General features: G+C 38.3%; 3 protein-coding genes and 2 pseudogenes across 3 annotated transcripts; 1 reads left to right on the top strand and 4 right to left on the bottom strand.

Moving 5' to 3' along the window:
• Positions 1-12,887: 12,887 nt before the first annotated feature.
• On the bottom strand, positions 12,888-14,321 carry LOC148588198 (uncharacterized). Its single transcript, XM_088514700.1, has 3 exons — positions 14,022-14,321; positions 13,852-13,933; positions 12,888-13,804 (listed from the first exon to the last, which is right to left on the bottom strand). The coding sequence occupies exons 1-3, from the start codon at positions 14,319-14,321 to the stop codon at positions 12,888-12,890; spliced, it is 1,299 nt and encodes a 432-aa protein (XP_088370826.1).
• A 3,185-nt stretch (positions 14,322-17,506) lies between these two features.
• Positions 17,507-20,291, top strand: LOC132170938 (Sec14p-like phosphatidylinositol transfer family protein). The gene is made up of 5 exons (XM_059582097.2): positions 17,507-17,583; positions 17,655-18,621; positions 18,713-18,837; positions 18,934-19,078; positions 19,799-20,291. Exons 2-5 carry the CDS (start codon positions 17,674-17,676, stop codon positions 20,048-20,050), a joined length of 1,470 nt encoding a protein of 489 aa, XP_059438080.2. The 5' UTR covers positions 17,507-17,583; positions 17,655-17,673; the 3' UTR covers positions 20,051-20,291.
• An 18,264-nt stretch (positions 20,292-38,555) lies between these two features.
• Positions 38,556-39,437, bottom strand: LOC132169600 (cannabidiolic acid synthase pseudogene; annotated as a pseudogene).
• On the bottom strand, positions 39,055-39,879 carry LOC148588197 (precondylocarpine acetate synthase 2-like). Its single transcript, XM_088514697.1, has one exon. The coding sequence runs from the start codon at positions 39,877-39,879 to the stop codon at positions 39,055-39,057; it is 825 nt and encodes a 274-aa protein (XP_088370823.1).
• Positions 39,880-56,131: 16,252 nt separating this feature from the next.
• On the bottom strand, positions 56,132-57,833 carry LOC132171969 (tetrahydroberberine oxidase pseudogene; annotated as a pseudogene).
• Between the last annotated feature and the right edge of the window lie 14,256 nt (positions 57,834-72,089).

Here is a 72,089-nt window from a genome sequence, read left to right as displayed (position 1 = left end):
TGATGTCGCCGCTGATGAGTAGTAAATAGCGGCAATAATGGTCGCCGCTATTGGTGTTGCTGCTAAATATCAACTATTTTGTTATTTAGCGTCCGCTATTAGTGGCGACTTTATTGTCGCTGATAATGAGAGGTCATTAACGGCAACCTTTAAAAGTTGCCGCTAATGAGGGGTCATTAGCGGCAACATTTGAGTCGCCGCTAATAATTTGGTTGCTAATGACCAAATTTCTTGTAGTGAAGGCTGTAAAAACCCTCAGAAGTGTTAAAAGAGTTGATAGCAAGGTAGGGACTGATGAGACAATAAAAGAATCCCTAGATCAAATTAAAACTTCCAAGGAACATGAAAAGTTCCCAGATTCACAAGGCAAGACATTGAGCTAGGCTATGAGAATTTTATTGAGGACATTGTTGAAACCGTGCACTTCTTTGAGGCATCCTCAACACCAACTCCTATTCCTAAATTACCAAGAGGCTAGGAGAATAGTTTGTTATGGCTATTAAATGAGCAAATTGAGGACATCAAAATAGATAAACTCCTTGAATATTCTCTTCATATTATTCCAGTTCATGATTCCCTTTCAAATGAGAAACTGTTTGAGAAGTTCAAGAGTGATCCGGCCCGATCTAAAGACATTTGGAATCACCCTGTGGTAGGAAAAATTCAGTCTCTTTGTTGCAAGAGAAGAAAAGACGGGTGCTTCAAGTTTAAAAGGAGTACAACAGTCTGGCTGAAGACGTTAAACTTAGCACTCATGGGAGGCACCCCATAGCATGTCCTTTTTATTTTCTGTCTGCTTTCATTTTATTTTTCTGTAGGTTCTTTTTTAGTTTTTTTTTTTTTCGTTGTTATTTTAGTGTTTCGTTTTTCAGGGACAAATGTGCTTGCATTTAAGTTTGGGGGTGTGCTGCGCGCCATACCTTCCCAGCTAGTTTTTCCCCATCTCCCAGGTGAGATCTTTCCATGTTATATACACATTGGGGACAATGTGTAATTTAAGTTTGGGAGTATGGGAGACATTTACACACACATTGTCCCATTTTTGAAAAAAAAGAAAAAAAAAAGAAAAAAATGCATGTTCATGTTTGTCTTAAAATTTTGGTTGATTTGAAAATTTTGTAATTTGATTTTCATTGGTGAGCTTAAAAGTTTGAACACATGATCTGATGATAGAATTTTTAAGTTTGGTTACTTGCTGTAGGCAGTTGAGAATTCACCTATTTGATCTGATCTACATAAGCACATTCGCACATAATTTGTGGGGTATGACATGTAAACCTGATGAGTATGTTTCTATGTCTTGGGTGAAACTGGATGACTTGTTGGATGAACACTTTGGCATATTACATATGATTGAGAAAAAAAAAAAGAGAAAAAAATGTTCATTGATAAACGTTTTCACCAAGTAACTAAACATCTTGCCTCAATAAGCAATGAGTGTTCACATCAAAGGTGAAGAATTTTGATTTGGTTAAATATATGGCTAGCTTAGTTTTGTAGCCTTTCTGACTCGAGTTAGTAAGTCCTTAGGGGTGTCTTTATACCTAATGCCCTAAAACCATATAGTTTGGGAGTCATTGGCTCAACACTAGCTACATGGGTGAATTAGAAAGCTTAAGGGAACTAAACATTGCAATGCCTAATAAAAAAAAATTAAAACAAAAAAAAGAGAAGAAAAGAAATTTATGCCATGGTTGTTCGTTCTGATAAGGATTTCAGTAAACTTTGAGATATTGAGACATTGCACATTAGAAATAATTGGAAGCTTCATACTTATGTGGTAATTAACTTTACACTGTTTCAAACTTGTGATGCTTTAACCTGTCTTTTGTAAGTAATTAGATTTTACAATTCCAATTTATTGAGAAGATGGAGTTTATCTTTTTAAGTTTGCCAATGAATGAAAACCAAGTTTTGAGTGATACTTCAATTTTCGGATAACATGAGTTTTTGCATAATGTTTGTGGGTAACATTCCTGGAAAACCCTCACGAGACTTTGCTCGTCCTTTAGGGAATGCTTAGGGGTTTAAAAGGCTTGTTGCATACCCAAAATGCAATCGTACATCCCATGAAAGATGGATTTATGTTTTTGTTTTCTGTCTTTCCTTTTGTTTTTAGTTTAATATTACTAAGGGACTAGCAATATCTAAGTTTGGGGGTGTGCTAAGGACTAAAATATTCATATTTTAGCCCCTTGATTTATTTTTGTTGATTCATTAGTTTTGTTAATTTGTGCAATTTTATCCCCTTTTTGTGTTTTATGTGTTTTTATAGGTCATGGAAGAAAAGGAGCATTTTTAGATATTTGGGAAGCTGGAATTGCGATTGAGCGCAGGAGACCTAGGCTCGAGCGCCTAAGCCATGGATCGTGAGTAGAATGCGCTCACGTGCGTTCAAAGAAGGATTGATTGAAGAAGTGCAATTGAGCGCACATGAGCTGCGATCGAGCGCAATCGTACGCTAGAGAAAAAATCAGAATGCGGCCACACTTCTTTTTCTTTCCAAATTAGGTTTTCTAAGTCGTAGTTGTAATGGGACTAAAACCTACGACTTTTCTAGGGTTTTTAGGGTTTCTAGAGTCTTCCTTGAAGCCTATAAATAGATCTGTAAGCCTCTAGAATTGGGAGAGCAAGCTCTAGGAGAAGAATTTGGAGGCTACTTCTAGAAGCTTTTCAGGTTATTCTTTCCTTTTTATTCTTTATTTTAATTATGTGTAACTAACTTTTTAGTTAGGAGCTAGATTGAAGCCCTAATCATGTCTTTTTAGGATTTCAATATTGGCGCCTTTGTTACAATCATATTTTTGGATATTTAACTTCATTATTTTCTGTTTATTTGAATTCCTCATATGAATGTGCTTGATCAACATATGCATGTGGTATGGATTAGTTATTTGAGTCAATTTAGATGACCGAGTCCTGGGCTTAATAAAGTGACAAAAGAATCTCTTCACGAGTTATTGAAATAATCAACATGGGGAACCGGGAGTATACACGCATGCCTTAGTTCTCATGTATTTGTCGATTTCCATAGATTTATGCTTTCTTAAAGAACAACTTAGCATACACCTATGTTAAATCATTTGAGAAAGAAAAGAGTTAGAGTATACACTCATGCCTAATTTGTTGCTTAGGGAGATCAATAGCTTAAGGAGTATACACCTATGCCCTTAGGTTGGCAAACATTAAATGTATCGGCATGATTGGCGTATTGGCATATTGTTATCTTAATTGGTCTGATTAGTGGTGGATGTCGAATCCCTAACGCCTGCATTTATCTTTATCTCTTTTCATAATATTAATTTCGTCACAATTTTGGTATTTTAATTTAGAAAATTAATTCTAAGCAAAATCAACAATCGTTGTGGGAATGATCTCGTATTTGCCGCACTATACTATCGTTTGATCTTGTGCACTTGTGAGTTAAAACGTACCAAGTATTCGCCAATTAATTTAGGTGGCTATTTGGCACAACAAATTTTTGAAGAAATATGCTTTGGAGGAGTGGATTTTGTGGACAGAAATATGATTTGGAGGAGTAATTACACCAAAAATTGAAGATTTGAAGAAATTTTGGAAGCCCTATAGATTTTGGGTGGGTGATCCACAAAAATTCGCCTTGAATTAAGTGCACACATTTTAAACCCCAATGAATACCTCAAACTCTCAATTTACTACATAATGCAAGTTTAATGTATCACATTTAACCAATATTTGAGTCTAATGTATAAATAGTTTACGGTTGAGTTTTAGGCTTTAATTTGTGATGAGATCAAGCTTTTAACTTGAGAGCATAAGCCGCCCCTCACCCCCCCCCCCCCCCCTCAATTCTTTTGGGGAAAAATTTAAGGTTAAATTTTACTTTTTAAATATTTGGCCCTTATCATGAAAGCAAGAAAAAATAAAAATTGGCCCCAACCCACAATTCTTTTGGCTCTACTTATAAATTTTTTTGGTCTCACCCAATAAAATTTTTGGCTCCACCCACTAAATATTTTGGCCCTACTGTGCCTACCCAAAAAATCTTTTGAGCCACACCCATTAAAACTGAAAAGCTGGTTATTCATTCTCAAATCTTTTAGCCCTTACCCATTAAAAACTGTAGTAACCTTATTTTTGTCCATAACCCATTGAGCTAGTTACCCATTTGAGATTTGGCTCTTTCCACTAAAATTTATATTTCTTGAGCATTTTGTTGTACATCTTGTTACTATTCTAACCCTAAACAAGCACAAGTCCACAATCAAGATTTAAATTTCCTATATTGATTTAATTTTCCAAACGAAAAATTAATAAAAAAAAAAAAGGCAATTTGCAACACACATGTAGTGCAAAGTAATTTGTTTTTATCTTAAACGCAGCTTAAACTCACTTTGTTTTTGTCTCATGGTTGTTGCTAACCACTTTAGGGATATCCTTGTTAGAAATAAACCTTCTATTCAAGAATTTGAATCATCAACCAAATCAGCAGCTCATCCACAGTTACCAGATCAGCCACAACATTCAAATTCAAACCTTAGATAACATTATCTTATCTTGTTATCATGTATTTAATTTTTGTATTGTAACCTTCAGATAAGATTTTACGTTAAGCCGTACAGCTCTATATATTGAGTAATATACTTCACAGTTTTGGTATTCAAGCCAAAACCTTTATTAAAAGATTTTCATGGTATCAGAGCTAAACTAAAGCTCACGCTTCAATTTTCGATCCGATGGCTTCCTCTTCTTCCGCTCTTTCCTTCACCTTTCCCAATGTTTCCCCTTTCATGACCTACAAGCTTTCTGTTCCTAATAATTATCTTCCATGGACGTCTCAGCTTGTTCCCATCCTTAATACTTATGATTTAATGGGCATCGTTGATGGAACCGAACAGTGCCCACCTAAGGCTCTTCCTCCTTCCTCTGATAAGGAGGAACCTTCATTGAATCCTGCTTATTCTCTTTGGTTTAGAAAGGATCAATTTATTCTCAATTGGATTAATGCTACTCTATCAGAGTCCGTTTTATCCACTACTTATGGTCTTCGTACCTCCTATCAGATTTGGCAGTTTTTGGCAACCAAGTTTGCGTCTCAGTCACGCTCTCGGATTGCACAACTTAGACGTGAATTACAGACTCTTCATCAAGGCTCTCAGTCATGTGCAGATTTTCTCAATTCTGCTAAGCTTCTAGCCCACCAACTTTCTGCTGCTGGAAAAAAACTTGAAGATGAAGAATTGATCATATATGTTATTGGTGGCCTCAATCCCACCTATAATCATTTTGTTACCTCATTTACATTTGCTACTCGAGATTCAGCTTTATCTTTTGACACATTTCCAACTGACTTGCTTTCTTTTGATTATCTCATTGATCGACAGCAACAACGAATTAGCCCAGATGCTTCTGTTGCATTACTATCTACCAAGCCTACTTTCAGTAATTTTCCCAAGAAGTCGCCTCACAAAGCTCCATTCCGCCACAAAAATTTTCAGAAGAGGTCCCCACATAAGTTTTCTCAACAACCACGAACCCCTGCTCAACAGTCATTTACTGCCTCACGATCTGCTTGCCAGATTTGTGACAAATCTAATCACCGTGCTTTAGATTGTTTTAGCAGGATGGATTATTCTTTCCAGGGACGACATCCTCCTGCTCAATTGGCGGCTATGGCGGCTCAGACTACTGCCCAACCTGATGATTCTCCATGGTTTGCAGACAGTGGTGCTAATCATCACTTAACACCAGCTCTTGAGAAACTTTAACTCACTGAACCGTACACTGGATCAGACTCCATTGCAGTGGGCAATGGCTCAGGTTTGCAAATCACCCATACTGGTTCTGCTTCCTTTCATACTCCCTTTGCTAAACTACAGCTTTCTCAAGTCTTTCATTGTCCTAATGCCCTTGCTAATCTTCTTTCTATTAATCAGTTTTGTAAGGAAAACAATTGTTTCTTTATATTGACTGCTGCTTCCTATTTTATTAAGGATTGTCTCACGGGCCTAACCCTGCTGGAAAGCAAGAGTGAAGGTGGCCTTTATCCCATCCGCACATCAAAAGCTGTCCATCATAAATCTCAAATCCTCACGACATTGCTTGGTGTTAAGGCTCCTGTTAGTGTGTGGCACTCAAGGCTTGGTTATCCATCTTCTCCTGTTGTTCGTCAAATTCTGAAAAAGCATCAGTTACCATTTGTTGGGTCTTTGCAAAATAAGGAAGTTTGTGAGTCATACCAATTGGCCAAAAGCAAACAACTTCCATTTCCTTTGTCATCTAGAGTGTCGTCTGCACCACTTCAGTTAGTTCATACGGATGTTTGGTGCTCTCTTGTGGTGTCTTTTAGTGGTTTTAGGTACTACGTAATTTTTATCGATGATTTTTCTCGATAGTCATGGTTGTATCCTCTTCACAATAAATCAGATGTATTTATTTCTTTTAAGAAATTTAAAGCATTAGCGGAAAATCAATTCTCTTCTCGTATTAAAACTTTGCAATCGGATGGGGGTGGTGAATTTACTTCTCTCCAATTCACTTCATTTTTAGGACTGGCTTGGACTGCAGGAGTTCTTATCCCGCCAAGTGGAAGGCTGCCTTATCATCAAAGGATGAAAGGCGAGTCAGGCTGGACTGTTACATACCGAAATCGATAACACTATCGTTTGATGATGAACGGAAAGGCGCCATAGTGAGTGCCGAGGAGCACGAAGTCTGCCTGTATGAGGAAATGTTCCGTGTAGGCCTCAGACTGCCCTTCCTGAGGCTCATTCGGGAGTTATTGAGCCGTTTAAATGTGGCTCCTCACCAAATCGTCCCCAATGCTTGGAGAATTTTCTTTGGTTGTGTAGTTTTATGGCCGATGGCTTGCGGGGAAAAGAATTCCCTGACTATCAGGGAATTTTTGTTGGCGTACAGGTTCACTAGGAACCCAAATCCTGAGGCGCTTTACAACTTCCAGGCCCGACGAGGTAAATTGGTGCAGTTTGAAAGAACTCTCACCAGCAACCGAGCATGGAAGAAGAAATTTTTCTTTGCTCGGGGACAATGGGAGTTTGCCCCTTCGAAGAAGGTGGGAGGTCCGAGGGTTCCTCGGGAAACAAGTTTTCTAGTGGATAACGCTGGTCTTGAACTGGTGTTGTCTCTAGAGGAGCATACTCAGGTGAACATGGTTACAACCTAGGCCCGAAAGCATGAGAGTGCTACTCTATTCAAGGCCTTGGTCACTCTGGCTAAGTTGAAGTATTATCTTTATTCTCCTGGGTCCGGTCTTGGCAAGTCAAAGAGACCGAGAGAGGTGGTGCCTAAGGTTGCACAGAAGCAGACTGCCCCGAAAGGTAGGGCGTTTGAGGCCCTGAAGAGGCCAACTCCTGCTACGGAGGGTGCGGTGCCTGAGTCCACGAAGAGACCCCGTCTGGATGGGGTTTAGTCGGTAATGAGGCCGATTAAGAGGGATGTGAAGAGGATGCCTATGAAGAAGAAAGACAAGCGTTTGACGGGTGAGCCCTTGAAGACCCCTGCCTTAGGGCTCGTTGATGAGCCCAAGGTAGCTGAACAGCCGATGCCTGAGGAGGCTGAGGCGGCCAAATCAACAGAGTCCTAAAATCCTGTTGAGGTGGGCGAACAAAAGGTTGCCCAACTTCTTGCTGCTCGACGAAAGGGGGGCAGCAAGCCTGTCATTCATCCGGTCAGTGTGTACCGCTAGCCCATTTCCCCTGTTCCTTTCTCAATAGTTCCTACAGATGAGCCTGCCGAGGCTTCGACTCATGTGATCGCTGTGGATTCGGTTACTCCGATTCCCTCGGGTCCTAATATCAACCGCATCCTAAGGAGGTTGCAATGGAAACATTCTCGGACTCCTCGGTGGGGAATGAGGATGAGAGGCCCTAGCCTGTAGCTGCTGAGGCGGAAGCTGTTGACGTGGCTCTTGTGGCCATGTCAGTACGACCCTCTGTTGCCAAGTCACATGATCGGGTGCAGGCCGATGCTGGCTTGCAGGCGCCTGGTCCAACTGGTTCTCGGGCTATTACTGCTCTTGTTGCTCGGGAATCTGAAGCTCATGGTGACATTGCTTCGAGTGAGTCTAGGGTGCAACCCCTCGGTGTTGAGTGGTCGGTAGGGTACCCATTGTCTGCCTTGGTGGGTTTGATTCCCCATGATCAGCTGACTGGGCAACGTGATCACATCGCCCGAGGCATGGCAGAGGCCTTTACTTATTACCAACTTGTTGTAAGTAATGTTTCCTTTTTACTTTCTTTACAGCACTTTGTATGTTCTAACTTTTTTCTTTGGTTCAGAGCATGATGAGGTCGTTGTTCCTTTACTGCGACTTCATGAAAGTTATGCATAACTCAGTTGAGGAGTCCGATACCATGAAAGCTAAGCTCGCAGAGTTGGAGCAAAAATTGTCGGAGTTTGAGGTCAAGAACATAAGGCTGAGGGGGATCATCTTTCAGCAACATAATGAATTACTGGCTGTTGGTCAGTAACAGTCTATAATTTAGACTGAAGCTACCGAGGCCGAAGCTGCTCGGGCTACAGCAGATAAAAAACTCTAGGATTTGACTGCCGATGTGGAGGCTTTTCGGGTTGATAATGGCCGTCTCCTAGAAGAAAATTCAATAATAAAGGAGGATCAAAATCTGCTTGAGGAGAGACTTGTTGAGGTCCTGAGAGAAGTTAGAGAGGCTCGGGCCGAGAGGGATGTGCAGAGGGTGGTGGCCACGGATGCCTGCTCAGCTCGGGCTGTGGTTGAGGAGAGGGGGCAGTTTTATAGAGACAAGTTCAGGAAGGCTGAGCTTCAGCTGCAAGAGGCCGATGACTTAGCTAGCAAATACAAAAAGCAATTGTCGTATGCCTCTTAGACACGCGATAACGCTTGGCTAGACGGGATAACTTTTGGCTTTGAGACCTTTCGAGCTTGGGCCCAAGATCCTTCCTGTTCTGTGGATCTTAATACAGTAGAGGCTGATGATCTTCCTTTCACCGATGAAGCCTTGGAATAGGTCATCTCACTTGGGCAGGAGCAAATGCCTAAAGCCAAGGGAATCTTTGAGTTTGGCTATACACCCGAGGATGAAAACCAGCCCTTGGACAATCATCAAGCCGCAGAGCCCCATGGTCCTACTGAGGCTCTTGTTGTTGCCGAGGACCTTGAGCCAACTAACCCGGAGAGGGACTAATTGTATTTCCACCATTTGTATATTTTAAATATTAATGAAAGACTTTACCTTTTTACTTCTTTGTAGTAGATGACTGTTCATACAATCTTTTCTTTCCATGCAATTAGAAGATAATTTAAAACAATAATCACCTCTTAATCATTCTTAAGTTTCAACTCCCCTTGGATATCTGTCCGAGGGTTTTGCTGAGAAGATCCCATCGGGATACCTATCCGAGGGGTTAATGATGAGGTAAAGAACTCTTCCTTGGAATGCCTGTCCAATGGGTTAGTTATGAGGGAGGTATTTCCTAACTATCTTCGGAAACCTGTCTGAGAAGTAAGTTAGGAGTTAAGTCTTTTTTATTGTTTCCTCTACCTTCGGAAACCTGTCCGAGAGTAAGTTGAGAGGTGAGTTATAGTCTCTTCGATTGTCTCTCTCTAACTACCTTCGGAAACGAGAAGTAAGTTGAGAGGTAAGTTATAGTCTCTTCAACTGTCTCTCTCTAACTACCTTCGGAAACCTGTCCGAGAAGTAAGTTGAGAGGTGAGTATAGTCTCTTCGACTGTATCCTCTAACTACCTTCGGAGACCTGTCCGAGGGTTATGTTGAGACTTGAAATACTTTGAGTGTGGCAACTTCAGGAGATTTTTATTCGATGAACCAAGACATAAAAGAAAATAAACAAACAAAATAACAATAATCTCCCTTACGAAATTACAACTTAAACAAAGTACTTTTTGAGATGCTCGGTGTTCGATGGCCTGTGGAATGTCTTTCCCTCGGAATCCTCGAGGTAGTATGCTCCCGCTCTTTGACAGTTGGTCACCTTGTAGGGTCCTTCCTAATTGGGAGCTAACTTGCCCTCGGTTGGATCTTTGGTGGCGATGGTAAGTTGTCGCAAGACCAAATCTCCGACTTTGAAACTTCGATGCCTGACCTTCTTGTTGAAATACCGAGCTACTCTTTCCTGGTTTGCTGACATGGATACTTGAGCTTGATCTCTCTTTTCCTGTAGCAGATCCAGATGCAGCAGTAAGTCTTCATCATTATTTTCAGGATGAAAAGTTTCTACTCGGAAGCTGCCCGAGCCTACTTCAGTAGGTATAACTGCCTCGGTCCCCAAGGCCAGAGCATAGGGAGTTTCCTCGGTTGGAGTTCTTTTCGTAGTCCGATAAGCCCATAGAACCTCTGGAAGATCTTCCACCCAATCTCCTTTTCGATCACCAAGTTTCATCTTCAAAAGTTTGAAGATTGACTTGTTAGTAATTTCAACTTGCCCGTTTGCCTGGGGATGTCCATGGGATGAGAAGTAATTTCTTATATAGAGTTTGGCACACCATTCTCTGAATGAATCGCTGTCGAATTGCTTTCCATTGTCCGTGACGAATGCGTGTGGAATGCCGTATCGGCATATGACATTCTTCCATAAAAATTTCTCTATGCTTTTGGCTATTATATTCACTAGGGCCTCCACTTCTACCCACTTTGTGAATTAATCCACAGCTACCACTGCGAACTGAACACCCCCTTTCCACGAGGTAGTGGTCCAACTATATTTTACCCCCATTGCGAGAAGGGCCATGGTGAGGAGACTGAGCTTAATTCCTCTGGGGGTTGCTTGGTAATATTGGCGAAACGTTGGCATTTGTTGCAATTTCTGACCATCTGTACCGAGTCCTTGGTCATGTTAGGCCAATAGAAGCCTGTTCGAACCGCTTTATGTGCCAACATTCTTGAGCCTGAATGACTCCCACAAATACCTTCATGAATCTCACGAAGCATATAATTACCTTCTTCCTTGGAAACACACTTAAGAAGCGGTAACATGAAACCTCGTTTGTATAAGATTCCCTTTACTATGGTAAATCTAGCAGCCTTTTTCCTTAGCTAGATAGCTGACTTTTTTCCTGCTGGGAGAATCCCTTTCTCCAAATATTCCACCACTTCCGTCTGCCAATCTGGTACCGCCTCGGCTATGGTAGGTCGGGACAAAGTTTGAATTATCTCTTCAGATTCTCCTTCAGACTCCTCGGTCAATGTGATCCGAGTAAGATGGTCTGCTCTTTCGTTGTCTTCCCTTGGGATTTTTATGATGCAGAACTTCTTGAAAGAACTCTGCAAGTCTTGTACCTTTGACAAGTACAGCCTTATTTTATCTCTCTTGGCTTCAAATTCCCCTTGGATATGCCCGACAATTACTTGAGAATCGCTTCGTAGCTCAATGAATTCGGCTCCCATCTCTTGGGCTAGGCTAAGTCTAGCTATTACGGCCTTGTACTCGGCCTCATTGTTGGTAGTTCTAAACTCCAACCTTATGGAGCTGTGCAGCTCTTCTCCTTCTTGGGTGATTAGTGTTACCCTAGCTCCACCGTGTCACCTTGTGGATGACCCATCCACATAAACCACCCAAGTTTTGTCCCTTGGCCATCGTTTTGTATCTGGCAGATTAGTGAATTCTGCTAGAAAGTCTGCCAATGCCTGACCCTTGACAGAGTTCCGAGGAAGGAATTCGATATCAAACTCTCCAAGTTCAATCGCCCAATTAGCCAGTCTTCTGGATAAGTCCAGTTTGCGAAGCACCTTTCTAAGAGGGTATTCAATGAGAACCCTTATAGCATGAGCTTGAAAATATGGACGGAGTTTCCTTGACACTATGGTAAGAGCGAAGGCAAGCTTTTCCATCTGGGGGTATCTCTCCTCGGAGCCCTTTCAATGCTCGGCTGATGAAGTTTATAGGTTTCTGTACCCCCTCTTCTTCTAGTACTAGGGCTGCACTTACTGCTGTTGGAGAGACAGCCAAGTATAAATACAAATACTTCTCCTGGGACTGTTCTGCTTAGCAAAGGCGGGTTGACTAAATACTTCTTTAGTTCCCCAAAAGCTTCTTCACAGTCCTCTAACCACTCAAAGGCCTTCCTCAGGATTTTAAAGAATGGCAAACACTTATCGGTTGACCGAAAAATGAATCGGTTGAGTGCTGCTATCCTACCTGTTAATTGTTGGAGTTGTTTGGTACTCTTTGGAGACTACATATCCAAAACTGCTTGGCTTTTCTCCAGGTTAGCTTTAGTTCCTCGGTTCGACACCATATAGACGAGGAACTTTCCAGAGGACACTCCGAATGCACATTTTGCAGGATTCAGCTTCATCCCATACTTTTTCAACGTTTGAAATGTTTCATGTAGGTCAGCTGTATGGTTTTGTGGTAGTGTGCTTTTGACTAGCATGTCTTCCACGTACACTTCCATGTTCTGCCCAATCTGCTCTTGAAACATCTTGTTTACCAGCCTCTAGTATGTCGCCCCTGCATTCTTTAGACCAAAGGGCATGACCTTATAATAGTATAGGCCTCGGTCAGTAATAAATGCAGTCTTCTCTCTGTTTTCCGAGTGCATATAGATCTGGTTGTAACCAAAGAAGGCATCCATAAAACTGAGCAAACCATGCCCATATGTCGAATCGACCAGTGCATCAATGCGAGGGAGAGGAAAGCTGTCTTTCGGACAAGCTTTGTTGAGGTTGGTGAAGTCTACACACATTCTCCACTTCCCATTGGATTTTTTAACCAATACTACATTGGCTAACCAGTCGGGATAGTGTACTTCTTCAATAAACCGAGCTCTGAGCAGCTTTTCTACTTCCTTGGCTATCGCCATGTTTCGCTCAGGAGCAAATTTCCTTCTTTTTTGCTTCACTGGTTTCACACTGGGATCCACATTGAGCTGGTGAAGTAATTCTTCGGGGCTAATGCCAAGCATGTCTTTGTGCATCCACGCAAATACCTTCAAATTCCTTTTTCAGGAAAGTGACGAGGTCTTCTCGGACGTCCGAGGAGAGCTGAGAACCGACCTTCACCACTTTTCCATTTGCTACTATCACGTCTTCTAGCGTCTCGGCAGGCTCGCCCTTCGGTTCACCTTCCTTTTTACTCCCTACGGTACTTACCGTCAAAGGTATAACCTCTGAAGGCTTCTTTAGGGAAGCTATGTAACACTTTCTTGCTGCAGTTTGGTCACCCTTGACCTTTCCGACACCTTCCTCTGTCGGGAACTTCATCTTCAAATGGTAGGTTGAAGTTACCACTTTCAACTTATTCAAGGCTGGCCAACCAATTATTGTGTTGTAGGCAGATGGTCGGTTGACTACCAAGAAGTCTACCATAACAGTTGATTGCCTGGGAGCTGTTCCTGCTGTTACAAGAAGTGAAATAATTCCGATAGGTTGGACTTGCTCTCCCGCAAATCCAATTAAGGGAGAACCAAATGGTGTGATCCTACTATGATCAATACCCATCTGTTTGAAAAGTGGCCAATAGAGGATATCAGTCGAGCTCCCATTGTCTACTAAGATCCGATGGAGCAAATGGTCGGCCACGGCCACCATTACCACCAATACATCATCATGGGGCATCATTACCCCCTTCGCATCTTCCTCGGTGAATGATAAAACCATGGGCTCTCGTTTCAAGGTCTTGGCAGGCCTTTTAAGAAAGAGAACCTCTTCGGTCTGCACCTTTCTGGCATTGGCTTTTCTGGCTAAGTTAGACTCTCCTCCACCAGCTATTCCTCCTGAAATGGTTAGGATTTCTCCTACTACATCATGATTCCGAGGTAGGGGATGAGCATCCGGATCGTTCCTTAGCTCCGCCTGCTGATTACGCACTGGGTCAGCATACCGATCATCCCTCAGGCCATTATCATGTCTTTACCTCTGGTCTCGGCCTCCCGCAGCTTCTCGGTTCCCCTCAAGCAGTAAGGGTTGTTGATGGTCTCTTCTTCTATCCCTTTCGCCTGCCAGGAACCTCACCAGTTTGCCATTCCTAATGAAGGATTCTATCTCTTGACAAAGAGATACACACTCCTCTGTCAAGTGGCCAACTTCATTGTGATACTGGTAAAACTTGGTATGGTCTCGCTTCGATGCGGGACCTTTCATCCTTGTTGGCCATTTGAAGTTGGGGTCCCTTCTGAGCTCCATCAACACCTTGGCCATGCTGGTGTTTAATGGAGTGAACTTGCTGAGTTTTCGTTGAGGGTCATTCCTCGGCTTAGGAGTTAAGTTGTCGTGCCACTTTGGGTTTTTCTCCTGCTTATTCCCGAAGCTTACTGGTGCTGCTCTCGCACTACTCCTATCTCGCCGAGTCTCCTCTTGCCAAGTAGCCTTCTCTTGGGACTTCATCAGAGCTGCTACAGTCTCCTCTTGATTGATGTATCTTCGGCTTTATTTAAAAAATGATGAAGAGTCACCATCGCAGTCTTCTTTGATAACTCGGCCATTAGTGGCCCTCGGCTCTTACCCCATGCATCAGTGCATCGAGTACTGTTTGCTCACTCGGATTTTCTACTGATAACTTCTCCTTATTGAATCTGAGCATGAAGTCTTTTAGGGACTCATCCTTCCCTTGAACCAGAGAAAGCAGGTAAGTTGGGCTTTTCTTCCTTTTTCGAGTAGCCAAAAATTGGCTGAGGAAGAGGCATCCCAGGGACTTGAAGTTATCCACAGACTTGGCTAGGAGTCTCGCAAACCACTCTTTAGCGGCTGCTACTAGAGTTAGCGGAAACGCACGGCATGAGATTTCATCTGGGGTACCATGGAGGATGAAGTGTGCTCAAAGGCTTTCCATATGTTCGCTAGGATCTCCATTGCCGTCATATTTGTCTATATGAGGTTTTTTGAACTTGTTGGGTAAGGGGAAGTTCATCACCCTATCTGTGAAGGGTAGGTTGGTGTTATCAATGAGTTCTTCTGCCATCAACACATTCTCCCCATTGGCTATCTTGTCAGCCATCTCAGCATACTTCCTCTTTAGGTCTCCCAGCTCAACACCTACGTCTGTCTCGTTATGGCGAGTGTGGGATCTCTCATGATGAGGTCGGTCACGATGGGATCTTCCATGGCATCTCTCACGATGAGACCTGCTACAGTGACGTCTCTTGGACTTGTCAGTATTGGACTTCTTGGGGTTATCCTCGTTTTCAGCATGAGACTTTTCATGGTTCCCTTTGTTCTAGACCGTAGTGTGACGACTGCCATGAACTGAGCTCGCACTCACTTCAATCTGCTTGCCTTGGCGGATGAGTTCTTGTCTCTCCCTTTCACTCCTTTCTTCATGCTCCTTCTCCTGCCTTTCTTCTCGCTCACGCTCTCTTCGGCCATTGCGGCCTTCAGCAGCCGTGAGTTTGATAGCAAGTTCCTCGTTTTGTTTCTTCAATGCGTCCATGGAAGCAGTCATCTACTTCATGAACTCGGCGAGGTTAGGAGGGGTAGTAGTTGCCCCAGGCATCCCGGCTCGGCCTTCCAGTGGTTGTTGTGACGCATTCATAGTTACCATTTTGGATTGTTGTCAGGAACTGATGAAAATCTTGACGTCCACACAGACGGCGCCAAACTGTTGATGCATAGTTTTCCGAGGATTACATGGCATAATCTCTGGGATGTATAATGATGTCCGAGGATGCGTCGGCCTTGCACACAAGAACAAACAATAGGATTAAAGTCCCGGGTGGTTTCTCGGTGAGGATACTCCGATGCCTAAGTCAATGATTTGAGAGAGAAAAGATGTAAGCAACAATAAGCCAAGATAGCAAGAGTTGTGATTACCTTGACACTGATAGGTGACTTGCATTTATAGGCATGAGAGGAGTTTGATCTCCCACACGTTTCGGAGCCTTATCCCTTGATTTCTGCCATGCAGGTATTTGAAAAATGGATGAGGTTTGTTAGCTGCTCCGTGATCATAGTACCCTAGGATCAAGGGATAGATGTTGCAGCTTCTGTGTGATATTAAGTCAGGGTGTCCGAGTAGGACTCGGTCACCTATACCAGCTTAAGTGTTAACTGATATGTATCTTGATTAATGTAGATGATTTAAGTATTTGATAGTATGAATATATCTCCAAGGTGGAATGACCAATGTGCCCTTCGGCCTTTGACTATTTTAACACATGAGTTATGTCTTGGACTAGGAGTCCGAGATCCCTTTGGGTTAGATCGATCGAGGGCTTGGCAGCCCGCATATTCACGGAGTCTCGAGCATAAGGCCCAACGGGCCTTATTTGACTGATCTATGACCCAACAATGTTAAAGAATTAGTGACTATGTCCAACTTCTAGTATTAAACTAGTTGCACCTTCAACATATATTCGCTTCACAGTCTATAATATATATATTTCAATCTTTAGACAAATATTCCACATGCAGCTGTGACTTTGCCAGCTAGTTATGTGGCTTATATATATACACGACCAAGTCAAAGATGGTGGCACTCTGCTCAGAAACACCTGCCAATGATGAAGTGGCAAGTGGCAGCAGACGTGTAAACCGTCCAAACTTCAAAGCGCAAAGATGATGACAACAATTCTTGGTTTTTTCTGGAAAATAACCCTCTATTTTAACACACGATTTGTAATATCTCCCAAATTATGAGTCGAACAAATGTTTGCCTTAAACTATAAAAAAAATTACAATAAATTTCAAATAGCAAAAATATATTTAATAAAAAAAATAGTAATCCGAGGACAATTACCGTGGGTCACCTGGCCCATCACGACGGTTGCGGGTCTTAACCGGACCCACCACAACAACAATGATTGTGGGTTTGGTAAATATCCTCATTAAAACTTATGAAATTGAGAGTAATTATATAATTTTATTGGTTTTAATGAGGAAAAAATTGTAATAGAGAGCATCAAAATCTTACTTGCGTTCACGTGGGATGATTTTCGTCCAATTAGACGAAAATTAGTAACAGAAGATCTTAATTGATAATTTTTGAAATATTAGAAGTACATTGTCAATTTTTAAATATTGGGGTTCGAATTAAAAAATTCCTGAAATTTCAGGGTAAAGCAAATTTTTCCCATATATATATTTTTATATAATTGTCAATAATGACGATATGAGAGCAAGAGAAAATTTTAAATGATGTGCTAATTAAACAAATTTAAATACGATATGACTAGTAATTATTATACCAAAGAACGTAAGGTGGTATTCGACCGGATTGGTTTAGACGTGGTAAAAAAATTTAAAATTATGTATTGGAATTATTTTTAATTATTTAGATTTCATTTTAATTTTTAATTTTCTTATAAGAAAGAAAAAATTAAATTAAATGTAAATCATTAAAATAAAAAAACTTTACAACGCCTAAGGAAATGTAGCCGTGGGCCCAAAATGATTCTCCCAAGTCCCAAGCCACAATTTGCTGGCCTCCAGGCTAGCATAACCCTTGGGAAAAAGGAGAATCCCCCAACGGCTCCCAAGTTATGCGGTGGCTCCAGGTATGTGACCGTTAGTGGGGTCCCCCTCTTCTGAAATTTTTTAAAATATATAAACGTTACCGTGCCTTCCCCTGTCCCTCACAAAACAAACCCAACGGATAGAAAGTCAGAGCAGCTTCAGGAGCTAAAGCAGCCTCAGTTCAGGAGGGTTTGTTTAGGTCGGTTTCCTTTTCCTTCATTCTTTCTTTTTTGTTAATTTTCCTATAACATTTCTGGGTTTGTTTTCCAGTACGGTATTCTTAGCAACCATGACTGTTGAAGAAACCCAAGTGGCTGAGGTTGTCGTTGCTGGAGAAGAGACCAAGAAGGTCGCCGAAGAGACGGAAAAGGTTTTCCGAGGTGACGATGAAGTGAAAGATGCGGATGAATCAAAGCCCAAAACAGTTCAAAAGAGCTCTTCTTATAAGGAAGAGAGCAACTTCCTTACTGATCTGAAGGAGTTTGAGAGGAAGGCGTTGACTGAGCTGAAAGTGAAACTCGAAGAAGCCATCCTCGGAAACAAACTCTACAAGAAAGAGGACCCAAAAAAGGCGGAGGAAAAACCGGTGGCAGAAGAGAAAGAAGGCGAGGAAAGCGAGAAACCTGTGGAAGAAGCGGCTGAAAATAAGGAGGAAGAGAAAGAAGTAGGCGTTGGAAAGGAAGAAGCAGCAGTAGAATGCGAGGAAGAGAAGAAACCCGATACAGATATCTCCCTCTGGGGAGTACCCCTTTTGCCTAGTAAAGGCGCCGAGGGTACAGACGTAGTTCTCCTGAAGTTCTTGAGGGCGAGGGAGTTCAAGGTAAATGATGCTTTCGAGATGCTCAGGAAAACGCTTCAATGGAGGAGGGAAGCCGAGATCGATTCGATCTTGGACGATGAGCTGTGCGCAGATCTAAGCTCCGCCGCCTACATGAATGGCGTTGATCGCGAAGGTCACCCGGTTTGCTACAACATTTTCGGGGTGTTTGACAGCGAGGAGCTTTACCAAAAGACGTTTGGAACCGATGAGAAGCGTCGGCAGTTCCTGAGATGGAGGTGCCAGTTGATGGAGAAGGGTATTCAGAAGCTTGATTTGAAGCCCGGCGGCGCCTCCTCCTTGATCCAAATCAATGATCTGAAGAAATCCCCCGGACCCGCCAAGAAGGAGCTTCGGATTGCCACAAAGCAAGCAATTGGGATTTTTCAGGACAATTACCCAGAACTTGTTGCCAAAAATGTATGTGTCCTTAATGCTTTATACCAATTACCATGTTTAGACTATGTTCTTCAGAGAAAAATTAATGGGGTTTTGATAATTTTGGATGCAGATCTTCATAAACGTTCCATTCTGGTACTATGCTCTCAATGCCCTTATATCTCCCTTCCTAACCCAGAGAACCAAGAGCAAATTTGTTGTTGCTCGCCCAGCCAGGGTCACAGAGACTCTGCTCAAGTAAGCATTCTTTCTTGTGTATCTCCCAGAGGCGAGAATCACTCATTGAAGCCTCGGTGGCTATAAATATTAACCTGATTCGTTGTTACAACACAGGTACATCCCTGTGGAGGAGATCCCTGTTAACTACGGTGGCTTCAAGAGGGAGAATGATTTTGAGTTCTCTGTCAAAGATGGCTCGGTTTCAGAGCTCATACTCAAGGCTGGATCAACCGAAATCATTGAGATACCGGCATTGGAGGTACCAAATAGTTCTTTAATCTTAATGTTGATTCATTTACATGTTTGTTAGGATTCGTTTGGGTTTGAAATTCAAAAATAGGAATTTTAAAAGGTGATTTTTAAAATTACAGTATTTTAGGACGTGTGTTTGTTAAAAACGCACCTCACTGCCTTCTAGAGTTTAAAAAGAATACATTTTCTACCATTTAGGGTCCTTTTGGGTTTGCAATTTCCAAAAATTCGATTTGAAAAAGTGGTTTTTAAAAACAGAATTAAGCGTTTGGTGAAATCGTGGGTTCTCAAAAAATATTTCCTTACTTACGATTTGAAAACGCAATGCCATATGATTTATTTTCTACAATTTTACAATGTCAATGCCACTTTTTTTTTTTTTTTTCAGGGAAATCACAATATCAAACGGACTATTCTATTCGGTTTTGCAATTTTAAGAAATGCGATTTACAAATAACGATTTTAAATTTGTGATTTGAAAAAGTGATTTTTATAAATGCAGTTAAGCGTTTGGCAAAATCGCAGTTTTAACGTTTAAAATCGTGTGTTTTCAAAAAAAAAAAAAAAACTCTTCTTCTACGTTTCTCAAATCGCAATGCCAAACAATCAATTTTTTGTGATTTGATTTATCATCCCACTTTTTATCTATAAACTCACAAAACGCACCCTTTTAAGAACTTCATGGAAAATGACTTTTGATGCAAATGATGTCTGTGTTATTGAACAGGTTGGAACCACATTGGTGTGGGACTTGACTGTTCTGGGCTGGGAAGTGAACTACAAGGAGGAATTCGTTCCGGTTGATGAGGGGTCTTACACCATCATTGTGCAGAAGGCAAAAAAGATGGGCTCTCAGGAAGGACCTATTCGCAACTCCTTCATAGCCAATGAACCTGGAAAAGTTGTCCTCACCATCGAGAACATGTCCAGCAAGAAGAAGAGGGTTCTGCATCGGTGCAAGGCTAATGAGAGCTGCTAGATTTCATGAGATATATGATTCATTTGATTCATTATTGGATTTATTTCATTGCTACATTCTTTTAGCAATGTGCATTCTTTTGCAGAATTAATGTTGATCCTGTAATTTTATTTCTTGGGTTTGATTCTTATTGCTGTGTAGCGGACTTGTGAGAATGAAGAAGGCCGAGTCTTCTTATTATTATTATTTTACTGGGATTATATAAATTCCTGCTGGGCTTAAAATTGATTAACTTATTATTTACGATTTTTTTCTTCTTCTACCTCTTATTTTATTTATTTATTTCGTTCTTTCTTATGTTAAATATCATGTGTGAGTTTCAAATTTGAATCGGAATACCTTGTTTACTTACCCTGCCTTATTGGGAAGGAAGAACCCCTACTTGATGGGCCCGTCTCTCAGCCCCTTTACAAATTGTAAACCATCTTTCTGGACACAGGATTGTAGGGAGTCAAAATCCTTCAAGACTTCAACTCTTTTTCAAATGCTTGCAACGAATGGTTATAGGGAATAGGATCCTTTCCATTTCAGTAATTATTTTATGGTCAAGATTTTATTTTATTGATCTAATAGTGTACACGATAGTCAAAAACATTAATTTCTTATCATGAATATACATTTGTCCTTTCGAAATAGTGCTCTAAAACTTAATTTGATTTGTATGACATTTTTAGTTTAATAATAAGGTTGTTTATTTTCTGAGATACATTAGACTATTGGTCATATCTTTATATATGTTGTCCTTAAATTACGTTGTATATGATTTTAGGTGTGAATGAGATTACCACACAACAGATCTAAGCGATAATACTTTGTGACTTATAAACCGTAATTCATAGTTGGTGGTGGGATTGTGCTATCACTCTTTTTGATAAGGCTATATATACATATTAATTATGATGATCTATTTTGATCATGGAAGTTAACACATCAACATGTGCATTCTAATCACGTGTTATTCTATAAAGTACTGTCAATTGAATAATTCGGATGTACTGAACTTGACCAAGTTGTTATGTTAATTTCTCAAGCATGTAATCGAGAGATTAAGGGTAGTTCAAGGAACCCTATTACCTCACAAATCAACTCAAGAGTTAAATTATATTAATCTTTGCTTAATTTTACTAATGAATTTGGTCTCTTTAAAGACTTACAAGTAGGAATTAAAGACTAACTGAAATAAAGTACTTCTAATGATAATATATTACCATTAATGATAACATATGTTATCTAATATTTAAATTCTAAACCTAATTCTAAAGTTATCAATAAAAATAATTTATTATCTCTAAGTATTTTATATGAGTTTGTACTCATTTATGTCGTAAGGCTCCTCCATGTGTTTCACACTCTCCAAATATGTGAAAAGGTTTATCATCAGTCCTAAATCTAAGATAAAAACGAGTCATAGACCTAAAAATGTCGAAAACAGAGTTCATACTTAACCATCGAACGTTCGACCAGAAGGGTGTGAACGTTCTTTAATTGGCATAAAACCCATTTCAAACCAATCAGCCTTCTAAATATTTTTAAGCAAGTCCTAAGGCAATAACAAGGTTCCTAACATACACATAGCCCAAAATAACATCTCCATGCATAGTAAAATACGTCCAACAAGAATGAAGCTATAGCCCAACCTTAAACCAAGATTAAAACCTAAAAAAAGAACATAAGTTCAAAACCAGCAACCAAGCTATGAAAAACACTTAACTAGCATAACAACTAGGTAAAGAACAAGTTAAGTTAAGGAGGTTACTTATCTCGAGCAAGGATCTCCAAGAACCTTCCTTCTTCTTTTCACAACTCACAAAACACTCAAGCAGAGTTTCTCTAGGGCTCAGAGGGTAGAATGAAGCTTAGAAGGGCGTGGGGGTACTTATAGGGTAGGAAAAGATGAGTACAATGCGGGCGGTTTAACCGTCCGCTAATCGCTTAACCCACTATAACCGTCTAGCGGTTAGAGGTTATTGGGTTTACTAACCGTAACCGCTAATCGCCTTTTGATATAATATATTTTTATAATTATAATTATAATAATTTATACATATAACATAATAACTTGATCATTAAATCATAATTTTTTTTTTAGATAATTAAATCACAATTTGAGTATTAATATATTATCACTATAATTTATATGATTATATCACATGATCAATCGATCATTAAATCATTTGAATATATAATAATAAATTATACATATATAATATGACATAACTCATAAGTATACCAATTCATACTAATACAACAATTAAGTATCTAGAGACTTAGTTCCAATGTATGTTATAAACTTATAAGTCTATATATATTATAAATTATAATTATACGTATATGCATATGAATAATATAAATGTATAAAATCAACACTTAATCATATGATTCAATGACAATTCAAATACTTTATTCAAGTTAATCATATTATTAATGTACAATGATAATGTGACTCGTATAATATCAAATTAAGTAATTGGCATATATTCAATAATGTGTTACTTATAACTACAATTGAAGTATTAATGTATTATCATTCTAATTTATATAATTATATAATAACAAATTATACTTATATAATATGACATAAGTCGTAAGTATACCAATTCATACTAATACAACAATTAAGTACCTAGAGATTTAGTTTCAATGTATGTTATAAACTTATAAGTCTATATGTGTTATAAATTATAATTATACATAAATGCATATAAATAATATAAATATATAATATCAATACTTAATCATATGATTCAATGACAATTCAAATACTTTATTCAAGTGAATCATATTATTAATGTACAATGATAATGTGATTCATATAATATCAAATTAAGTAATTGACATTGGATTAAACAATGTGTTACTTATAGACACAATTGAAGTATTAATATACTATCATTCTAATTTTAGTAATATTATCACTATAATTGATATGATTATATCACATGATGAATTGATCATTAAATCATATGATTATATAATAACAAATAATACATATAATCATATATAATATGACATATTATATGCTGTGTTTTATTTGAACTTCTTTTATATGTTGTGTTGAACTTTTTTTATATTTTTTTTATATGCTGTGACAGTTGTGTTGAACTTTTTTTATATGTAATGTTGATTTTTTTTTTTTTTAAAAATTTAACTGGTTATGATTTAATATTTAAGGAATTTTTTTTTAAAAGTACAAGTAAATGTAAATTTGGGGTCAAATATTTTTTATTTTTCAATATGGGCTCTTTTTATAGCAATTGGGCCTAAGAAGACAATAAAAATACAAAAAACAAATGAGAGTAAAAAATGCTACAGTAATAAAAAGGCCCAAAAAGCTCAATTTTGAAAAAGCCGTTAGCGGGCGGTTATCTAATTCACTAACCGCTAACCAACAGTTAGTAGCTAACCGTTAACCGTTAGGCGGTTAGCAGTTGCAGTTAGTGAAATCTACTAACCACTAAGGCAGTTACGGTTAGTGGTTATTGCCAATAACAGCTAACCGTAACCGTATTGACACCCCTAAAATTGAGGGTGCTGCTGTGACAGTCCTACAAGTCAGCGAATGTTTGGTGGTCCTGTGGCGAATGTTTGGTGTATTGTTTGCATAGTGGTTCTAGGGCTGCAAATAGAATGTTTGGTTATTACCCAATGACTCAAAATTTGGTCAACAAACGTTTGGTGGTCCCCCTACGAACGTTCAGTGTACTTTTACAGAGGGAACGTTTGGTGTACTTTTGCATGTTTAGTCTTCCCCCCTGCGAACGTTCGGTCAGTACCAAAAAAATCCAAAAAAAATCCTACTCCCAATGAACCCTAATGAATCGTAAAATCTTGCTAACCCTCCTACTAAGCTAAACACAGCATAGTAACTACTCGTATCATTACATATTACCCCATCATGGAATCATTCTGTAGTTGAACCAAAGTCCATCTACTGTTTGTTCACTATCTCTTTTGTTTGAGTAACTAATTTAATTATATGATTATCCTTATGCATCTTGTGAGCATAAATCTCACCTTATATAAGTTTCAATAAATCACACTAGAACACTTACGCCCGAGCTTCAGAATAATCATTCTCATTAAATCTAAAACAAGAGAAATATGTCTTATCGCTTTGTTCCTTGACAAAGGATTTGGATTCTTTCTTGAAGAGATTGTTTCCATAATGCTACATGTGATCACTCAATGCACGATGATGCTGACCTATAAAGAGGTTTCACCCATAGATATACCAAAGTGACCTACACTTGACATCTACGTTCACAAGCTTCTTAGGATTTAGAGTAACTGTCATAAGTTGCCGAGCACGTACATAATTCTGTATGAAAGTGTTATAAAGGAATGATGACTCACTTGGTCTGTTCGGTGCATGGCACTACCTTGCTCTTACACCAACATATCAAGCTGAAGCCTATCAGCTTCTCATAACCAAGACAAATCGTTGAGAATGATATGTTATAATCTAGATGGAGTTCCTAGTTATATTTATGACTATAAACAATAATTTTATAAGTCGGAAGGATCTTTGACCATTATCTTCTGTGTGATAATTCCTTTACTCACATCGCGGTCAAATACAATGCAACTTAGGGATCTCACAGGCATATAATCGGATAATATACAATCACGCATATATACCATGTAAGAAATATATATGTATATGCCCATTGTTCAATAATAGAATATGACAATAAACAATTATTCTAATATAATCAAAACATCATTCAACCAATTGGAGTTTGGATACCAGCTCCAACACCAACGCTTCTGAGTTTGAATCATTTGGAGCTTGGGATAAAAAATTATGGCCAAGATACCCTAACTAGTTTTGTTTCCTTTTCATAGAATTCCAAATTTACCCTTCCTCTTCTATAAATAGAATGATATGCTCATTAGGTTTTTAGGAGTTGTTGAGCACGAAAATACCTTAGAAAACCTTGAGTTCTTGCTTCTCCCTTGAAAGCAAAATAGGGTTTTTGTTGAGAGCCATCAAAGCTTTCCCCCTCTAGATGTTTGTAAAGATTTCCCCCTTCACCATTGTTGTACTAAGTGAGGTTGTCTTAAAACCTTTAAGCTTTCACTCACTTAGGTTGATTTTGTTTTTGTTCAAACCACATCTGATAAGCGTTGAATGTTATACATTCAAGCCCCTTAACTCGCACGTGCTAATTCCTTAGCGTTGCTATTTGTTTAGTTTTGTGTTGCTTTAGTGTTTTCAAGTTTAAAATAAAGATGCAAGAAATTCCATTGATTTTGGGCTTAAGACATACTTTAAGGAGCATTGGCAGCAAACTGGATCAAGCTTAGCACCACTAGGTGCGCTCGAGCACACTCAGCACGAGGCTTGAGTGCATCCTTCCCTAGGCTTGAGCGCACTCCTCCTTGAGCTCAAGTGCACGTGTGCTGACTTGCTAGCCATAAACACAGACTTGTTTTAGAAATCAACCTAGGTCTCCTAATTTGACTAAGGAGATGAAAATCCAACGTTTCTGGGACTCCAAGGGCTCCTAGGGTTTAATATAAACCCTATAAGTAGGCCTCAAACTTCAAAAGAAAGTGGTGCTTGGTTTTAGAGAGATACTTCGTATAAAGATCTTCTTTGAGGCTTGAAGAGTTGAAGAGAAGATAAACATAGTAGAAGGTCATCTTAGCATAGCCATGAGCAACCAATTCCACAATACGATGTTAATGTAGCCCATTCCAAGTAATAATAGTTTAATTGTATTTAAATTTAAGATTTTTCTATATATATGCATGATGGTCGTATAACCGTGAGAATTGCTCTTTAATGTTTATATTCAATCTTGATGAATTTTTATCTTGTCTTAGAAATCCTTTTATCTTGATTGAACTCAATCATTTTTATTTTTTGTGATTGTGATATTGATGGTTATGCAACGGTTTTAACTGACTCATGACTAAGAAATTTGATAGTCCATGCTTAGGAAAGATGGACCGTACCGCATCTAGAGGTTAAGCAGACAGTTCGTGTCAACCAAAGATGGATTATACTTATTTCTTAGGCATGTTATTTTCTTGAAAACTCGAGTGAAGGGTCTTATCATGCATAAAAGGAATTTCCTTTATTATTTTATTATTGATCATTGTTATGCGGTTAGTAGTGAAGTCAATCCCTATTCTTTTTCTCATTACAATCTACGTTTGCCTTTATTTTTATGCATTTAGTTTTACTTTCAAAATCAAATCAAACCTTTTTAAATTAAGTTAGATTTAATATTGATAAACTTGATAACAACACACACGCAGTCCTTGAGGTTCGATACCCTCAATAAAACCATATCCTATAAGGATTCGTTCTATTGCAAGTGGTTAATTATTGTTGATAATTTTTGCAGACAAAAAGACCACAACAATTTTTAGCGATGTTGCCGGGGATTGCTAAATGGTTCTGTTGTTAAGTTTTAAGGGTTGAATTTAACTTAATGTTTTTTTTTTTTTTTTTTTTTTTTTTTTTTTTTTTTTTTCTCTAGGCCCAGATCTGTACTTGTTTGCATAGTACACTCAAGCGTACTTCCACTAGGCTTGAGCGCACATTCCCTTGAGCTCGAGTGCACCTACCATGGATAGAACAACAAAGGCAGTTTGTCCCCAAAGCTTCATCTTTGGGCCATTTGTGAGTTTTTACTTTTTTATTTTGATTTCCTTTTTATTTTTTTAGTTTATTTTAGCTGAGTGCATGTTAGGTCGTTGCTCTTTATCTTTGTCATTAATTTATGGCGACCTTGACATTTAACGCACTCTTAGACAACTGAAAACCCTAAGGATCTCTAATTTACTAAGAGAGCGTAACACTGAAACCATGGTTGGGGGAGAACAACCTGTTCCACTGAGAGATCAATATCTCCCAGCCACTTACATTTGTCCTTCATGTCTCCCACTGCAGGACATCACGACAACTTACTATGAAATTAAGACCAATACTATTCAAAGTTTGCCATCTTTTCTTGGGCTTAGTAATGAAAATCCTTACGACCTCCTTGATGAATTCCTGAAAAAATGCTCCACCAGTAAGTTACATGGTTTCACTGAGGACGCTCTAAGGATGCGTCTCTTTCCCTTGTTCTCAAAGACAGAGCCAAGAATTGGTTCAATTGCTTAGAACCCAACTCCATCACTTCTTAAGCTCAAATGCAACCAGAGTTCCTAAAGAAGTACTTCCCCATAGGAAAGACCAATGATATTTGGAGAGCTATTGTTAGCTTCTCCCAATTTGAGGGCGAACAATTTCACGAGACTTGGGAGAGACTTAAAGACCTTCTTAGGTCGTGCCCGCACCACACTATTCTAAAATGGCAGCTGGTGCAATGCTTCTATGATGGCTTAGCCAAGCCTCATAGACAAATGGTGGATGCCTCGTGTGGGGGAATTGTCATGATGAAGAGTGAGACTGAAGCATGGACTTTGTTTGAGAACCTTTGTAATAATTCCATACAACATGCTACCACTAAACGTAGGACCCTTGCCCCTAGAGCTCCTAAAGCTGAAGGTCTTTTTGTGCTAGGTAATTCATCTAATGTGATCGCCAAGGTGGATGCATTATCTCAGAAATTAGACCAACTTATGGCAGCCGGTTTTGTCCCTACACTTGACATATCTCATGAGCAAGTGAATGCTACCTTCTCTAGACTGGGTAATGATCCTTAATTGTTTATCCTAATTTGTAAATACCCTTTCATCTAAAATTCTGGTTCCGCACTTGATATGATAATCTCTCGATAAAAAAAAAAAAAAAAACTTAATTCACATCTTCATTCCTCTTAAATTCAGCATCTTAAAAAAACTTGCAACCATGATCTTATTCAACAACTACTCCTACGTACTCATAAATTACGTTTGAGATATTACTTACTAACCAATCTCCGACATGATAAGAATTAAAAATAATTATATATTAAATTAACTAAGACACTATGTAAAGGCTCTATCCATGACAAAATATTATTCATCTGGCCCTCATGCTCATGCTCATCCACTCCCATGACCATAACATATTTATGGTGCCTCAGCAAGACACATGCAATTTATTATGAGCTTGAGAAATAGACCTGCGTAACTTCGCTTGGATGACTGTGAAACAGATTAAAGACCTTTAGAGCATGTTTGGGATGTGGTAAAGAGCTTAAAAAGTACTTATATGGTTTGTTTGTGTATGTGTTTAATACTCAAAAAGTCAATTTGAAAAAGAAAAGTACTCGTTTGGTAAAACAAATTGAAAGTGCTTTTAAGGGTTCAAAAAGTCTAAAAATGGCCAAAACACACTTTTGGAAAAAAACTTAAAAATGAAGCTTTTGTCAAAAAATACTTTTTGACTTAAAAATTCTATTTATTAAACACAATCTCAAACATGTTCTTAGTACTTAAGAAATTGTGCCAAACAAAAGTTGGCCTGTTTGGTAAAAAATTTCAAAAGTATTTTTTTGACTTTTTTATTTTAAAAATGGCCAAAACTCACTTTTAGTAAAATAAAACTTTTACCAAAAAACGTTTTTTTGACTTAAAAGCTCTATTTCTCAAACTCAATTCCAAACATGCTCTTAGATGGATCTCAAAACCTCACCACAGAAGTGTTGATTTTTATAAATAATTCTCTACCCATACTTTATTCCAATATTGTTCTTAAATAGAATACAAACCCAATTAGCTAAGTGTTAGGACTTATAGCCTTATACATACATAGAAATAAAGACTAACATGGAAGATAAGACCAACATATACTACGACCCTTACATTTCGAGTAATGCTATAAGTCTTCCTAGAGTCCTCCTAGAGTCATCCCAAATGTGATGTGGCTTTTAAAATCACCGTTGAATTTGAGATATGATTTATTGACTTTTGATCTATTGGTGATTTTAAAAGATACATCACATTTGTGACGACTCTAAGAGGACTCAAAGAAGACTTATAGCATTACTCTACATGAAAATAACATTTACATATAAATAAAGACTAACATGAAAATAAAGACAAACGTAGTTACGACTCTTGGTAGACCACTGAGAGAGGTAGGCCGAGATTTTTTTTTTCCAAGCTAAGATAGGATTCATAAACAGTCTCTTATACACGATATCTCATCAGGAAAGCATTTATGTTGGCGGGAGATTCGTGCTTGAAGTGCGCAAGACCAACAAAGAGGTTGGTTCGCAAATTTAAATGGTTTGCATAATGGAGCATATATTTTCTCGTTGCAAAATAGGTTAGCCCTCTCACTGAAATCGACAACATCTTCTTTCCCGTTGTTTCTGGTGCCATCACTTTGGTTGCCTGTTAATGTCATATTGAGAAAAACATCAAAAGCTCAAACCAATAGGAATGAGTAAATTTAATTAGAGAAGTGATAGATACTATATTTTTAAACTATAATTGTCCAACATTGGTGATGTGGAACTCCTAACTAACCACATGACTAATCTTTGTTAAATATATATAAAAAAAGAAAGATTTAATGGTTGATTGGGATGTCACGTTAGCATTATTGGATGAATATTTGATAGAATAATAGTATCCTGCATTTCTCATTTAGTTAATATTCTAACAATTCTTCCCACGCCTGGCTTAAAAATAGGGGGTGAATTGTGCAGTCTTAGTGAACTCATGAACTTTGAATATGATACTTAAACCACCACTTATCCCAAAAGTTTAGATTATAGGAAGTGATGAATTTAATCCTTTAATTAATATTCAAACACTAAGTGAATTCAAAAAGAAATGCTTAGAGATACTTACATTCAAGAAGCACCAAGAGAGTGATGAAAGCAATATGGAAAAGTGCAAAGCGAGTAGAGGCCATGGTTGTTTGAGAGAAAAATTGTTGTAATCCTACAAGTATGATGTAGGTTTTTAAAAACAACTTTCAAGGGCAATGCAGTCAACTTATTCTTAAATGATCTAATTCCTTAATAATCATAAAGTTGATCTTTTAATAAATGTGGGATCTTCTAGGATTTTCTTTTAATGGGGGAGGAAAAATATTCACATAGCTATATACAATTGATTTTGTATAAATTCTAGCATTTTTCCGATGACACAAATTTCCTTCAACCTATTTCAATAAGTGACAAGTGTCATTTAACATCTTTAGGTTTCTCAAAAATTAATGTTTGGGTTCCTAGATTAGTAGAAGGACAAAGTTTTCCTCCAAACTGGGTTAGAGGAATTTCCTTCAACCTAGTCTATAAAAATGACATGTGTCTATTTTTTTAATAACATGTAAGATGCACATGAGTTTTTAATAAAATTTATTCCAACTTTGACCCTACTATTAAAAAAACATGTGCATCTCACATGTGCAACTTAGTAGAATGATAATAAATGACTCTTAAAAATATTAAAAAAATATGTAAGAGATGACACTTGTCATCTATTGAAGTAAGTTGAAGGAAATTTCCTCCAAACTGGTTTGGAAGAAATTTATGTCCTTTTTTTTAATGCTCTAATTCTTTAATAATCAGAAAGTTTATCTTTTAATAAATGTGGGATGTTCTTGGATTTTATTTTAATGGAAAAGGAAAAATATTAACTCACGTCTCATGGCTAAAATTCCCAAGTGAAAAAATTGTAAGCCATTATGCCTGAGATCCCAAATGATTTTATATTAATGTTTTATGTTGACATTTAAAGTTTGCAATGAATATAAATTGTTATTTACTGATCAAATTATTTGAGCATATGACATATAGTATTTTACATGTTTATTACAATTATATGTGTTGTGCATTTGAGATGTCCTTTGATTACATTGAATATAGTGTATGGTATAAGTAACGGAGTTATCACACAAAGTCCTAGTTCATAAACCTTGAAGTGGAGGTTACTAGTTCGAATCTCCTCTCCTCCTCTGTAACATCCCACCCCATTGACACACAATATTGTTCACTTTTGGCTCCTTGAACCAGACTTTCCAAGATGTCATTCATCCTTGTACTACTACCACATAAGGTCACTTAACTGCGGAGTTCTGATGGGATCGTGACCATCGTGACTTTAAAATGCGTTGTTGTCATGAAGGGTGTAAGTATACATATAAGCACATCTCCATCTCCATACCTAGGCGATGTGAGATGCCACTATCACCTCCCCTTAGGATCCAACGTCCTTACTAGCAACCCTCATGGGATTAGCCCATTCTTGGCATCCCAGCGAGTGCTCGCTAGAGACCTTCATGGGCTTGTGCATGCTCCCCCCATCTTAGGCTAGATAATGGCTCTGATACCAGCTCTAATGGCTCTGATAATGGCTCTGATACCATTTACCACACAATATTGTTTGTTTTTTGCTTCCCAAACCAAACTTCCCAAGATGTCATCCATCTTGGTACTACTCCCGCATAAGCTTGATTAACTGCGTAGTTCTAATGGGATCATGACCATCACAACTTTAAAAAACATTGTTGTCATGAAGGGTGTAAGTATACATATTAGCACATCTCCATACCCAGGCGATGTGGGATGCCAGACTCTCTTTTGCGGACATGTCAAAAAAAAAAAAACCTTGTAGTCTTAAACTTTGAGTAGTTTGTATTTGGTAATGAATTTAGGCATTCCATTTGCGAAGGCCGTTACACATCGAATCATGATGATTTATCTTGATCAAGTGAAGCAGGAGGCTATGGGTTGATGTGTAGGTGTTATGTACTGAATAGAACATGGAGTTATCTTTCCACAAAATACTATTGATAGGAAAGACTATTGGTTCTAAAGACTACTTATGATATTAATTCTAAATCATACATAGTTAATGTCCACTCTAGCCAGGTGACGGGTTAGAATTTCAAAACCCGCATGTTACGGGTCGGGTGCCTAAAATGGCCAATACCTGGTCCGCCTCGGCCCGCACCCACTCCTAGTAGCAAGATTTGATTGATGTGGAAGAATGTTTGGTATGCAAAAGTAAAATATATATATTTTGTAGTGATCTTTTTTATTTGAATAGTAATAAAAAATGATTGATGTATTGTAAAAATTAAGAATGTTGGGAATTGAATTTGAGATGAAGAGTATGGACACTTTTTTTGGGCCATTGGCAAACAGGCTCAAGAAGAAAACCAACTACAACAGAATATTCTCAAAGACCTATGCCACGTCAGTAAAGGTAAAAAAAAGTCCCCTCCTTGTCTACATAAGCATTCAAAATATTATTGCTCCGTAACAGATCATTTTTTTTTTTGGGCCATTGGCAAAAAGCTGGGCTATATAAGCCCAGCTTTTTCTTTCTTATGGAGACAATTAGCAGCCAGAAACGTATGGAATAGATGAGAGGAAAATTGGGGTTTGCAGGATTGTTTGTGGTCGATCCAGTGGGAAGGAGTAGTGGACTTGCTTTATTATGGAAGGACGTCGATGAGCTGGAGATTCAGAATTATTCGTGGAGGCATATCAATGCCATTGTGAGATTAGAAGCGGATGGTGGCCCGTGGAAGCTGACCGGGTTTTATGGCAATCCGAAGAGTGATAAAAGAAGTGAGTCTTGGGCACTACTTAACCACCTTAAAAAATTTTCCCCGATTCCTTGGCTTTGTGTAGGTGCTTTTAATGAAATTACACGCCAAGAGAAGAAATTTAGGGGGAATAGATGGAAGGAGAGACAAATGGAGACTTTTAGGTCCACACTTGAGGATTGTTACTTGTGTGATCTAGGGTTCTCAGGACCTAAGTTCACTTGGACCAATAAGAGGTATGATGACAATTTCATAGAAGAAAGGCTTGATAGAGCTGTGGCAACCAATGGTTGGTGTGGGATGCATCGAGGGGCAGTAGTTGAGGTGCTAGCTGCGAGAGCATCTGACCATAACCCTTTGCTTGTAAACTTTGATAACAATAAGAAGTGTGGGGATGGAGGGAGGCGGGGATTCAAATTTGAAGCTAGATGGTGGCTCGACCCGGAGTGTAGCAAGATTATAGAGGAGGCATGGAAAGGGCATGGAACTCAAGGGGGGGTGATGAAGACCATTCGTAGGAATCTGGAGCAATGCCAATTTATTCTTCAAGGGTGGAATAGAAGAAAATACGGTAATGTGGAGAAGAAGATTAAGGAGAAGACAAAGTAGCTAATAGAACTCCAAAAGAGGGAAAGGCCTATCAATCAATCAGCCATCAAACAATTGCAGCTAGACATAGACATTTTGATGGAACATGAAGACATCAAATGGAAACAAAAAGCGAAATAGAATTGGTACCAATATGGAGATAGAAACACACCTTTCTTTCATGCTTGGGTGAACCACCGGAGGAGGATCAATCATATAAAACGGGTTAAAGATGAGGCAGGGATTGAAGGGTCAAAAACTGAAAATATTAGTCAGGCCTTTATCCAATTCTATGAGAAGTTGTTCACTACAGAAGGTTCGGTGGGAGTGGACGAGTACTTGGACGGATTGGAGACCCCAGTTTCGTCTGAAATGAACGAGTGGCTGTTGAGACCGTTTGTGATTGAAGATGTTAAAAGACCTTTATATCAAATGCACCCTTTGAAGTCTCTCGAGCCTGATGGTTTTGCAGCTGGGTTTTACCAAAAGGCGTGGGTCACGATCTGAAAGGAGGTATGTAATGCAGTCCTTGGCTTTCGTAATGAAGGTATTTTTGATGCTGAAATTAATTCCACCAATATTGTTCTACTTCCAAAAGTGAAAAATCCCTCTCACATTACTGAATTCCGGCCCATTATTTTATGTAATGTTACTTACAAGCTCATTGCAAAAGTGCTTGCTAATAGAATGAAGAAGGTGTTGGCGGATGTCATATCTCCCAACCAAAGTGCCTTTATCTCAGGAAGATTGATCACAGATAATGTACTTATATCTTTTGAGGCTTTACATACTATGGACACCTGGATGAAAGGGAGGGAACGGTACATGGCGGTAAAATTGGACATGAGTAAAGCTTATGACAGGGTAGAATGGAAGGGAGAGGAGGATAACCGGGCTACCAATTACCCGGGGAGGAAAGAAGCTTGATCATCTTTTGTTTTGTAAAGCCAATATCCTTGAATGATTATGTATCCAAAGGGTCTTAGAGGTGTAGGAAAAAGCTTCGGGTCAAAAGTTGAATAGAGATAAGACCAATATATTTTTCAGCCACAACACGAAGAATGAAACAAAGGCATATCTATTGTCGGTGGCGGGGGTCAATGCTACTCAAACATATGAGAAATGCTTAGGGTTGCTGTCACTAGTTGGGTGATCTCGGACAGCCGCTTTTGCAAGGATTAAGGGGCGGATTTGGGACAAATTGAATGGGTGGAAAGAAAAGTTCCTCTCACAAGGTGGTAAAGAGGTGTTGCTAAAAGTAGTTGTCCAAGCAATACCAACCTATACTATGAGTGTTTTCCAATTGCCAAAAATCTTCTGTCGAGAAATCAATGCCATGATAGCAAAATTTTGGTGGGGGCATATGAGGAACGACAAAAAGGTGGCTTGGATGAGTTGGGATAAAATTGGGAGATCGAAGGAAGGTGGAGGTTTGGGGTTCTGAGATTTGGAGTGCTTTAATATGGCTTTGCTTGCGAAGCAAGCATGGCGGTTAATCAAGCAACCAACTTCTTTGGTAGCTCAAATTTTCAAGGAAAAGTATTATCCCAATGGATCTTTCCTTGAGTCTCCTTTGGGAAAGCGGCCGTCGTACACTTGGAGAAGTATATGGGATGCAAAGTATATTCTTCAAGAAGGTATGGTATGGAGAGTGAGAAACGGACAGAGTATAAAGATTTGGGGAGACAAATGGATTCCCTCACCTTCAACATATGCTTTTTAATCTCCGGTCTAGGTGCTTGACCAAGAGGCAAAGGTGTGTGATCTAATGGATCTTGAATCTCAATGGTGGAATATTCCCCTTATTTAGAAAATCTTCCATAGGGACGAGGCGGAGTTGATTTGTGGTATGGCTATATGCCCTCTTACCCAACAAGATCACACAGTTTGGGTAGGTAATAAAAATGGCTTATTTTCTGTGTAGTGCTTATCATTTGGCGAAGGGGATCAATCAAAGGGCTTGTGGGACTTCTACTTCTCAGCTTATGGCATTCTTATGAAAGAGGATTTGGCAAATTCGTGGCCCGAGAGTGGTGAAGTTATTTCTTTTGCAGGCATGTAGCAATATTCTACCTACGAAGGAGAATCTGTACAAATGAAGTATCACGGAAGATCCTATATGTCCATTGTGCAGTGTCGACGTGGAGACAATTGGCCACGTTCTATGGAATTGCCCGGCCTCTAGGGATGTTTGGTCGGTATGTAATTCAAAAATCCAGAAAGCCACAACTGATGAGGATACTTTTTGCAATATTCTAGATAAGCTTATGGGCCGATTGGATGACACGGAGGTTGAATTAGTTGCTTGTTAGCGAGACACCTATGGTTAAGACGAAATAGGCTGGTTTTCGGTGAGGAACTGATACGTCCGAAGATAGTTTACCAAAATGCGGTGGACCAGCTGGAAGCATATATAAAGACTATACATGATAGAAGCATGGAAGCTGCCAGATACAGGGACAATCAAGATTAATTGGGATGAAACTATTGACAAGCAAAGGAATATGATGGGAGTGGGACTGGTTGCAAGAGACCATGCTGGGGACGTGTCAAATGCATGACGCGTCCATTAATATCTGATCCTATGCAGGGGCGGATCCAGGGGGGGGTCGAGAGGGGGCATATGCCCCCTCTCGACCCCTAAAAGTTCTTCTTACCCCTTGGTAAAAAAATTTCTTATACCCCTTAGCCATGATGATGCCCCATCTTAGCCCCTTCGGCCATGATTATGCCCCAGTTATCCGGGGCAAACGATTGATGCAGTGTTGGGACGTTGAAATTTTTCTGCTGCGCCTATAGTTTTCAGACTTTCAGTTACACGATGAAATGAGGAAGAAGATGGAGGAAGAAGATGATGGCAAATTGACAACCATGCCCTTTAATTAAACACACCGTTTTAATAAGTGAGCTTTGGTCTGTTTGTAGGCAAATTGACAATCATGTCCTTGCTATTAGGACTCTTTGTGGACCAGTTAAAAAATTTAGCTTCTTTCTTGTTTACAAGTAAGTGGGCTTTGGAAAGAAGAAAAAAAAAGGTCAATGGGATTATGGGCCAGTTGCTCGGCTGGTTTAATTAGGAAAAAAATGATTAAAAACAAAAGCCTTTTCTCTAAAAATAAATAAATAAAGCAAACAAACAACTTAAAAAAAAAAAAAGAAAAAAAAAAAAGCCTAAAGTATAGTTCTCAACCAATAAGCACGACTTATAAGGGGAGAGAAATGGATATGAAGTAGTAACTTTTGATTTGTAAAACTTTTGATTTTGTAAATTTACATTTTTATGACAACTTTTACATTGATTAAGTTTTCATATTTAAATTTCTATTTTAAATTAATTTTTTTTATAAATATATATAATTTTTGTTATATATTTTAATTGTATGTATGAAATATATTCTTATATACTTTCACCAAATTGAGGTGTGTAAATATGTAATTAAATTTTTAGATTTAGATTTAAATTATTCTTTACAATGAATTATTTTAATATTTATATTGTTAGTAATTCAGCCTATTCTTGATAATAACTTCAACAAAAAATTGAAGCATGTAATCATGTAAATATGGAATCAAATTTTTATATTTAGATTTAAATTGTTCTTTTCAATTGATTGTTTTAATTTTTATATTGCTATTAATTCAGCTTCTTCTTGATAATTGTTTTTATATTTAATTATTTATGAATTTATATAGTTTTTGGCTTTTTGTTTCATATTTTAATTATATAAATATATAATTGTAGTTATCTGATATTATAGATAAAAACAACGATTCTATTGAGTTCAAATTAAATTTTAAATGAGTGTTGAAGTAGATTTAGCAAATTTGCCCAGAAATTTAAAAAAAAAAGAAAAAAAAAGTGCAATTATAATCCTAGTGATAGAGACCAAATCCGAATAGCATATCTACAAATAAGAGCTTGTCATTTTTTTTTATGTTTAACTATTATTTTAATATTTTTAATTAATTTTATTTTTGTATTCATAAAAAAATGCCCCCCATGAGTGAAGATCCTGGATCCGCCACTGGGTATTAGTGGTTTGTTTGGATTAGGTTTTTAAAAATAACCTGAACCAGTTGGACTTCAGACTTTGTGTTTGTGAAGGAAACAATTTTTTCCTTGTTCTTTGTACTTAATCTGTACAGTTTCCTTGGAAACTTGTATATATTAATGTTTTTAGGGGTTTTCATACTCTAAATGGTTTTATCGATCCTAATGCGCTATGGCTTTCATCAACTGCATTCGCAAGTGACTTCAACCGTTTTGGTATCGTTCCAGTTCACTAAAGTGCTAGTGGTCTGTCTAGTTCAGGTTTTCCAGTTAAGCCTATATTTATTTTCTGTTTTTTTTTTCTTTCTTTTTTTTTTTTTTCTTTTTTTTTATTCGTTTGTAATTTCCCTTGAATGAATGAATGTTCTTTAAAAAAAAAATTAAATTAAATTAAATTAAAAATTAATCTTTACCCCCAAAAGTTTGGGGCGATTTGCAATTCGACCTCCAAAGTTTTAATTTTGGCAATTCACCCCTCCAAAGTTCTAAATTTTTGTAATTCGACCAATATTATCCCAAAATTTCCATATTGCCCATATTTTTTATTTTTTTATATAAAAAATAAATAAATAAGTTTGAGGGTACAAAAATGGCTAGATGGCCAAAGGGGTGGCCGTATTTTTTTTAATTTTTTTATAAAAAATTATAGGTAATATAGAAAGTTTTGAATACAATTGGTCAAATTACAAAAAATTGGAACTTTGGGGGTGGATTGTCAAAATTGAAACTTTTGAGGTCGAATTGCAAATCGTCACAAACTTTAGGAGGGTAAAATATAATTTTCCAAAAAAAAAAAAAAAAAAAAAATCCCATCTATCACTTGAAGCAAAGCTTTATATAGTTCTTCCTCTTCTCCCCAGAGCTTCGTCGTGGCCACGACTCCAAACACCCTGTGATCTTTGTTCTCCGGTGACCCTTCATCGATGGCGATGATGATTCGATGATGATTCGGTGATGTTCAGCACCGAAGACAAAGAAGAAGTGAGTCGGTGGCGGGGATTGGAGAAGGACTTGACGTCGCAGGCGGATATGATGAGCCAGACCAGGATCTTCGGCAAGACCCGATTCTACTATCCAGACCTGGCCATGGGTATACCTACAAAGGGGCATCTCATTTGATCCGAAATCCCTTTCTCCACTCCTTCTGGTCTGCTTTCATAGTCAGAGTTTCACAACTCCAAACACAAACCAAAATCAATGTTGGCTGGCTTTTAAAGTGAATGCTGGATTTGGAAGATCCATATCTGATTGAAAGTATCAGAATCACGAAATGGGAATGGGAGTGAGGAAGAAGACGAATGAAAAACATGGAGGGCCTACCATTTATCTATGCTTAATTTATAGTATAAAGAGGAAAAGGTAAAAACATAAAGGCCTTATTCCTGAATCCAATTTTTTCTATCTAAATACCTCTAATCACCTCCCTTCTTCGACCCGAATGAAAAAGGAGGTATGCTTTGTTCATTTTTAAAGAAATTAACAGGAACAACTACAGTCTTCACATGCACTAACCTGTCAAAGTTGCTCTTGAAATATTTATTACCCCATATCCTCGCCCGTCGTCTATAGCTTGTGTTGCCTTTACTATTTGTTCCAATGTCAAGGTCCCTGTAATTCACATATGCAGCTCTTGGAGATTTCGAAACGTAGGGAGTCATGTAGCTGTAAAGCCTTCTCATCCAAGTTATATGCCTCTCTGATGCCGCAGTTCCTTCTTCTAACCAGTACACCCGGTAATAGATTTTGTAGATATTACCAGCTCTATGTGGGAAAGGAGTTGCAGATTCTGAAATTTCACTCATTCTGCCCCCATACGGAGTCAGCACCATTAAACCTGTTTCTCCCTCTTTCTCGTAAAACCTTTGCCAGATGCCTTCCAACCCAAGTTCTGGAATTGGTTCCTGGACATAGTCAGATTTTGCTTTTAATACGAGGATATCTAATGGGAGGAGTCCTATTTAGCAAAACATCCGAGGATTCGACACTTCTGAAATTAGCAAAGTAGAGGATAGATTCAATCCAACTCATTTCAATACAATCTTCTCTCACCAAACCCAGCTCAGGAAAGCTCTGTTCCATCATTGGAAGGAGCTTGTCAATCTCTCCAAGATACAAGGAATCGAATGAAGCTTGGATGGTCCTCTTCCCTTCTTGGCTGGAATTGACACTTGTTAAGCTGACGCGGATGAATAAGTCTTCGTGAAGCTTGGCTGCAACATATTGCCAACGATGAACAAGCTTGGTGGCATTTTGTTCCAAGTTCCGACTAACAGTGAAAACAGTCACAGTTGATGGAACATGAACTAACTTGATTTTCCATGAAAGAATGATTCCAAAGCTTGCCCCTCCCCCTCCTCGAATCGCCCAAAACAGATTCTCTCCCATGGATCCTCTGTCAAGGATTCTACCCTTAACATCAATCAATTGGGCGTCGACAATATTGTCAGCAGCAAGGCCATATTTGCGCAACAATGTGCCGTACCCTCCGCCGCTGAAGTGTCCACCGACACCCAGAGTCGTGGAAATTCCTGCCGGAAAGCCAAGATTTCTACTTTTCTCGGCGATCCTATAATAAACTTCACCGATTGTTGCACCTGCTTGAACCCACGCCGTGCTATTCTCTGTATCAACACTGATTGATCGAAGATTAATGAGATCAATTAAGACGAAGGGCACATCTGAAACATAAGAAAGACCTTCAAAATCGTGACCACCACTTCGAACTCTTATTTGCATGCCATGTGTTTGGGAACAATTGATGGCGGCTTGGATGTGGGAGACATGCGATGGTGTAAGAATGACTAGAGGTTTTGGGGTGGCGGGTGTTGAGAATCTGGGGTTTTGTATGGAGAATTGTAAGACAGATGAATATGAGGAGTTGGATGGAGTGTAAATGACTTTAGAAATTGAGCTGGAGTTTTCAGAACCAAGTGTGAGGCACTGAAGAAAGTTTTCGTGTGTGTGAGCCCAAGTTGCCAAGAAAAATGAGAAAAGAAGAGCGAAGGCAAATGGAAACAGAGATGAGCCAAGAGGCATCATTTTCCTTGCTTGAAATGTTTTGGAGATAGCTTGTTAAATACACGGAAATGATGAACCTTGGGGTGCTAAAAGCTTGTCCTTATTTGCACGAGGAGACCATTCCAACATCAAGAATGAAGACTGAAGAGACGAGGGGGTGTTTTGTAACCGTTGTTAAGACTTTTTCTTTTTTTTTTTTTTTTTGAGAAAAGTATGTTCATTTTTTGACATTTTTGGGTAGAAAGGAAAAAGGAAGAAGAAAAAGGATTAGCAAACATACTAAGAAAATTCGACACAGAAAAGTCTAGAACCCAAGTTGGGTGGCAAATTGCACCTAGAAGGCTAGAACTTTGACCATTAGTTGATTTTTCTTACTCCAATAGGTTTTTGATGAATACATTTTTGATGGTTCTGTTAAGTTTTGAGCTATTTACACTGGCCATAGATTTTCGATGCTGGAAATGTATTTAAACCTGTGGTGGAATAAAGATTAGCCATCACAAATCACAGGATTTTCGCTCGAAGTCTGTAAAAGGGACACAAGTTCAATTTAAGCTAGGCTCTGTTCGGTTCAACGTAAAATGATTTCTGATAAATGTTTTTATTATTTTGGGGTGTTTGGTGTGATGAAAAATAATAGCCAACAATTTTATGTTTTTTTTTTTTTTTTTTCAGCTTGACTGGAAAAGCCTATTTAATTTTTGAAAAATAGTTTTCATTTTTAAAAAACAGTAAACCATTTTATGAGTTTCAACATATCATTCTCAAATTGACAAACCTAGTCAGGACATTGACTGGACTTCACCAAGACTTCACCTAGCCATAGTCGGAATCCCACTGCACTTGGTCGGAGACCTTGCGGGGACCTGGCCGGAACCCAATTGAGACCCCGCTGGGCCATCGTCTGAAGTTCACCAAGACCCAACCAGGATACTGCCGGGACCCAGTATAGACCTCACCGGGACCTATTCGGGACTCATCAGGCTATCGCCTAGACTTTGCCAAGACATGGTTAGGACTTGCTGGGACCTGGTCGAACCACAAGTGGGACTTAGTCAGGACATCATAGGGACATGATCGCAACACCGTAGGGACTCAGTTGAGACCCGTCGGGATTCCGTTGAGACCCTGTTGGGATTCGGTTGAGACCTCGTTGGGACCTATTGAGACTCATTGGAACCCTATCGAGACTTTGTGAGGACCAATCGAACCACCGTTGGGCCTTCGCCGTGACCCGGTCGGGACCCCATTTGGAACCAATTCGGACTCGTAAGAACCTAGTCGAGACACCTCGGGACTTGGTCAGGACCTAGTTGGGACTTGGAGGGACCCAACCGAACGACACTTGGGACTTCGCCGGGACCTGGTCGAGACATTATTGTAATTTAAAGTTTAATATGATTGAATGAAAAAAGAAAGTATATATATATATATTGTTGTGGAATTAAAATACAAGATCCCCAAAGAAGCAGAAAAGAACAGAATAGAAAATAGAACAATCACACACGACACCAAGATTTAAGTGGTTCGGCTTAACAAGCCTACATCCACTGGTGGAGACAATCCAGAGGAAATTCACTAACAAAAGATGGAGTACAAAGGAGTAGTAGGGAGAAAACCACTCAAAACCCAAAGTCCCAATACACCCAAATCTCACTCTCACACAAAAGAGAAAAATACAAAAAGAGAGAAAACTAATACAAGAAAAACTCTCTTTTTCCCTAAGTGCCTTACGACACAAACACGTGAGAAAACTAAGTGAGATGGCACATATTTCTTCATTATTGTGCTTCTCTACAAAGGCTGAAGCTATGTCCCCTTTATAGATGCTATAGTCGGACAAAAAGTTTCCCTACAATAGGAGGAAAAACAAAACCTTGTGGGAGTAGAACATAAGTCTACTAAAAGAAGAACTCCAAACCCATTGGGTATTCCAAAACCAAGTTGGATTAAAGCACCACAAAATTATCCAAGAGACAAAAGGAATATTGTTGGGCCCACTCAAAAGTGACTTGACAATTCAAGTCATACTTCAACAACCTCCACCTTGACTTGAATTCCATCAAGTCCCTAACGCAAATCTCCTCATGACATTTCCTCCAACACCCACACAGGCAATCACAAGCTATAGACAACAATGAAGTCCAAGCAACTCTTGAACTTGAGAACCGGAACTGGCTTAGGCTCCGTTTACTTCGACGTAAAATGGTTTCTAGAAAATGATTTTTACATTTTACGGTGTTCACTTCGACGTAAAATAGTGGTCAAAGGAAAATATTTTCTTTTTGACCGAAAATTCTTCTTTAATTTTCGGAAAATGGTTTACGGTTTTGAAAACCCTAAACCATTTTCCGACTATAAGCATCTCATTCTTTAATTGATGGACCTTGCCAAGACCCACTCAGAACCTACTAAGACTTGACCGGGACCCGCCCGGGACTTGTCCGAGACTTGATCGAGACCCGCCTAGGACCCCGCTGGGGGCCGTCGAGACCTGCCTAGGACCGGCTCGGAACCCGACCATCCCGGGACTTGACAGGGACCCACCCAGGACCTGACCAGGACTTGGCCGGGATTTGACTAGGACCCCGCAGGGACCCGCCTAGGACCCCACCAGGACCTGGCCGGGACTTGACCAGGACCCGCCTGGGACTTGCCCGGGACTTGCCTAGGACCCGCCCGGGACCTGACCGGGCCTTGCCCAGGACTTGCACGGGACCCCGACGAGACCTGACTGGGACCCACTCGGGACCCGCCCGGGACTTGACTCGGACTTGCCTGGGACCTAACCGGGACCCGCCGGGACTTGATCGAGACTCGCCTAGGACTTGATCGAGACCCGCCTGGGACTTGGCCGGTCAGGTCCCGGGCGAGTCCCAGTCAAGTCCCGTCAAGGTCTCGAGCAAGTCTCGGGCAGGCCCCGAGCAAGTCCCGAGCAGGTCCCGGGCGGGTCCTGGTCAAGTCCCAGCGGGGTCCCGGGCGGGTTCCGGTCAAGTCCTAGCGGGGTCCTAGGTAAGGACCGGGCAAGTCCCAGCGGGGTCCTAGTCAAGTCCTAGGCAAGTCCCGGGCAAGTCCCGGACAGGTCCCGGTCAAGTCCCGGGCAGGTCCCAGTGGGGTCCCGGGTGGGTCCCGATCAAATCTCAATGAGGTCCCGATCAAGTCCCGGCGGAGTCCTGGGCAGGTCCCTGCAGGGTCTTGAACAAGTCCTGTGCAGGTCCCTGCGGGGACCTTATTGGAAAAAATATATATAAAAAAATACTAAAAAAAAATTATTTTCCGTGTGCACGATAAACGTCGTAAAATGTTTTCGACATAAAACATTTTCAAGAAAAATCATTCACAATGACTAGGTGTCTCCCTGGATCCATCCTCAGCTAAGCTAGTGAAACAACATAATTATACATAGTGGAGGGGAAATAATACAAGGGTAAGTCCGACGATTTAGTGAATAAAAAATGCACACGATGTACATGTCATTTGAATGATGAACTCAGTTGTTGTGAAATCACATGCAGCCCAATTTATCATGAATATATATATATACATATTGTAATTATGTTCTTAGCAAGGTTGGCGCTGTCCCGAGGGACTTGTAATACGTTAAGCTTCCATAGGGAATCGACCTTCAATTTTTTGTGTGATTGCAGGTATCCTTCGAGCTCTACCTCAGTATAGTTTTCTTATGCACTGAGTTGCTCTTTCATATCATCCTGCAACTGGATGAAAGCAATTGCGCCTGGAGTCACCAGCAAGAAAAACCAATTCATCACCATATACAAATATTTCCCAAGGTTGGTAGTCACCCTACACAACCTTGGGAGAGCACAGACACACAACCTAAATAAATACTACCATTGCACTAACTGCCTTGTCTTGATTAATGGTCTAGGAGCCAATGCATTGTTTGACTACATGAGACTAAAAGAGTTACCAATGCGTTTCAACAAGGCCCAAATCTAGGGTTTCAAGGGCAATGAGATATCATACACAAAATAGCAATCACAAGTAAACACAAAGCAACTCCAATGGTTCAGCCTTTACAATTATATGATCTAAAAAATCTAATCTCTTTTTGGGGCGAGAATAAGGAATAAGAAAATGTACTTTAATCATAGTTTAATTGATTTGATGGATCAATTTTCTAAAAAGGTAGAATTCAATACACAATCACACCACAACTAGACATGGCTGTTGGCCAAAGCCCGAAATATATATTAACATGTTGCTATTGTTACTTGGGATTTAATAAAATGCCCTTTTTTTTTTTGCTAGATTTTCTCTTTGAAGCCTTTCATTGCACCCTTGGCTTTCATCATTGTCTACCTCTACCATCCAAGCCATCACCGGTCCAAACACTAGCCCAACTACCCCCCTAGGGGTGGTCACAAGCCACCCACACCCCTATGGGGTTGCTAGCAGCTTAGGGGTGGCTTGCAGCCACCCCGAGGGGGTTAGGGGTGGCTTTTCGGCCACCTCTTCAATTTCTTTTTTTTTTTAGATTTAATTTTTAAATTAAATTAATAAAAAATTATTATGCTGACATAGCAAAACAATTCGTTTTGATTGGGACTTACGGGCGTTACACAAATTTGAGAAAATTTAACAGTAGGGATTTATTTGGCATTTCGATTAACCTAGGGACTAAAAAATCTAAAAAAAAAAAAATTATAGATTTTACAGTTTTGATGGGTTGACTCAAGGATATATAATATATTTACCCTTATAATAATGCATAATTTTATATATCTACGTATTTCCTTTTTGTCTTTGAAGCTTCTTTAAGAAGCCTGTGGAAATTTTTCTCTAGTCAACGGTCAGTGTTTTGAAATTTCATTACATATATGTAAAATTTATGTTTGTTGTTCAATCAAGGTGGCTATATAGGCTTTGATTCGCAAAGCCTTTTCTCTTACACACCGTAGTTGATGTAGATTGAAGTGAAAAAAAAAAAAAAAAAAAAAAAAAAAAAAAGTAAGAATGTTTGGTATAAAAAATAAAAGTGGTACGGAAAAGTAAAAAAAAATTTGTTTTGTAGTGATTTTTTTAATTGAATAGTAAGAAAAAAGTGAATTATGTAATATAAAAAGTGAAAAAAGTTAAAATATTTTGATGATTTTTTTTTGGAAAATTGTGCATGATTAGTAACAAAGGAAAATAAAAGCTTGCCAAACTAAGCCATATTCTCCTTCCATGATCTGTTAAGGAGCAATCAGATTTTGACAATGGTTTGAGGGGTTGTTTGTTAACAATCTTCCCTCTGCTCACCTCAGTATTATTCACTTCTTTTTTTCAAAAAAATTAACATCAAAACATTCTTTAGGGGAAACTTCACTTTAGACCTGTGAACTACCACTCGATTTGACATTTCCCCCCATCTCCCCGAACTTTGAAACCTCTCCATTTGGACCCTAAACTTTCAAATGAAATCAATTTAAACCCCTCTGTTAGATTTAGCCGTTAACTTCTAACGGCAATACCTAAAAAGACAAAAAAATATCTCTGATTTTCATGTTTTTTTTTTTTAAAAAAAAAAATAGAAAAAAAAAATGAAGAAAAACCCGTGGGTCTAGCCGTGACCCACGCAGGTCGGGCCTGAGACCCGCGTAGCTCTCGGCCAGAGACCCACTGTGGGTCAGCAGACCCACAGTTGGGTCTAGCTTGGACCCAGCCATGGGTCAGCAAACCCAAGGTGGGTCTCTAGCTGAGACCCACAGGGGTCTAGCCACCCAGCCTGGGTCACGACAAGACCCGCATGGGTCTTGCCTGACCCACACTAGGTCTCAGCCAGAGACCCAAAGTGAAGTTTTCCCTACTTTGTATATCACATCATTTACTTTTTACGATTATTCAAATAAAAAAAATAACTACAAAACAAAATTTTTCTTAACGATAAGCTATGTTTAATTATAGTAGGGGTTTGAATGTTTGAAGAAACAAGCAAGCGTACGAGGTAAGTAAATACTTATGACTGCTTTCTTTAAAAACGTGCGATATGTTAGTTGATTGAGCATGCATATGTTATGAGCATAATTAATTTTATACAATTTGGTAACTGTCTTAATAATTGATTAATGAGATGCATAGTATGACATTGTATACCGGTATGTGCGGTATAACGGACATGGGTTTACTATATATACTTGATTTTAGGGGAAACTACCTTTTTCCCCCATGAACTATAATGCCTTGGCACTTTCCCCCCATGGACTGCCAACTGTACTACTTTGCCCCCATGAACTACCATTTTGTGCCTAAAACCCCTTTCCGTCAGTCAAAGCCGTTAACTGAGATGATCAACCCGTCACTTTGCCCCCATGAACTACAACGCATTGTCACTTTGACCGTCTAAGTTAATGGCTTTGACTGACAAAATGGGGTTTTGGGCACAAAATGGTAGTTCATGGGGGCAAAAGGTAGTTTCCCCTTGATTTTATGATCAAATGTGTGTGTGTTATATGGGCCTTAGATCTAATGATTGTTTCGTAACTGGTGCAACCATGTTTAATTGGCAGGTTACTATAGGAAGTACATTATTAGTAGCGTGAGCCACCCGAGGTCGGATTCAGTCGGACTGCTAGTTATGGACAACAATATGCAATATCTGGGGCACCGGTTGTAATGACCCCGAAACTACCCTTAACCATTTTGGTAACAATACTAGTAACCCCTCAAATCCAATTAACTAGTAACTGTCTGAAGGTGTTTCCCATGATTGTACTCAGAGTAATTGTAATGGACGGTGACAATGACAAAAAGGAGTTAACTAAAATAAGTCAGCAAGTGTGCATATACTATCATCAATCAAGACTGAGAGCTACTAATTGAAGTACAGTTATCCTAATCTAACATGGATCAAGCAAAATGGACATTGTCTTCTTCACTTCTTAAGGTCCTTTTAAACAAGCTGATAAGCCGCAAATACGGCATACATCTAATACTTAGTAAGTAAAAGAAGCATAGTAAAAGCATAGTTTTGTTTTGGCAAGACATAGGTGTAATCCTAGCAACAATCGCCTATAAATTTAATGCAGAAAAACTAATGCTTTGATAGTTCATAACTATCATGTATGGTCTACTTGAGATATTACCCATTCTTAGAAGGGTTGGCGCTATCCCAAGGAACTTGTAATACAATGCTAGTACCCCGACCATTGTACGCTGCTGCTCATAACTAGCCACCTGACCAAGTTTGATCGCATGTGGCCCAGCTACTAATAATGTACGTCTTGACAGTCATGTAGTGACTTGCCAATCAAACATGGCTACGCCGGTCACCAAACAACCATTGGCTCCAAGGCCTATATAACACACACACACACCCACACATATTTGACCATAGAATGAATATATATATATATATGATCAATTCATCTTTAACTTTGTGAGCAAATAATGAAGGCAATCCATCAATAAACGTTTCTTTCCAATGAGGTTTTTGATTATCTGGTCTAACCATGACACGAGAAAGAAAAACATCTTGATACCATCTATAGTCAGACATAGTAGGGTATCGAAGATTATTCAAATAATCATAAATTCGAGAAGTAATATTAGAAGGAGTACTGACAAAATGTTTGATAATTGTATAAATCAAAGTGTTAACACCATCAGGTTCATATATATATATATATATATAGAGAGAGAGAGAGAGAGAGAGAGAGAGAGCACATGACCATTACACCACATGTACCGGTGTACCGTGTCATACATTGCATCTTATTATCAATTATTAAGACAATTACTAAGTTGTATAAAGGTAAACATGCTCATAACATACACGTGCTCAATCAGCTGATATATCGCATGTTTTGAAGGAAAACAGTCATAAGTATTTACTTATCTCATACACTCGCTTGAATCCTCCAACATCTGAATCACTGTTATAACGAAACACGATTCATCATTATATGTAGTATTAGAGAACTTAATTACTGATAAGTACCAAAATATTCATATTTTAGCCCTTAAACTTATGTTTGTTAATTCCTTAGTTTTGTTAGTTTATGCTATTTTATTTCCTTTTGTATTTTCTTTGTTTTATAGGTTTTTGGAAGAAAAGAAAGCATTTCCGGAAAAGTTCCAAGCTTAAAGGGCAAATTGGGAAGACCTAGAAGATATGGTTAAGCTTAACCAATCATAATAGAGGACCTATATGATGTGGTTAAGTTTAATCAAATAAACGAAATGATTAAATCGAAATTTCTCAAATTTGAGGCAAAATCGGATTAGATTCAAATTTGGATTCTGCATATGTTTTGGTATTTTGATCATAAATTTCAGCTCAAATATTCGATTGAGGTGATTCAAGTAGCATTGGAAAGCTAACTCAAAATTATACAACTCATTGTGAAATATAATTTTCCTAATTAGGAAAGTATCTATGCCAAAATCACCCCGTAAGATAGGAACGCAATTCTGGACGAATCTTATTCTGATTTGGACTTAGGTTTTCTTTATCCTAATTGGACTAGGACTTAAATCTCCGAATTTCCTAGGATTAATAGGGCTTCTAGGACTCTCCTAAGCCCTATAAATAGACATCTAAGCCTCACAATTCAATACACAATTTCAAGGAGACAACTTTGGGGAAAAGAATTGGAGGCTACTTCTAGGAGCGGTTTTCGGTTCTTTCTTTCCCTTTTCTTTTTAGTTTTATTTTAATTATGTATAACTAACTCTTAAGGAGGGCTAGATTGAAGCCTTAATTATGTTTACTTAATATTTTAATATTGGCGCCTTTGTGATAACGTTATTATGATGCTTAACTTGATTAATGCCTGTTTTCTTAAATTCCTCATATGTGTGTGATTGGCCATTATATGCATGTGCTATGGACTAGTTAATTAAATAAATTTTGATGACCAAGTCCTGGGTTTAATAAGAGTAACAAAAGAAATCCACATCGGGTTCTTGGGTTAATCAACATGGAGAACCGGAAGTAGACACCCATGCCTTAGACCTCATGTGTTTGTCGATTTCCATAGATTTATGATTTCTTAAAGAACAACTTAGTATACACCCATACTAAATTTTTTAAGAAAGAAAAGAGTTAGAGTATACACCCATGCTTAACTCGTTGCTTAGGGAAATCCATAGCTTAAAGAGTATACACCCATGTCATTAGGTTGGCAAACATTAGGTATTCATAATATGATTGGATTATTGGCATATTATTATATTATTTGAGCATAATTATTCGTGGATATCAAAGCCCTACCTTTACTTTATCTTTATATATTTTTATTTCTTTTTCATAATATCAATTTAGTGACAACTTGATATTTTTAATCAATTCTAAATAAAATCAACAATTCTCGTGGGATCAAGATCGTACTTGTTGCACTATACTAACGTTTAATCTTGTGCACTTGCGAGTAAAACGTACTAAATATTATCTATTAATTTAGATAGTATTTAGCACAACAAGTTTTTGGCGCCGTTGCCGGGAATTGTTTGATTTTGTTTGGAATTTTTTCTTTTCCCTCTGTTTATTTTTGTTTTAATTTAGTTTTCGATTTTCTGTTTTTCCACAGTTCCTGTTCTGCCTCCGGAGGTGCGCTCGAGCGCCCATTCCAGGGTGATCGAGCGCACCAGTGTGGTCAAACGCACTAGTAGGTGCGTTCGATCATACATCCAGACAGCAGCACAGTTACCACACTAATTATAGATATGATTTTTTCTGTTTCTTTTCATGCAGGGTCAGTTGAGTTTGCATCTTCGTAAGTTTTATTTTTAATTTTGTTTATTTTTAATTTTTTTTCTTTTAACTTTTTGTTATTTTATTTTTAATTTCACACATGTGAGGAGGCATTCCGACGCCCCATGGACCATGTTCATTATGTCATGACCCTTATCACCATGTCAGAGAATATCCTTCAATAAGACAGATTTCTAACAAAATTTTTGGGCATAAGAACAAATCGTTCTCTAGACCGGGGAACGACCGCTATTTTGATTTCTATAACCCGTCATGGAGCCAATAGTCTAATCTTTCATGGCAAGCTCAAGCTCTTTGAAATCATGCTCCACAATATCATGAACTGCACCATCAATCATATCTGTAGTTCTATGATCAAATACTTTGTTCTCCCATTGATTGGCCTCAACAATACCAAGAGCAACAGCAATACCAAGAAGAACCACCTCCTCCAAAAAGGCCTACCTTAGAAGAAACAATGTCAGCTTTTCTTAGCCACAATAAGGCCTATAATCAACGATTTCAATCCACATGTGTCAAGATGGAGGGTTATCTCAAGCAACTATCAGATATCCTCAAAGAAGAAGAGTGTCATGGTCAGTTGGTGGCAAATCCTAATGGACAATACATGAAGGAAGAGTGCATTTATTATTATGAGCAAATAACCACCACACTTGGGAATGAAGAAACTGGTAAGGAAATTTTTTGTGAGCCAAGTCTTGAGGACCCTTGGGGAGAGCGCTTTGATGAATTTGTAGGTGACCTATACCTGGACAAGCTACTTGAGTATGCTGAAACTTCTAATAAGCCAAGTCTTGAGGATCCTTTGGGAGAGTGCTTTGATGAATTTGGAGGTGACCTACACCTAGACAAGCTACTTGAGTATGCTGAGACTTCTAATGAGCCAAGTCTTGAGGATCCATTGAATGAGTGTTTTGATCAATTTGAATTCGACCTGGATCTTAACAAGTTCCTCAAGCAAGTTGAGATGTTTAGTGAGCCAAGTTTGGAGGATCCATTTGAAGAGCACTTTGCTCAATATGAATTTGATTTGGATCTTGACATGATATGTGAGCAAGCTGAGGCCTTATTGGATTCCACTCCTGATAAAAACAAGGTGGAAGAAGAAGATGAGCAAATTGAGGTTCTAGATGAGCTATATTGGGAAAAGGAAGAGAGCACTGAGACTTTTTCAACATCAGCTCCTATTCCCGAATTACCAATAATCCAAGAGAGAAGTTTGCTGGGGTTATGTCATAAGCACATTGAGGACATCAAGATAGAAAAGTTCTCTGAGTTTTCTTCTTACTTTATTCCAGTTCATGAGTCCTCACCGGATGAGAAACTGTTTGAGAAAACTCAAAGTGGTCCTCCCCGATCTATAGACATTTGGAATCACCTTGCAATAGAAAAGATTCATTCCCTTTAGTGCAAGCGAAGAAAAGACTGGTGCTTCAAGTTTAAAGTGCCACAATTTGGCTGAAGACGTTAAACTTGGTGCTCATGGGAGGCACCCCACAACATATCCTTTTTATTTCCTTGTTTGTTTGTTTTTATTTTATATTTATTTTTATCTTATTAGTTCTTTTTGTTTTCCGTTGTTATTTAGTATTTTGTTTTAAAGAGACAAGTGTGCTTCAATTCAAGTTTGGGGGTGTGCTATGGGCCATGCCATTCCAGACAGGTCATCCATCTCCCTGGTAAGATCTTTTCATGTTATACACACATTGGGGACAATGTGTAATTTAAGTTTGGAGGTATGGGAGATACTTTACACACACTTTGTCCCATTTTTTAAAAAGAAAAAAATATGCATGTTCATGTTGTCTTAAAATTTTGGTTGATCTTAAAAATTGTGATTTGATTCTCATTGGTGAGCTTAAAATTTTGAACACATGATCTGATGATAGGATTTTTCAGTTTGGTTACTTGCTTTCGGCAGTTGAGAATTCACATGTTTGATCTGATCTACACAAGCACATTAGCACATAATTTGTGGGGTATGACATGAAAGTCTGATGTGTGTGTTTCTATGTCTTGGGTGAAATTGGATGACTTATTAGATGGATACTTTGGAATATTTATATATATAAAAAGAGAAAAATAGTATAGAAAAAAAATGATGATCATTGATAAGCTTTTTATTAAGTAACTGGACCTCTTGCCTCAAAGTATTGAGTGTTCATGTCAAAAGGTGAAAATTTTTGATTTGGTTAATGTCATTGTTAGTTTGGTTTCGTAGCCTTTTTGATTCGAGTTAGTAAGTCCTTAGGGGTGTTTTACACCTAATGCCCTAAAACCATCTGATTTGAGAGTCATTGACTTAACACTCGCTACATGGGTCAATTAGAAAGCTTAAGGAAACCAAACATTGCACAGCCTGACCAAAAAGAAAAAAAAAAAAAAGTTATATCATAGATATTCATTCTAATGGAAATTTCAGTGAACTTTGAGATATTGAGACATTGCACATTGGAAATAATTGGAAGCTTCATATTTATGTGCTAGTTCACATTATACTGTTTCAGACTTGTGATGCCTTAGCATGTCTTTTGTAAGTAATTAAACTTTAAAATTCCAATTCATTGTAAAGATGGAGTTTATCTTTTTAAGTTTGCTAATAAATAAAAATCATGATCGTGAGTGATACCTTAATTTCGGATAATATGAACTTGTGCATAATGTTTGTGGGTAACATTTCTGAAAAACCCTTACGAGACTTCACTCGTCCTCTAGAGAATTCCAAGGGGTTTAAAAGTCTTGTTGTATATGTTAAATGCAATCCTACATCCCACGAAAGATGGATTTATCTTTTTGTCTTTTGTCTTTCATTTTGTTTTTAGTTTAGTATTGCTAAGGGACTAGCAATATGTAAGTTTGGGGGTGTGATAACTACCAAAATATTCATATTTTAGCCCTTAAACTTATATTTGTTAATTCCTTAGTTTATGCTATTTTATTTCCTTTTTGTATTTCTTTGTTTTATAGGTTTTTGGAAGAAAAGAAAGCGTTTTCGGAAAAGTTCCAAGCATAAAGGGCAAACTGGGAAGACCTAGAAGATATGGTTAAGCTTAACCAATTATAATAGAGGACCTATATGATGTGGTTAAGTTTAATCAAATAAAGGAAATGATTAAATCGGAATTTCTCAAATTGGAGGCAAAATCGGATTGGATTCAAATTTGGATTCTGCACATGTCTCGGTATTTTGACCATATCTTTCAGTTCAAATATCCGTTTGAGATAATTCAAGCGGCATTCGAAAGCTAACTCAAAATTATACAACTCATTGTGAAATAGAATTTTCCTAATTAGGAAAGTATCTATGCCAAAATCACCCCGTAAGATAGGAACGCAATTCTGGACGAATCCTATTCTGATTTGGACTTAGGTTTTCTTTATCCTAATTGGACTAGGACTTAAATCTCCGAATTTCCTAGGATTAATAGGGCTTCTAGGACTCTCCTACGCCCTATAAATAGACCTCTAAGCCTCACAATTCAATACACAATTTCAAGGAGACAACTTTGGGGAGAGGAATTTGAGGCTACTTCTACGAGCGGTTTTCGGTTCTTTCTTTCCCTTTTCTTTTTAGTTTTATTTTCATTATGTGTAACTAACTCTTAAGGAGGGTTAGATTGAAGCCCTAATTATGTTTATTTAATATTTCAATATTGGCGCCTTTATGATAATCATATTGTAATGCTTAACTTGATTAATACCTGTTTTCTTGAATTCCTCATATGTGTGTGATTGGCCATTATATGCATGTAGTATGGATTAGTTAATTAAATCAATTTTGATAATCGAGTCATGGGTTTAATAAGAGTAACAAAAGAAATCCACACCGAGTTCTTGGGTTAATCAATATAGGGAACCAAGAGTAGACACCCATGCCCTAGACCTCATGTGTTTGTCGATTTCCATAGATTTATGCTTTCTTAAAGAACAACTTAGTATACACCGATGCTAAATCCTTTAAGAAAGAAAAGAGTTAGAGTATACACCCATGCCTAACTCGTTGCTTAAGGAAATCAATAGCTTAAGGAGTATACGTCCATGTCCTTAGGTTGGCAAACATTAGGTATTCATAATATGATTAGATCATTGGCATATTGTTATATTATTTGAGCATAATTAGTGGTGGATATCAAAGCCCTACCTTTACTTTATCTTTTTATATTTTAATTTCTTTTTCATAATATCAATTTAGTGACAACTTGATATTTTTAATCAATTCTAAATAAAATCAACAATCCTCGTGGGATCGATCTCGTACTTGCTGCACTATACTATCGTTTGATCTTGTGCACTTGCGAGTAATACGTACTAAAACTTGCAAGGAACGTGAAAATAAGAAGAATAATATGAAAACTAAGCTAATGCAAAGGAGTTTACGTTGAAAGTGGCAAACCAACCCAAAATCTTCTCATTCTCTCTCAAAAATATCCTTTCACTCTAAGATTAGTGTTTCTGGTGTAGGGGTGGGTTTAGGGGTGAGAGGGAGGGGTATTTATAGGAGTGGGAGGCGTGCTGGTGTCTAAAAATTTGGAGAATGGGTTAAAATTGCTTTTTAGACTATCACTGAACATTGAGTACTAAGGTGCGAATGTTTAGTGTTCTATTACATAGTAGTTTTAAGGTTGCAGGTCGAACCTTTAGTCAATACCCAATGGTTTCAATTGGGTCAACGAACGTTCGGGATGGTCCCCTGTCGAACGTTCTCACTAAGGTCATGATCTAATGGTCAGTGGTCCTTGTCGAACGTTCGGCTAGAGAGCTGAAGTTGGATTTTTAGGGCTATATTGTAGTGAGAGCTTAGTCAAAAGGATTGACACTTCTTTAAAAGGTTAAAGGGATGTTTTATAAGTTAAAGTGAATGGTTGTTTTTAATAAATCATTTTTGGATATTTTGGGGCATCACATTTGTATTGTATTACAGGTTCTTGAGGAAAGCACCAACCCTGTTAAGAATGGGTAATATCTTGAATAGACAATACATGATAGTTATGACTTATTAGCACATTAGTTTTCTGCATTAAAACTTATAGGCGATTGTTGTTTCCCTATACATCTCGAAAGCCAAAACTATATTTACTGGTGTAATAACAGAGGCAACACCTCATTTGCTTGCTACAACAAATACATGTTTACTTATGCCTATAACAAGAGCTCATATCATACTCGACTATAAGATTTACTTTCTAAGTCTTTATACAGTGTTTGCGGCTTGTCAGGTTATTTGTTTTAAGAAGACTTCTAAAGAAAAGAAGCCTGAAGACTATTGTATTTATATTAGGTTTGATTAGAATAATGGTAATTCAATTAGTAGCTCCCGATCTGTGATTAGTGATAGTATATGCATGCCTAGTGACTTAATTTAGATAACTCAGATCTATCATTTTCACCTTCCATTACAATTACTCTAAGTATGCTTGATGGAGGATACCTTCAGACAGCTACCAGTGAACTGAACTTGAGTGATTGTTAGTAACCCTACTAAAATGATTAAGGCCAATTTTGGGGGCGTTACATAAATGATTTATTTTTGTTGCCTCAGATCATTTATTTTTGATTTCTACATGTTCATATTCTAATAAGTTAAAAGATTTTATAGCAGCAGCACCAGTCAATTATCAGTTAATTGGTCTTAGAAAATTTTCAATAGCAATCTAAGTTAATCAAAATTAATTACTTTAATTTGGAGACGTTACAAATATGTTATATGAGCATTATGCTCTAAAAACTGTTGGTAATAGTGCTAAGTATTTCACTGTAGACTTTTTTCAGAGAGTGTGAGATTCTCGAGCCTTATTCCTTGAGAAATAGGGCTACGCGGCGAACCAATAAGTTAATTTGGTTAACTAATTTTCTTGGACATTACAAGTAATTTACAAGGTTTTAAAATGATTGTTCAGAACATTACAAAACAATTTTTGAACTTAAAAATTAGTTTCAATGACTAATTAATTTGTATTAAAGATCTTGTATTTGTTGTTCCGTAAAAAATAGTACTATATATATATAACTTTACTAAAACTATTACCGGCGACCACTATGTTGTCGTCAATATATTGATGACGTGTTGTATACTTATTTTAGATACCATATTAGTGACAACAATTTTGTAGTCATTGATAGTTTAGATGCGTTCATATTGGTTATAAGCTTAGACAAAGTGAAAAAAAAAAACAAAAAAGAAAAATTAGACAACTAAGTTTCAGTTTAATAAATACTACAGAAGATTCACGCCTATGAAACCAAATCCATTTATCTATGCTTAAAGTAGGAGTAGAGAAAGGAAAAAAGAGAAAGGGTTTTATTCCTTACTATAATTTTTTCTATCTAAGTACCTCTAATCACCTCTCTTCTTCCACCCGGATGGAAAGGGAGGGATGCTTTGTTCATTTCGAAAGAAATTAGCAGGATCAACTATAGTCTTCACATGTACCAACCTGTTAAAGTTGTTCTTGAAATATTTATTACCCCATATGCTCGCCCGTCTATAGCTTGTGTTGCCTTTACCATTTGTTCCAAGGTCAAGGTCCCTGTAATTCACATATGCAGCTCTTGGAGATTTCGAAACGTAGGGAGCCATGTAGCTGTAAAGCCTTCTTATCCAACTTATATACCTTTCGGATGCCGCAGTTTCTTCTTCTTCCCAGAACACTGCGTAAAAGACTTTGTTGATATTACCAGCTCTATGTGGGAAAGGAGTTGCAGATTCCGAAATTTCACTCATTCTGCCCCCATACGGAGTCAGCACGATTAAACCTGTTTCTCCGTCTTTCTCGTAAAACCTTTGCCAGATGCCTTCCAACCCAAGTTCTGGAATTGGTTCCTGGACATAGTCAGATTTTGCTTTAAAATAGTATCTTGTGGGTGGAATCCTGTTGAGCAAAACATCCAAGGATTCGCCACTTCTGAAATCAGCAAAGTAGAGGATAGATTCAATCCAACTCATTTCAATACAATCTTCTCTCACCAAACCCAGCTCAGGAAAGCTCTGTTTCATCATTGGAAGGAGCTCATCAATCCCTCCAAGATACAAGGACTCGAATGAAGCTTGGATGGTCCTCTTCCCTTCTTGGCTGGAATTGACACTTGTTAAGCTGACGCGAACGAACAAGTCTTCGTGAAGCTTGGCTGTAAGATATTGCCACCGGTGGACAAGCTTCGTTGCATTTTGTTCCAAGTTCCGATTAACCGTGAAAACAGTCACAGTTGATGGAACGTGAACTAACTTGATTTTCCATGAAAGAACGATTCCAAAGTTCCCCCCTCCTCCTCCTCGAATCGCCCAAAACAGATCCTCTCCCATGGATGCTCTGTCAAGGATTCTACCCTTAACATCAATCAATTGGGCGTCGATAATATTGTCAGCAGCAAGGCCATATTTGCGCAACAATGTGCCGTACCCTCCGCCGCTGAAGTGTCCACCAACTCCCACAGTTGAGGTAATTCCTGCCGGAAAGCCAAGAGTTCTACTTTTCTCGGCGATCCTATAATAAAGTTCACCGATTGTTGCCCCAGCTTGAACCCACGCCGTGCTATTCTCTGCATCAACACTGATTGATCGAAGATCAATCAGATCAATTAAGACAAAGGGCACATCTGAAACATAAGAAAGACCTTCCAAATCGTGACCACCACTTCGAACTCTTATTTGCATGCCATGTGTTTGAGAACAATTGATGGCGGCTTGGATGTGGGAGACATGCGATGGTGTAAGAATGACAAGAGGTTTTGGGGTGGCGGGTGTTGAGAATCTGGGGTTTTGTATGGAGAATTGTAAGACAGATGAATATGAGGAGTTGGATGGAGTGTAAATGACTTTAGAAATTGAGCTGGAGTTTTCAGAACCAAGTGTGAGGCACTGCTGAAAGTTTTCGTGTGTGTGAGCCCAAGTTGCCCAGAAAAATGAGAAAAGAAGAGCGAAGGCAAATGGAAACAGAGATGAGCCAAGAGGCTTCATTTTCCTTGCTTGAAATGTTTTGGAGATAGATTGTTAAATACACGGAAATGATGAACCTTGGGGTGCTAAAAGCTTGTCCTTATTTGCACGAGGAGACCATTCCAACATCAAGAATGAAGACTGAAGAGATGAGGGGGTGTTTTATAACCGTTGTTAGGACCTTCTTTTTTTTTTGTGAGAAAAGTATGTTCATTTTTTGACATTTTTGGGTAGAAAGGAAAAAAGGAAGAAGAAAAAGGATTAGCAAACATACTAAGAAAATTCGACGCAGAAAAGTCTAGAACCCAAGTTGGGTGTCAAATTGACACCTAGAAGGCTAGAACTTTGACCATTAGTTGATTTTTCTTACTCCAATAGGTTTTTGATGAATACATTTTTGATGGTTCTGTTAAGTTTTGAGCTATTTACACAGGCCATAGATTTTCGATGCTGGAAATGTATTTAAACCTGTGGTGGAATAAAGATTAGCCATCACAAATCACAGGATCTTCACTTGAAGTCTTTGAAAGGGACACAACTTCAATTTAAGCTAGGCAAATGATTTTTGATAACTGTTTTTATTATTTTGGGGTATTTGGTGCGATGAAAAATAATAGCCAACAATTTTTTTTTTTTTTTTTTCAATTTGACTGAAAAAAGCCTATTTAATTTTCGAAAAATAGTTTCCATTTTTGAAAACAGTAAACCATTTTAGGCATTTTAGCATATCATTCTCAAATTAACAAACCTAGTCAAGACATTGACCAAACTCCACCAAGACTTCACCTCACCACAGTGGGAATCCCACTGGACTTGGTCGGAGACCTCGCGGGAACCTGTCCGGAACCCAACCAAGACCCTGCCGAGCCATCATATGAAGTTCACCAAGACCCAACCAGGATACTGTTGGGACCCAGTATAGACCCCACCGGGACCTATTCAGGACTCATTGAGCTACTGCCTAGACTTCGCCAAGACCTGTTTAGGACTTATAGGGACCTGGTCGAACCACAAGTGGGAATTAGTTAGGACATCGTAGAGACCTGATCGGAACACCACAAGGACTCGGTCAAGATCCATCGGGATTCGGTTGGGACCCCGTTGGGACCTATTCAAGACTCGTCAAGACCCTATTGAGACTTGTTGGGACCCTATCGAGACTTTGTGAGGACCGATCGGACCATCGTCGGGCCTTCGCCGAGACCCGGTTGGGACCCCACTTGGAACCAATTCAGACTTGTAAGGACCTAGTCGAGACACCGCTGAGACTTGTTCAAGACCTGGTTGGGACTTGGAGGGACCCAACTGAGCCACAGTCGAGACTTCGCTGGGACCCAGTCGAGACATTATTGTAATTTAAAGTTTAATATGATTGAATGAAAAAAAAAAAAAGTGTGTGTATATATATATATATATATATATATATATATATATATATATATATATTGTAGTGCACAGAATTAAAATACAGGATCCCAAAATAGCAGAAAAGAACAGAATAGAAAATAGATCAGTCACACACGATACCAAGATTTAAGTGGTTTGGCTTAACAAGCCTATATCCACTGGCAGAGATGATCCGGAGAAAATTCACTAACAAAAGATGGAGTACAAAGGAGTAGTAGGGAGAAAACCACTCAAAACTCAAAGCCCCAATACACCCAAATCTCACTCTCACACAAAAGAGAAAACTAATACAAGAAAAACTCTATTTTTTCCCTAAGTGCCTTACGACACAAACACATGAGAAAACTAAGTGAGATGGCACAGACTTCTTCGTTATTGTGCCTACTCTACAAAGGCTGAAGCTATGTCCATTTATAGATGCTATAGTCGGCCAAAAAGTTTCCCAACAATAGGAGGAAAAACAAAATCTTGTGGGAGTGAAACTTAAGTCTACTAAAACAAGAACTCCAAACCCGCTGGGTATTCCAAAACCAAGTTGGAGTAAAGCACCACAAAATTATCCAAGAAACAAAAGGAATATTGTTAGGCCCACTCAAAAGTGACTTGACAATTCAAGTCATACTTCAACATATATATATATATATATACATATATATAACATTTGTGATTTTTGGCACTCGCCAAACACCGAAAATTGTTTTCATGAAAATATTTTTTGCTGGTCGGAAGAAAGGGAAAATAATACTCACCTGCTAAACTACTAAAAAGTCAATAATGATAACAATATTTTTTTTTTTTTCTCAAGCCTTCATATATTTCATTATTTTTCTCAACAGTAATTTAGATTGTGATTTCTAAATAAAAAAGGGCCTCATAGTTAAATTTCAATGCCCGTTTTTAAAAATAAACGTTAGGATTTCATGAACTCCATCTTCTAGTTGTTTTAAAAAAGTTCAACAATCCTAATTTGGTTAAAGAAACAATGAGAAATAAACCAACATTCATATTAACTCTCGGTTGCTGGATTAGTCTGTTGATGAAGTGACTCTCAGTTTTCATTATAATAAGGGTACATATATTATAATTTTTTGAGTCAATCTGTCAAAATTGTAAAATCTCTAAGTTTTTTTTTTAGATTTTTTACTCCTTGTGTTAATCAAAATGCCAAATAAGTCCTCATCGTTAAATTTTCTCAAAACGCACCGTTTTGGCATAATAATTTTTTTATTAATTTAATTTAAAAATTAAATCTAAAAAAAAAAAAAATTGAATGGGTGGCTAGAAAGCCACCCCTAACCCCCTGGGGGTGGCCGCAAGCCACCCCATAAGGGTTGGGGGTGGCTTGCGACCACCCTCAGGGGGTAGTTGGGTAGGTGTTTGGATCAGTGATGGCTTGGATGGTAAAGGTGGACGATGATGAAGAGGCCAAGGGTGCAGAGATGATGTTCGATGAAAGGCTTCAACGAGAATAAGAAAGGCATAGTAGTGGGTGATGGGTGACGACGTAGGCCGGAAAGCCACCACTATGGCACCCTTGGCCTCTTCATCATTGTCTACCATTTGACAAACACAGGATAGAGTGGCCTCAATATGAGCTACATTAAGCTTCCACAGGGAATCGACCATCAATTTTTTGTGTGATTGCAGGTATCCTTCGAGCTCTACCTCAGTATAGTTTCCTTATGCACTGAGTTGCTTTTTCATATCCTCTTGCAGCTGGATCAAAGCAATTGTGCCTGGAGTCACCAGCAAGAAAAACCAATTCATCACCATATACAAATATTTCCCAAGGTTGGTAGTCACCCTACACACAACCTTGAGAGAGCACAGGCACACAGCCTAAATAAATACTACCATTGCACCAACTACCCTGTCCTAATTAATGGTCCACACGCTAATGCTTGGCCCCCCAGAACTTGAAAATAGTGTAAGCCACCTTCTGCTTTTCGGTGCATCCGATGGTATCCAACAACTCCTCCATGTCATTAAGCTAGTTCTCTGTGCTGACATGATCACCCATCCTATCAAAGCTATCAAAGCTATGACCGCAAAAATTCTTAATAGAGCAGCTGGGTTCCACTGCTGGTTGCCTTGATTCTCGATTGTGAGTTAAGTTTGAGACCAACTGAGCGATCGCATTGTAACGCCCCCAAAACTAGCCTTGGCCAGCCTGACAGGATTACTGACAATTACCCCAGCTTAACCAACTAGTGGCTATATGGGGAACTGCCCCGTTAAGCATTATCAGAGTTAATGTATAGGAAGGTGAAATAAATCTGAGTAATCTATGAGTCATCATGGTACAAGTACAATACTTGAAATTAAAGACATGGAGCAACTAATATCATAAGACAAACCTGAAAATAGTTTAAGGATCTCAAAGCAAAGTCTGCAGTGGCAGCCATACCACTCTTGGGTTCTAGAAACAAGCTTCCTATAAGAATAATAACGGCGTATATCTAACGACTTAGTAAGTAAACCTCACAATTGGGTATGACATGAGCTCATTGTTATCAAGCAGAAATAAACTTACAAATTTGATAAACATTTAAAAGAGGTGTTGTCTTCGTTAATACACTATAAAAGTATTGTGTAGTTAATAAGAGAGTGGTGTATTTCTGGCGACAATCGCCTAAGTATTTTCATGCAGAAAAACTAGTGCTTTATAGGTCGTAACTATCATGAATGGTCTACCCGAGATATTACCCATTCTCAGTAGGGTTGGCGCTGTGTTGACGGACTTGTAATACAATGTCGGTGCCACCGATCATTGTACGCCACCGTCCTTAACACTAGCAACCTGACCAAGTCCAACCTCGGGTGGTGCACACTACGAATGATGTACGTCTTATAGTGACCACCCGTTAAGGCTGCATCGGTCACAAAACAACCATTGGATCCAAGGCCCTTTTAACACACACACATTTAAATATAGAATCAAGTATATATTGTAAGCCCATGGCCATTATACCACACATACCGGTGTACCATATCATACGATGCATCTTATCAACTAGTTATCAAAGCAATTACCAAGTTATTACAAAAAAATAGACATGCTCATATCATACGCATGGTTAGTTAGCTAACATATCCCACGTATTTAAGTAAAGTGCGTGTAAGTATTTACTTACCTCGTATGCTCGCTTAAGTCCTCTGACATCATGAATCCCTACTATAACGAAACACGACTCATCGTTATAAGCAGTACTAGAGAAATTTACGAGGCTCCATCTAACTAAAAAGGGCTGCTAGGACCATTGTACACATTTATGGGTTTAAGGGACGTGTAACCCACTTTATGGTCAAGCGCTCGTTCCTTAGGGAGAGTGTTCAGCCAATGACCTAGGGTTTGGCTAGGAAATAGTGCAAAGGCTTGCTATAATGTTTAGGGTTTAGTGCCTTGAAATAAGTCTTGTTAAACAAGGAAATAGTGCAAAGGCTTGCTATAATGTTTAAAGGCTTGAAACATTGAAAAGAGTGATCATAACTTTAAGAAAATGTATTACTCCTAGGTATTAATATCTATGCCATTGTAAATCAAGAAGCTTAATAGCAAGACAAAAAGTGGGTGTAGTGATTACCTCAAGAAGTAGGTCTCCCAAGGGTGCTTCTCCCTTCTCCAAGGTTACTCACAAAACTCACACACTCAATAAACAAAGTAGCAGGGTTTTCTTAAGGCTTCAGAGGCAGAATTGAAGGCTGGGTCGAATAGGATGTGGGGGTATTTATAGGGGAAAGAACCTGGGGTTGTTTTAGGAAAATCCCGCTTTCTAGGTGAATGCTCGCATGCTCGCGTACTGTTCACTACGGGTTAAAAATACTTTTCAGGCCTAGCAGAAAAGTTCTAAAAAGATGCGAGCACTCATGTACTACTCATGCGAGCGCTTGTGTACTGTTTACAAAATGTAAAAAATGCTCAGAAGTACGATATCACGAGGGTGGTGTGATGTCATGTGACGACCCGCTTGATTAAAACGTGACTAATTTTTTTTTTTTTTTTAAAAAAAAAGCATTACCCACAACAAAGCGGATTGTCACAGTGGCATGGCGATACTGCAGTATGCCATGAACCCAAGCATTAACCTGATTGACAATATCATATGCCACACAGAGCTACATGCATCATCAATGATTCATCAAAGTTCATACCTTTGCAGCGGAGTATAAATAACGTTAAACATACATAACACATCATAGCCGATTAATACATTTAAGTGATTAAAGCTTACATACAAAAGAATGGCTATACAAAAGTGTCACATGCGGCACGAGCCATATACAAAATAATAATGTCTAAGCATATACATGAATGCTCTACAAAAGAGGGCTATCAACTAGTCCAACAAAATAAACACCCAGTATGTCCAGGCCTCATGCACCATAGTAACCCAGATACATAGCCGGTGGATCATCATCTAGGGTCCCTGTACCTGCATCAACAACATCGTCTGCACCATGGGAATCACCACCACCCATGATGCAGGCGGATTTCATGAGCCCGCCGTCTCCATAAAATAGAGACGCTCAGTAGTATGGAACTCACTAGGCTTTCAAAAAGAATCATCATTTGAAAACATACTAGATCAGTTATGAAAGTATACGTACGCCCGATCTTCTGCTCTTGGAACATGCGCATACTAACCCATCTAACTTTATACATACTTACATATTATATCACTTAACAATAAAACATATGGAAAGTTACCATGTATCATCTGTCCATAACGATATACATACGCACTGTTTCATCTCTCGTTTCATATGCATACCAATACGTCTATCATAAAAAAATCATCATATGCAACAATGCAAGCATCATATATCATCATCATCATCAAAACATCATATGCCATGGAAACTCATGCTTATCATTGTCAATCTTGTTTCTCTATGTACCATTTGTCCCAGTCCTTACTCTGCTTGCCTCTACTTGTGCCATCTACAGAGTAAGGTCAATCCTTGTTTTGCTTGCCCCTACTTGTGCCATCTACAAAATAAGGACCGTTCTTACTTTGCTTGCCGCTACTTGTGCCATCTACAAAGTAAGACCAGTTACCTTTCCTTTAACATTGTTTGTCCCTGTCCTTACTCTGCTTGCCGCTACTTGTGCCATCTACAAAACAAGGACCGTTCTTACTTTATTTGCCGATACTTGGGCCATCTACAAAGTAAGACCAGTTACCTTTCTTTTAACATCATTTGTCCATAACCTTACTTGGCTTGCCGCTGCTTGTGCCATCTACAAAGTAAGGCTAGCTACCTTTTCTTTAACATCATTTGTTCATAACCTTACTTTGCTTGCCGCTACTTGTGCCATCTACAAAGTAAGGCCAATTACCTTTTCTTTAACATCATTTGTCCCTAACCTTACTTTGCTTGCCGCTACTTGGGCCATCTACAAAGTAAGATCGGGTTACCATGCCTTTATCATCATTTTCATGCAATCATATGCTATGCATGCTTATGCTTATGTTCATCATCTTGTGCCAACAAATCCTTGAACTCATATGCTATCATAACTCATATCATAAAATCATAAAATCATGTCATAAACTATGCCAACCATAAAAATGCTCATAACAACATAATCATCACATTATCTTGTAAACCCATAAAAGCTCATAGAAACATTACATCAAACATTCATCCAACACATCTCATAGAACATCATTAAATAGTCATATAATCACAAAACACCTTGTATCAATCATTCATCCAAAACATCTTCTATACTTTAAAACATACTATCTTTTTGCTCAGTAAGTAAAATACTTACCTTGTTCGCCTAAGTACCCTTCGGTAAACTCTTGACTCAACCACAATACACCTAAGCATTTACAACATAAACACATAATTAAGCTCTACTCTTAGCTTAACAACTCTCACTATTTAAACATACTTGAGTACCACAAGTATCACGTTCTATAGGTCATCCCAAATCTATTCAACTAAAGCCCTTAAAATCCTTTACTTACATTTAATACATATATATAAGCTAATGCATTAATTATCTAATAACTTAGTTACATTGAACTATGATTCTACATCATAATATATTAAATCACTAAATCTTGAGGCATATACATACACTCTAGGTTAAGCATTACACTTAACCCTATAATTGTTATTCTCTTATAAGCCATTTAATCTAGCAATTTACCCCCAACTTTATAATTCTCATAACACTTACAACAATCATTATGATTCTATTGTGACATATTAGAACCTAAACCCTATAGTTATCAATTTCCATGGAACCCATGAAAATTAGGATTAATTAACACTTTAAATGTAATTAACCCATTCAAACAACATTCCTAGTGTTCACATACCTAAAGCCCCAAATTAATACAAACCATATAAAATTAGGGTTTATGCTCATATTTTGCCAATAAGTAAAATTGGAGTTTCAACCCATTAATTTAACAACCCGAAGCTTAAGTCATGTATAGCAATCTACTACGCATAAAAGCCCCACATTAATTTTAAGAATTAGGTTTCTTATCAAATTTCCCCAATTTCAGACTTAATTAAAAATCCCCTAAATCATTATGATTTCAAGCTTGATATCCACTGGGTAGAACAAAACTTTAAAGAGAAACTAAAGATTTTAACAATATAACAAAATCCCATTCAAGAACCCTAATTTTCGGACCCAAATCAAAGCCCCACAAATCTAAACAGTTTCTAGCTTCTAATCTCACAAGCATGACGAAAATTACAAGAAAAGACTAAAGTTTTTACCTCACAAGCACCCTTGGCCGAAAGCCCCCTAAAATTTGTCACTTTCATCTCTCTTTTTTTTTTTTCTTCTTCTCCTTCTTCTTTATTCTTTCTTCTTCTTCTTCCTCTCACGGCAGCAGCTCCTCTCTCTCAATCTCACTGTCATTCACTCTCTCTCTCGGCCATGTGTGCGTGTGTGTGTAGAGAAGAAAGGGAGAAGATGAAAAAAAGGAGGAAGGGGGAGAAATAAGAGTGATGTGCGTGAGATGAGAGAAGGAAGAAATAAGAAAAGAAAGGAAATGGGGAAGGGGGCTGCTGCACGTGGGGCCCACCAAAAAGGCTTGCCTTTTTGCATTTTTCTTTTAAAACTAAGGAGATAAGGTATCTCCAATTGCCAATGGCAGCTTGACATGTGGCATGGGATAAGATTCTCTTTCTATTTTAAAGCCTCAACTATTTAGAATTGCAAGATTTACCCATACATATAATTATTTACCACACTATGACTTATTATCACACTTTATTATTCTAGTACCATTAACCCATTTTATTTATTGATCAATTGTCACACTAACATTATTATTAGTTAATCTCTTTATCACTTAAAACTAGTATTACATAAATATATCATCGTTAAATAATATTGCTATTATATTATTACCTCACAAATATTATTATTATTATATCTATTATTCTAAATCATCCCATGTGCAATTTATCTCATTAATTAATTTAGATTACGATGAAGTTATTAATAATAAACTTAATAATTATCTTGGACATTACATGTCAAGTGAGCGATCGTGTGGTCCTCATGGCGAGCGCTCGCCTAGTGAGGGTGTTTAGGGCTTTTTGCTTCTAAAAGTTGCTTAGGGCTTGATTCTGCTGAGGTGGCTTTGGGTTTTTTGTTTAGGGTTGGTTTAGAAGGCTAATAATTTGTTGAGTAAAGAGTTAAAACTCTTTTTAAAACGATTTAAAAAGTTGGGGTATTACACACATCCATCAAATGAGTCGTTCCTAGGTTAATCGCCTCATGGATTGGGATGTCCATAGGGTCAGGGTGGATGTTCTTCTCAACATTTCCTAACTCAAGCACATTAGGTCCAATGGCTGGATTCCTTTGGGAAGGCATTCTTTTTAAAGGCAGCAGTGTGTTAAGTGCTAAAATATTCATATTTTCAGCCCTTAACTTGCATGTTTTAATCCTTTGGTTTTAGTTAATTAGGTCATTTTAATTCATTTTTGTGTTTTCCACACTTTTGTAGGCTTTTGGAAGAAAATGAAGTAAATCTGGAAGATTTGGGCTCAAAGAGAGAAGATGGGAAAAATGGGAGCCCCTGACACTGCTATCGATCACAGGTTCCTTGCGATTGAGCGCAATACCAGAGAAGACGAAGCACAAATCAGGCCATGAGCACTCGAGCACACAAAAGAAGAGGCTCGATCGCAGACCTACGATCGAGCGCACGTGGGTTGCGATTGATCGCACCCGTGCGCAGGAGACACCTAAAAGCTGCGGCCATGATGCTAATATTTTCATATTAGGGTTTTCCAACTCCCACTTGTAAAAGGTTTTGAAACCCTACGAAATTCCTAGGTTTACTAGTTTGTCAAGGACTTCTAAAGCCTATAAATAGACCCTTGAGTCTCTAGAATAGTGAGGCTTGTAAGGAGAAGAATTGGAGCTCTTCAAGTTCAAGTTTCGGGTTTATTCTTTTCCTTTTTCTTTTATTTATTAAAGATGTTTAACATCAACTCTATATATAGCTAATTTATTTAGTAGGGCTAAATTGAAGCCCTAGTTATGTTTAGTTAATATTTCAATATTGGCGCCTTTGTAATGATCTTGTTGTGCTATTTAACTTGATTAACACCTGCTTGCATGAATTCCTCATATGTGTGTGCCTGATCAACATATGCATGTGATATGGACTAGTTAGTTAAATCAATTTGGATGGCCGAGTCCTGGGTTTAATAAAAGTAACAAAAGAATCTACACCGCGGTTCCTGGGTTAATCAACATGGGGAACCGAGAGTATATGCCCATGCCCTAGGCCTCATGTGTTTGTCGATTTCCAAAGAGTATATGCTTTCTTAAGGAACAACTTAGTATACACCATGCTAAATCCCTTAGAAAAGAAAAGAGTTAGAGTATATGCCATGCCTAACTCGTTGCTTAGGGAAATCTATAGCTTAAGGAGTAGATGCCATGCCCTTAGGTTGACAAACATTAGATATGCATAACATGATCAAAGCATTGACATACTGTTATATTAGCTGAATATAATTAGTGGTGGATATCAAAGCCCTACCTTTTATTATCATCACTTAAAAAATCAATCTTTGTTTTACTTAAGGAATTTATTTTTAAGCAAAATTCAGCAATCCTCATGTGAATGATCTTGTACTTGCACCGTATACTACTATGTTGACCTTATGCACTTGCAGGTAAAACGTACCATTATTTACCTACTAATTTAGGTAGATATTTGGCACAACATAGAGTTAGAATCAACTCAAATATAATCAAGCAACCAAAAAAGACTTGATCCTTCTAACTAACTAGCTTATCCTCTAGTATGATCATTACCTAGGCTATCTCTCCTACATCCCATAGTTTTCAGAGCAAAAGGCTCTGATAGTAATTGTAACACCCTACTGAAATCAATTAACTGGTAATTGACTTCATGGTTCACTTTCCAACCTTATTCCTCAAAGAACAAGACTCAGGGATCTTATTGTCTCCGAAGAGAGATTGCAGTGGAAGAATTTGACTAAGAGATAGAGACAACAATAATTTAAAACCACAATCATAATAACGAGAGTAAAACCAAAAGCATCACAACATAGATAGATCTCCAAATGTATTGGCTAGAGACAGGTTATCAAAATGTATACATATCACTACCTTCTGTTCTGAATAAACTAAGGCCTACGTTTAACTAAATAAAGCATAAAGATGATCTCGAGCATTTCCAGACGAATAGATCCGCCAGCATCCCACATGGACTTGAGCCATATAGGGTCCAAGTCATCAAAAATGATCATGAGCAAATCATTCACAATGACTATGTGTCTCCTTGGATCCATCCTCACCTAAGCTAGCTAAACAACATACTTATACATAATGGAGGGGAAATAATATAAGGGTAAGTCTGAAGAGTTAGTGAATACAAATGCACACGATGTACATGTCATTTATGAGGTTGGCGCTGTCCCGAAAGACCTGTAATACATTAAGCTTCCATAGGGAATCGACCATCAATTTTTTGTGTGATTACAGGCATCCTTAAAGCTCTACCTCAATATAGTTTTCTTCTACACTGAGTTGCTTTTGCATATCATCCTGTAGTTGGATCAAAGCAATTGTGCCTGGAGTCACCAGCAAGGAAAACCAATTCACCACCATATACAAATATTTTCCAAGGTTGGTACTCACCCTACACACAACCCTAAACACAGCCTAAATAAATACTACCATTGCACTAACTGCCTTGTCGTGATTAATGGTCTAGGCGCTAATGCATGGTTTGACTACATGAGACTAAAAGAGTTACCAATGCATTGCAACAAGGCTCAGATCTAGGGTTTCAAGGGCAATGACATATCATACACAAAATAGCAATCACAATTAAACACAAAGCAACTCCAATGGTTCAGCCTTTACCATGATATGATATGAAAAATCTAGTCTCTTTTTGGGGCAAGAATAAAGAATAAGAAAAAGTACTTTAATCCTAGTTTAATTGATTTGATGGATCAATTTTCTAAAACAGTAGAATTCAAGACACAATCACACAACAACTAGACATGGCTATTGGCCAAAGCCCGAAATATATATTAACACGTTTCTGCTATTACTTGGGATTTAATAAAATGCCTTTTTTTTAATAGATTTTCTCTTTGAAGCCTTCCATTGAACATCATCTCTGCACCTTGGCCTCTTCATCATCGCCTACCTCTACCATCCAAGCCATCACCGGTCCAAACACTAGCCCAACTACCCCCCCTGGGGTGGTCGCAAGCCACCCCCAGCTCCTATGGGGTTGCTTGCGGCTTGGGGGTGGCTTGCGGCCACTCCGAGGGGTTAGGGGTGGCTTTCCAACCACCTCTTCAATTTTTTTTTAGATTTAATTTTTAAATTTAATTAATAAAAAATTATTATGCTGACATGACAAAACAATGCGTTTTGATTGGGACTAACGGGCATAACACAAATTCGAGAAAATTTAACAGTATGGATTTATTTGGCATTTCGATTAATCCAGGGAGTAAAAAATCTAAAAAAAAAAAAAAAAAAGAAAAAAACTTATGGATTTTACAATTTTGACGAGTTGACTCAGAGATTTATAATATATTTACCCTTATAATAATGTATAATTTTATAAATCTACGTATTTCCTTTTTGTCTTTGAAGCTTCTTTAAGAAGCCTGTGGAAATTTTTCTCTAGTCAACGGTGTTTTAGAATTTCATTACATATATGTAAAATTTATGTCTGTTGTTCAGTCAAGGTGGCTATATAGGCTTTGATTGGCAAAGCCTTTTCTCTTACACACCGTAGTTGATGTAGATTGAAGTGAAAAAAAAAAAAAAATGCGTGGTATAAAAAATAAGAAAAGTGGTATGGAAAAATAAAAAAAGTTTTGTTTTGTAGTGATTTTTTTAATTGAATGGTAATAAAAAAGTGAATGGTGTGATATAAAAAGTGAAAAAAGTTAAAATATTTTGATGGTTTTTTTGGAAAATTGTGCATAAATAGTAACAAAGGAAAAGAAAAGCTTGCCAAACTAAGCCATATTCTCCTTGCGTGATCTGTTAAGGAGCAATCAGATTTTGACAATGGTTTGAGGGGTTGTTTGTTAACAATCTTCCCTCCGCTCGCCTCAATATTATTCACTTCTTTTTTTCAAAAAATTAGCATCAAAACATTCTTTAGGGGAAACTTCACTTTAGACCCGTGAACTACCACGCAATTTGACATATCCCCCCATCCTCCCAAACTTTGAAACCTCTCCATTTGGACCCTAAACTTTCAAATGAAGTCAATTTAAACCCATTTATCAGATGTAGCCGTTAACTTCTAACGGCAATACCTAAAATGACAAAAAAAAAAAAAAAAAAAAAACCCTGATTTTCATTTTTTTTTTTTTTTTTTTAAAACAAAACCCCTTGGGTCAAGCCAGACCCACATGGATCAGGCTGTGACCCATGCAGGTCTGGCCTGAGACCCGCGTAGCTCTCTGTCAGAGACCCACCATGGGTCAGCAGACCGATGGCTGGGTCTAGTTGGGACCCAGCCGTGGGTCAGCAAACCCACGGTGGGTCTCTAGCCGAGACCCATGCGAGTTTGGCCACCCAGCCTGGGTCATGGCAAGACCCGCGTGGTTATAGCAGGGGTTCGAATGTTTAAGGAAACTAGCGAGCGTACGAGGTAAGTAAATACTTACGACTACTTTCTTTAAAAATGTTCGATATGTTAGTTGATTGAGCACGCATATGTTATGAGCATAATTAATTTTTATGCAATTTGGTAATTATCTTAATAACTAATTAATGAGATGCATTGTATGATATTGTATACCGATACGTGGGGTATAACGGACATGGGTTTACTATATATACTTGATTTTAGGGGAAACTACATTTTGCCCGCATGAACTATAACACCTTGGTACTTTCCCCCCATGGACTGTCAACTGTATTACTTTGCCCCCATGAACTACCAGTTTGTGCTCAAAACCCCTTTCCATTAGTCAAAGCCGTTAACTCAGACGGTCAACCCGTCACTTTGCTCCCATGAACTACAATGCATTGTCACTTTGACCGTCTGAGTTAACGGCATTGACAAACGGAATGGGGTTTTGAGCACAAAATGGTAGTTCATGGGGGCAAAGTAGTACAATTGGCAGTTTATGGGGGGAAAGTGCCAAGGCGTTGTAGTTCATGGGGGTAAAAGGTAGTTTCCCATTGATTTTATGATCAAATGTGTGTGTGTTATATGGGCCTTGGATCTAATGATTGTTTCGTGACTGACGCAGCCATGTTTAATTGGCGGGTTACTATAGGAAGTACATTATTAGTAGCGTGAGCCACCCGAGTCGAATTCGGTCGGACTACTAGTTATGGACAACAATATGCAATAT

This window comes from Corylus avellana, chromosome 1 (genome assembly GCF_965113065.1).
Source record: "Corylus avellana chromosome 1, dhCorAvel1.hap1.2, whole genome shotgun sequence".
Lineage (NCBI taxonomy): Eukaryota > Viridiplantae > Streptophyta > Magnoliopsida > Fagales > Betulaceae > Corylus > Corylus avellana.
The sequence above is the reverse complement of the archived record's forward strand: the minus strand, read 5'-3'. Positions and strand labels throughout refer to the sequence as shown.

What these genes read in the sequence shown, in the direction of transcription:
- LOC148588198 (XM_088514700.1), bottom strand. Translation starts at nt 14,321, where the DNA reads ATGAAGTCCCAAGAGAAGGCTACTTGGCAAGAGGAGACTCGGCGAGAT. An exon ending in TTTACCAGTATCACAATGAA is followed by an intron (nt 13,934 to 14,021) that starts GTTGGCCACTTG and finishes GGTTCCTGGCAG; the next exon opens with GCGAAAGGGATAGAAGAAGA. An exon ending in GCGGGAGGCCGAGACCAGAG is followed by an intron (nt 13,805 to 13,851) that starts GTAAAGACATGA and finishes ATGCTGACCCAG; the next exon opens with TGCGTAATCAGCAGGCGGAG.
- LOC132170938 (XM_059582097.2), top strand. Translation starts at nt 17,674, where the DNA reads ATGACTGTTGAAGAAACCCAAGTGGCTGAGGTTGTCGTTGCTGGAGAA. An exon ending in CAGAACTTGTTGCCAAAAAT is followed by an intron (nt 18,622 to 18,712) that starts GTATGTGTCCTT and finishes TTTTGGATGCAG; the next exon opens with ATCTTCATAAACGTTCCATT. An exon ending in GTCACAGAGACTCTGCTCAA is followed by an intron (nt 18,838 to 18,933) that starts GTAAGCATTCTT and finishes GTTACAACACAG; the next exon opens with GTACATCCCTGTGGAGGAGA.
- LOC148588197 (XM_088514697.1), bottom strand. Translation starts at nt 39,879, where the DNA reads ATGCAAATAAGAGTTCGAAGTGGTGGTCACGATTTTGAAGGTCTTTCT.